General features: G+C 32.5%; 4 protein-coding genes across 5 annotated transcripts; 2 read left to right on the plus strand and 2 right to left on the minus strand.

Annotated features, from left to right (window-relative positions):
* Window positions 1–207: 207 nt before the first annotated feature.
* Window positions 208–27,954, minus strand: LOC134714374 (chitin synthase chs-2-like). Its single transcript, XM_063575615.1, has 29 exons — window positions 27,798–27,954; window positions 27,430–27,495; window positions 26,438–26,774; window positions 26,057–26,204; window positions 24,643–24,745; window positions 23,706–23,823; window positions 22,575–22,646; window positions 21,631–21,769; window positions 20,994–21,213; window positions 20,549–20,710; window positions 18,274–18,392; window positions 17,731–17,847; window positions 15,926–15,989; window positions 15,404–15,459; window positions 14,999–15,148; window positions 12,961–13,072; window positions 11,713–12,051; window positions 10,945–11,003; window positions 10,490–10,667; window positions 9,964–10,113; window positions 7,705–9,011; window positions 6,723–6,959; window positions 5,971–6,050; window positions 5,543–5,645; window positions 5,065–5,218; window positions 4,383–4,589; window positions 3,629–3,764; window positions 3,024–3,224; window positions 208–2,559 (listed from the first exon to the last, which is right to left on the minus strand). The coding sequence occupies exons 1-29, from the start codon at window positions 27,921–27,923 to the stop codon at window positions 608–610; spliced, it is 7,212 nt and encodes a 2,403-aa protein (XP_063431685.1). The 5' UTR covers window positions 27,924–27,954; the 3' UTR covers window positions 208–607.
* Window positions 27,955–37,979: 10,025 nt separating this feature from the next.
* LOC134713674 (ileal sodium/bile acid cotransporter-like) lies at window positions 37,980–41,272 on the plus strand. The gene is made up of 4 exons (XM_063574963.1): window positions 37,980–38,057; window positions 38,665–39,072; window positions 40,004–40,208; window positions 40,736–41,272. Exons 2-4 carry the CDS (start codon window positions 38,693–38,695, stop codon window positions 41,171–41,173), a joined length of 1,023 nt encoding a protein of 340 aa, XP_063431033.1. The 5' UTR covers window positions 37,980–38,057; window positions 38,665–38,692; the 3' UTR covers window positions 41,174–41,272.
* A 988-nt stretch (window positions 41,273–42,260) lies between these two features.
* On the plus strand, window positions 42,261–44,394 carry LOC134714478 (purine nucleoside phosphorylase LACC1-like). 2 transcript variants are annotated; one of them, XM_063575763.1, is made up of 2 exons: window positions 42,261–42,363; window positions 43,133–44,394. In XM_063575763.1, exon 2 carries the CDS (start codon window positions 43,152–43,154, stop codon window positions 44,307–44,309), a length of 1,158 nt encoding a protein of 385 aa, XP_063431833.1. In that variant the 5' UTR covers window positions 42,261–42,363; window positions 43,133–43,151; the 3' UTR covers window positions 44,310–44,394. The 2 variants fall into 2 exon arrangements, with proteins under 2 accessions (XP_063431833.1, XP_063431832.1); XM_063575762.1 differs by lacking the exon at window positions 42,261–42,363 and adding an exon at window positions 42,403–42,555.
* Window positions 44,395–44,510: 116 nt separating this feature from the next.
* LOC134714375 (uncharacterized) lies at window positions 44,511–47,388 on the minus strand. Its single transcript, XM_063575616.1, has 3 exons — window positions 46,761–47,388; window positions 45,764–45,920; window positions 44,511–44,844 (listed from the first exon to the last, which is right to left on the minus strand). Exons 1-3 carry the CDS (start codon window positions 47,386–47,388, stop codon window positions 44,541–44,543), a joined length of 1,089 nt encoding a protein of 362 aa, XP_063431686.1. The 3' UTR covers window positions 44,511–44,540.
* Between the last annotated feature and the right edge of the window lie 22,781 nt (window positions 47,389–70,169).

Consider the following 70,169-nt stretch of genomic DNA (forward strand, 5'->3'; position numbering starts at 1 on the left):
CACAACAATACATGATCAATTCTACTATTTAATGGGGCGCACTTGATGCCCATGAGAATACCTACAAGCTTACATAGATGTTGCGAGAAAATTTAATCAGCTAATCACACTCCCTTTGATGGCGTGCACAAAGTTGACGGCCACTGTAAAATGCGCTTTGAAAGTAGCTTTATATTTGCAATCGGATTTTTCAAACGACTATTGCATGATTGTGTGCAGGAAAAAAACCATAAAATCCTTAGTGGTCTCCATATTAATTTTATATTCAGCAAATACATTTTTTTTTATCTCATCAAAATTTGATTTATCTGATTAACGTTACACGTTCTAAGTGTATGTTACAACCATTGAACACATTTTTTTGTAACACACACACAGATTTGGTACAATCATACAATTCTGATTATTCATAAATAGAAGATATGAGAATAACCATCATCCTTGTGTGTATTAAAAAGAGTCATATACGTGTTTTGCATTTCCCAAATAAAAACAAAAAAAATCATTCACGATTCATAAAAATAGAAAAAAAAATCTTCATCACAGATACAGTTGGAATCACAATTGATAAGCTCTATGCCATTGAATTTTTTTAATATGCAAGCGTTCACAGAGAAGCAGTTCTAATAATATTGGTTCCAGCACCCTCTGGGGCAGCTGTGTCGTTCTCGGAATCGCCACTTGTAGTCCTTTGTAATTCATTTCTATAGCGTCTCTCAAAGGCGTGACGTAAAGTACGTCCAGTAGCATGGCCTCGTCTGTTAAATATAGCACTATGTCGACGGCGTATGCATTTCTTCCCATTGGTTATATCGTGTGAATGATAAGATGGTGGAGGACGCGATATACTAAAAGACGAACTTGATGTGTCTGTATAGAAAGAAGAAGAAATGTCATCTTCATCATCGAAATCTTCACCGTCAAAATCTGTTAATCCATCGTCGTAATCCGGTTCGGGTTCATTTTCTATGTTAATGACGCGTTGTAATTCCATTGTTCTAGTTATAATTTCCTGTATTTTATGTTTCTCCGTAAATTGCTGAGTACAGGAAATATCTGTTATTGACAAAACATGTAAAATTGTTCCCCATCTATGAGAAAGCATTCCAATAAATTGAAAAAATAAAATTGTGGTAAACAAAGCAAGAAAAAGCATCCCTAGTGGTTCAAATGTCAGATCTTTTCTAGAAGAGTCGAAGTAAGGAATCTTTATAAATAAAACAGTATCCTTAAACTCATCTTGTAACAACTGCAGCTGCATGGTTAGAGCTACCCACAATGCACTTGTCATAAAGAAACCAAATACAACGTTATTTCGTAGATTTTTTAAATCGGTTGCCACTTTTTCCTGGTGCATTTTATCTTCATTTATAGGAAACAAATATTTTTTAATAAGTTGTTTCCAAAATATACGTTCTTTCTCTGTCAATCTTTTAATCGGACCCTCACCACATGTTGAACTGGTTAGCCACCCTGGATTTTCCGGGTCTTCGTTTCTCAGCCAAGCCGGTGTCGAGTCTGTTCTTATCAATGACAGATTACCCGGAACCGGTTCTATCTTTTTCTCCTGTACAATTGGAGTCTCGCCTTTATCAGTCATGGTGGATGACGATCTTTGTCTTGGAGGAAGTGTCTTATTGTCCCTGCTCTGTCGAAGTTCTAGAATAAGTTCTTCAAGTAATTCATCAGTTTTTGGCTTTGTGTCAGTTTTATTAGCACTGGCAGCTTGTCGGAACTGCTTGAACATCTCAACTGTCTCATTCATGACAGTATCTAGGCCAAGCCAGCCTAAGAATCCTTTTCTTTCCTCTCTCTTTTTTCGCTTCTCTTCCTCAGCCCTCTTTTCAGCTTCTATCTCCTCACGAGATTTTCTTTGTGGTACTTCTCGAGTACCCCATGATACAACGTGCAAATTACATAAATAGTAAATCGTTAAAAGAAGATAGCCAATTGGTATGCAAATGAAGTATAGTGCTCCTGAAATCAAACACGCAAACTCCTCTGGATGTAGCAAAGCCGATATAAAGAATATGATCACCAATAGCATAAGAAATATGACATTCGGACTAGTTATACCTCCTTCAATACCTGTACCGATGGTTCCAACTAAAACAATGGTCATAAAGATAGTATAACACGCACTCATTATAGTGGCTACGGTGATCTGAGTGGTCGGCTTGGTGAAGATGCAAACCACAATAAAGAATATTGCTGGAAGCAACGATATTGCATATGATTCTACAATTGTCGTCTTGAATACGACAGTAAATGCTCCAGCCATCATAAGTAATACTGTTGCAGGACCAAGTACGGTAGACACTAGCAAAAGAAACTGATATAGAACGTAAAGGGTACTGATATTATCATTAAGACGAACAGTGTTCTTCCAATCTCCCAATAAATCGCAAATGTTTGCTAGTGTAGAAGGTCCCCATCGACGTCTCTGATTAAAGAACTCCGAAAAGGTTTCTGGGGCATGCGTCAAAGCATCTGCAGCTGCACAATAGTCTATTCTGTATCCTTGCTGCAGAAGGAGAGTGCTTAGCCATCTGTCTTCACCTGAAATAGAACTGACTTTTTATTGGATGTACTACTTTATTATTGTCAACTACGGGATAGCTTTGTAACTGATACATAAAGAGAAGGCACAGATTTTAAGAACCTGATACGATTAGTTTGATTATTGCAAAATATTTGCGATGTCAAATCTTTAGTTTTGACGTAATTGTTGATAAATTTGTGATTTGTTATGTTACTTTAATTGCTCTAAGTACATTCAGGTACAGTATATTAGTGATTTTATCTAAAGCCCATACCTTTAACATTTGACAACTCAAATTCTTACACACAACACTCAATTCCAAAATGTTAAACATAAAATAACAATTCAGGATGACAAACAAAAGTGTATCAGCATATTTCAATTCTTACAGGTAAAACAGTCAGATATTTTGTTCTCACACGACATACTTATCTGAAGTTAAAGGAGACAATTAGTTAATCTATTTAATTTTAAAACACACCTTGATCATATTGTACATATTGTCCTGCCTCGGTTGTCCGTATTGCATAACTCCTTGCAACATTGTCATCCATAATTGCAGATCCACGAAATAAGCTGAAACACCCAGGAGCACAGAGAACACAACCAAATACATGTTCAGTAGCTTTCTGTAACCAGTGACCGATGGCATACTCAAACTCTTGATACCACAAAATTGGACCTGAAAGTAAAAAGTGTATAAAAAGACTTGTTCCTGCACGTATATAGCTACTTTCTGCTTAACAAAAACGTATTATTAATGTATATATAGCTTACTAAAAAGGAAATAAATCTTTTAAAAGGATGAAATAATATCAAGTGTGTGTTTTATAACATTAACCGGACTAATTTTATTGCAACATATGCTCAGTTCAACAATAAATGTCGATTGCATAATGCTTGAGGTAAAACTATTTTAAAAAATCCAAAAACTATCTAAAACCAAGAAAAGAACGTAATATAAATAAAGTCAAAAGTAGTATATCGCTTCTAAAAAGTCACAAATCGATAGAGAGAATTATATATAGGGATAACAAACAATAAACAAATTTGGATTGGCTTTCTAGAAAGATGTATAATTGTTACCTGAACCAATAGGATGAATACGTCCGCATGCGGCTCCAACTTTTTTGTTCTTCTTAAGTCGATCGACTAACAGTCTGACAGCATCAGGTTTAAAGTCAACGTCGCCATCCAAACTCAAAATAAATGTATTCTCTGCCTGTATGAAAAACATTGTAAAATTGGAATATAAACAACAACTAAAACGGAATTTAGTATTATATGTAAAAGTAGATTATATATTGCAATTGGAATAGATGATGTAAAGGATAAGTCAGGTCTTTCCTTCCAACGTACAGGTTGTGTACGAAAAATTAGTTTAAGTAAATATTTTGGAATAGTCAAAACCGAAAAAGAGCATTCAATTCGTATATTTTTACTTTTGAAAAAATCTTTGAAATAGAATATATATGTTTTGAATCTGCAAGTAAATTTGATTGCTTAAAATATACAAATTGACTGCTCTTTTTATTTATGAATTGAAAACAAGTGAACTACACTTTTTACCAAAACACCTTCAATATATCATACAAAAAAGTATTGAAAGTCAAATGTGATTGATTCTGCAATTTGACTTTCCGTTTTGAATTTTATTTGAAGTTCGTTTTTTGTGTTAATTTACTTTTTTGTAAGTCATTAATGTAACGACATTTTGATTAAACTACATGTATTTGCACAAATTAATGTCACTATTCTAAATTTAATTTATTCTGATAATTTTGAAGCAAGATGCTGATTTGCATGATTTTTAACAAAAATAGTACAATATATAATATACCTGCGTATGAACTTCCTCACTAGTATAGTTAAAAATGACACTGCGGGTAAAATGGGACGCCTGTCGCCTTCGTCGTAATTGAGTTTCTGTGAGACGAACTCTGGAATTATCTGAGTCCGGAGTATCAGTTCTATCACCGTCTTTACGTAGGAGATTTTCTGGCTGAGCTAAGATTCTATAACCAAGCAGGTAATACATATACATCACCTAAAAATATAGTTTTGAAAATCAAATGCGTCCACAATTACACCACCATACACTTGTCGAAAAACGAAACACAATGTAGAAATAGGTCTGCATCGGATATGAAAAGAAGCTTTACTGCAAAGGAATATGATCAGGTAAACATTTTATCAAAAAATAAGTAACTTTAAAACAAGATGACTCTCACAATGGAACATAGTTGAACTTAGAACTCTATGAGTGAGACAGTGCAATAGCATAGAAAAAAATATGATGGGACACAACTAATATATAAACTCAGTGGAGAAATAAAAGGAAAAAGTAGAATACCTCTGTTCAAAAGTCATAAATCGATTAAGAGAAATACTGTGAAATATTAACACAGATAAAACAATTACAACCCACACTGAACTGTTTCCACACTTTTTTTAATGTTAAAACATATCTAATATAATGTGTAATATGCGCACGACAATCAACACTCTTTGATATAGTTTACCTGTGACCACCGTTTCTTGTGACGAGTTTTATGTTTATCCTTCAGATGTGCAATGAGTTTTGTACCACCGGGCAATCGCCAGATCAGACGTCCACCGTAAGGAGTTGGTGTTCTCACTGGAGAGCTAATATACATTTGTCTCTCGTGTACTGAGCTGAAATATTACATTGATACACTTACTAATATATTGATCAAACGAATGATTGTTTATATTGTATTACACTATAACAAACGATGTAAGACTATACACCAATGTTTCGAAAACAAACTGTTTGCCAAATTATATTCGTCAATCTTAAAATTAATAGTTAAAATTTAGATTTAAAAAAATAATATATAGTACCGATTTCAACGCCATGTGATTTTTGAAATATAAGAGTGTAAAGGTATGTGATATCTCAGATCCAGTTTAACAATACCATCGTTAAATTTGACAGCTTAAAATAATCAGTAGAAAGAAATTACAGAACAATTCTACCTCAATGCATCCTCTATACAGTCTATTAAGTCAGCAACGAAACTATTTGGTACAAGTATATCATCATCTGATAGCTCCATAGCATCGTCAAAGAAAATATGTGCTGAAGAAAAAGGAAAAAGGTAAAAGTATTTACATGTTAATCTATAACAACAGAACCACCCAAAAGAGTGCAATGGTGTATGCATTTGGGAATTTTATATTATAAATGTTCATTAAGCTTAAAATCGTCTAAATGTTAGAGCCATTAACTGCTTAAAATGCTGGAATGTACATAAATCAAATCAAAATCATGTGTTTTATATAACACACACTGAAATGACTACTAACCATGACTATTATTGGCGTTGAAAGTCTTTAAAAAGATAAACTACAAGTATCACATACACTTTAAATTATCAACGATCCTATGGTTCAAATTAATTTACCTTCAAATTCATAATAGTCCGGATCCTTGATATCATAGAATTTCTGAGCAAGAAAGCGAGCACTGTGATCTATGTCCATTCTACAAATTACAATGACATATGATAATAGATAATATTAGTATATAATGTCGAGCAAGGACATAAGGAAAAAGCTATTTAAAAACTGTGAGGAACACATCACTTGAAAGAAGAAAACAAAGGAATAACAGAAATATTAGAGTGCAACAAACAATACGTCAACATACATAGAACCGAACTATTTGATAACAACTGCCATATTCCTAACTATTTAAGTTATACACAATTGTTTTATTAATTATCGTAAAATTTTCCAATATTCTTTTGGAGAAAAAAAACTAAATATACTACATGAAATGTTCTTGTATGAAAATTAAGACTACCTAAAGAGTGTATGTATAAGATTATACTTTTGTTTGTTTGTATAAATAAAGGCAACAGTAGTAAACTGCTGTTCAATAGTGTTAATTAAATTAAGCAAAAATAAATCCTAATTTAAACTAAAACCGAGGGAAGCCAATCAACTACAAGAGGAAAAGAACAGACCAAAGAAACACTTAACTGCAACAAAATACAAACGCCAACATACATAGAAACGTACTATACGATAACAATTGCAATATTCCGGACTAGGTACAGGATATTTTAAGAACAAGTCGTGAGTTGAACCTGACTTTTTAGCTAACCAAACATCCCGCTTATATGGTTATGTTAAAAATTACATAATATTCTACCTGAAAATTGATTTTAACAGTTGTGTCATCTCATTTCTGGTTTCGTGCCACATTGTTGCGCACGCGTATATTTGAGGCACAACATCGTCTGCTTTATGAATCTCCTCGTCGTCGTCAAACATAAATGAATCATCTTCGTCGGCATTAAACAAAGAACAATCACGATCATTCGTCCTTCGACGAAGCATCATACTATGATCGAGAAGAACTCCACATCGAATGGGCAGTACAAATAATCTGAATGGAATATAAAAGGAACGCTCAAATATATATTTATATAAAACTTGAAATTCACGCATTGAACTACCCAGTAAATGCATGCTTTGAAATATAATTCATAACACAACACAATTAAAAGTTTTTATAATTAGATAAACATCTATGAAGTTGATAATTTTGACATTAAGCTATTACTCATAAATTAACTGCTTTATAAGTCATATTATATTTGTGAGCGTTGGTGCAAACGAAAGGTGTTTTATACAAATGACTTTTTTTTTGTTAAAATCACATGTATATCAATTTGTTGAATTCAAAATAAGTCTTGTTTTGTGTTTCTTATTTTTATTTGTTTTGAACAGCATAACCACATCAAACCAATTTATTACTTTGAAAGTAATGGCAAACAAAAAGTTTACACATATATCTACCCGTTTTGGACGTTATATGCATGCATTATTACTACATATGTGAAGTAGTTTATGTGTTGATAGAATGTTGACCATGACGTTTAATTTTACTCTAATAGTTCTTCAGTTTATTTTTACAGAGTTCATGTATGTGTTTGTCATTTCAAAATTTCGGACAACTTTATAAATAGTTGGAAAGTCCTTCAACATGTCTTTTCCCCACGAAATCAGTACGGGTTGCTATGAAATTTTACCGAAATATGTGATAATTATTTGTCATAAATATTCTCTAACAATTTGTTTATCTATATTTCAATCAATAAATCACTTTATCAACCGTCATTAACCCTTACCTATCTATTTTGGCCATACGTCCATTTTTAGGGGACCATATATGTGCTGTGACAATAACCTGGGAAATCCACAGGACTCCAAACCATAACAAATGGTAAAGTCTAATGTTTCCTTCCATTTCCGGGCAAATCCAGACGTAAAAATAGGATGGTATAAACTGAGTATATGACTGTGCAAGAATTAAACCAAGAGTTGCTGGTGTTGCTAGAAATAATGGTATAGTAAATCCAAATGTTTGCATACATAACTTGCAAGCCAGACTACCAAAGTACGACATCAAAGTGCTGGAAATAAGATGTAAGTATAATGGTCCATATTGTATAAAGTTAATTTTCAGTGCTTCAGGAATTGAAAAGGAAAATTCATTGTTATTGGAGGTTTTCGATTTCGCTGTGGGGTTTGTAGAATTGTTGGCTGTATTTGATCGGGTTATGGAAGATATTGTACTTGACAATAGCTTCTGATACTTTTGATTTAATGTGTCACTGGTAAGATTAGTTACGGCATTTATACCATGTGTGTTAATATCGTCAGCAATTGATCGTCTTACTCTTATATTACGTCCGGAGCCATCATAAATTGAAGGAGTTGTCGTTTCCTTAGTTGGAAGACTCGAGGTAGATTTCAGCGTTGACCTCTCTGTGATGTTATACGAAAGTGTTGTTGTTAGCAGTTGGGGTAAAACAGTATTATCACTTTTCACGACCTGAGGTTTATCACTAAAAAGAATATTGAAATTAAATCCAGGAAACAACAAAACAGCAAAGACCATTGTCCAGCCTATCTTCCAGATTCCAGCGAATATGTATAGGCGTTGGCGCACGGAATGCATCTGTTTCTTCCATTCTAACAACGGAATGTGAAAAGAATGTATACTGAAATTACCATAAACAAAATTTTCCCAGTATGATATACTGATGAAAAGTAAAGCTACTGGTATCTCCCACATAATTCTATCTTCAAATGTTAACGGTGGTCTCGAAACAGTGTGAACTATTTCATCATTATTTAAAACAGTAGCTTTGAGAGTATTCTTTTCAGTTTCAGTTAACGGTGTACTAAATAAAGTTGATGCCGCTAGATTTGCTAGCTGTATTATAAAGGCTAGGCTATTGATAAGTCCCAGAGCACATCTTTTTACTGGCGGAATACTTGAATCACAGGCTAGACCTATTGTTTTGAAAAATGCTGGTATTGTAGATACTCCACAAAATGTTAGTAAACTTCTTGCCATGTCCATTCTTGGCAAAATATGAAAAACTAGTAAGGATAATCCAAAAGTATGTAAAAGTTCCACAAACAGCGTCTGTAAATGCAGAATATTAAATAAGTATATTAAAATGACAAGCAAACATTCACGAATACACTTAGGTGCAAAACAAAATTTAATTCTGTTTTGTACTGTTTTCCACGTTTCTTATAAAGTGCATTTATATCAAATTCCATTTTAGCTTATAAATAATTAATACTTGTATAGCAGCCCAAATTTACATTAATTAATCATACTCAGATAAACATATGTGCATGATGTGAAAGGTGTGCTTGCTCCGTAAAAAAATATTTAAAACTTGTCTTGACCCATAAAGATTTAGAGGTTATCTCATCATATAAAAATGTGCCTTTAATGCATGTAGATATCACTATGAATTATTTGGTTTATTGTGTTGCTCCCTTCGAAGGTTTTTTTTTACGAGTGGGTTAACCGTTGGTGTCACAGATGACCACGTATATGTTTCAAATATTGTAAACACTACCTCGTCCTCTATTTCTTGTTTATGGCGACATTAATCATCGATATGGCCTACACGATCACGACATTAGCGATCAACATCTGCAAAACCTTATGGAGCACCTGAGATCTCCCACTGTGTTTTGGTGGGGGTCTTATAGCTTATACTTTAGTTTTGCATATAGTGTTTGGTGTTTATATTACAGATACAAGTATGGCAACAACAAATGTTGTTAAATATTTAACGCCAATTTATCTTTACTCTTAGTTTAAGCATTGTAAACTGGAAGCCTAACTCATATACAAATATACAAAGTTGAAACCATTTTGTAAAAAAGGAGACATGAATATCTTTCTATGATGGACAAATACGCATTGCGCTGCTTGATTTCAGTTAAATCTCATATTTTAAATCTGGATGTGTATCGCGTTTTTTCATTTTTTTAATATGGACGCGTTTGTTTTCCTTAAATAGTTCCCTTCTGGATTATAGATCACCATTTTGTTGACTTCATAAAACATTACTCACAACGACTACCATCCGGAATGATGGCCAAGCACTACTTCCAAACAAGGACTTTGCGGAGTAACTAAATACCCAACAGATGTATGGCGAACACATAACTATAACTAACATAGTATACGCAGGAGAGTCTGCATCATTCTTTGTCACCGGATCCTAAAAAACAGAAAATAGTATCACGTGATAATGTTATTTATTTAGATCAACTTTATGATCTAACGCACAAAAACTAGATAAACTTTGCTATCAAATGTATATTTTATTTATTTATTTTATTTTTATGAATACTATGTTGAAATTGACTCAAGTGCACCCGGTAAGTGTATTTTCACTTTGAAAAGACAAACATGAGGCATATATATGTATATATCTATTGAAAGTTGTAATCATAATTATTATAATACATTCGCTAGTACAGATATTTGGACGAATTTCAAATCAAATTGAAAGCAGAATAAGAGATAGCAATGGGTATACAAACTATCAGTAGAAACTGAACAAAAAACAAGGAATTACTCGTTATAATACTTACTTTTATAATACTGGATGCCAATAATAGAACACACATCTTACTAACAACAGCTGATGTCAAAACAAGACAAAACAATAGGACATAACAGATGAATTTAAATACTTTAACAAATGGTCGAATTGTATCACTGGTAGATATTCTTTCACGAGGGATCATCTGAAATCTATCCCACAAACGCCTGAAAAATAATATACAAATCTATTCAAGCTATTTCATTATTGCATTGATGAATAACGGAAATATGTTTTTGTTTTTGGTATTTTAATTGTAGGTTTATGAAAGTATCTAAATTCAAAATGGTAATCGAAATTTTATTTTTCATTCATATTATATGTCTAGTTAGATGACTCTGGTTGCTCAACTGAACTTGTAATCTGAATTGAACAAGTAGTCATTGGCATTCAATGTTATGTGATATGTAATGTAATGGTATACTGTAACTTCGATGAACTTACTCGTCAAAGACTTTTCTTTCTGAATACTCTGGAATACTTATTCTGACATGTTGATCCCTCTGTAAAATAATAAATAAATGTGGTTTCATCAAAACACATAAACGTTTAAGGTGGTACCCAACACTTTCACTAAAATTTATTTGGCTCGTTTAATTTTCATAAAATTTTGTCAAAGTATTTACTTTGACCCTTAAACAAAAATATAAAAATTTCAAAATTTTTGAACCAACCGTTTTGTCAGAAAAATTTTACTGGTTATATAGCACTTTGACAAAAAACAATTTTGATCATTGAGAAGCTTAATATTCCTTTTACAACACAACGTAATTAAAACGTTTAGGTGACTTTACAGAGTTATCTCCCTGTAGTGTAAGGTACCACCTTAAATTTAAAATGTAACTTTAATTCTTGTCATATTTAAAAACAATTTGAATCATGGATTCACGTTTTTTTAATCAGACAGTTGGTGTCTTAAAAATTATGCACACTAATAGATTTAACTGATGTAACTTTTCACATGAATAAAACCATTTGTATCTTGGATTATCATTCAATTCTTATAAATGTATTTCTTAAAAAATAAATAAACTGGTAGCGTCTTTTGATTAACATTTTGTTCTTTTCAATTTTAAAGGAAACCCTCTGCACAGTTGTTTAAAATTATAAAATAAAATTAGATTTAGAAAACAAAAATGTACATGTGTATTAAGGATACATTGCTGATGGTCAATTGAAACACCAAGAATATGTGTATGACTTTTTATGTACCTGAGGTTTGGGAAATACCGGCGGAGGTCCAGGTTCAAACATTGGTAGACTAACATCTTCTGATATATTATCATTTTGCTGCATCCATTCAGCCACACGTTGTTGTGATGACGTAGACGTACATGAGTTAGAACGTTTTGGTGTTGTTTTAGAGGTACTGTTTTCGTCACACGTATCTTCGTGTATCGTGTCCTCTCCATCTGTGTTGGCGCATGCGATATACTCGGTTCCTGTTATAGCAGTGTCATTTTTGTCACCACCTGCAGCGTCTATCATTTTTGTTCTTGCTTCAGATACAAGATCTTGTAAAATTCGACCATGCCAATGGCGAAGAAATATCTAAAAGATATGAAAATGTTGAAACATAAAAGCATAATTTTCCCTACAAACGATGGAACAAAAATAGAAGAATGCGATTTAATTTCTTAAAAACAAAGATATGAAATAGTTTTCTTTAACATAAAAAGGTAATTACATAAATAATTGATTTTTTTAATCGCTCTTCGTCAGTTTAAACTATTTTGATTCAGACAAATCATAACAAAACGATTTAATAGGAGAAAAAGAGTTGTAAGAACTAAATGCACGATAAAAAAAGAACCTTGAAAACAACACTTTACGTATTTCAGGCGTCAGAAACGCTTTTCTGGTTGAACTTCACCAGAAACACCCAAAGCTGAATATTTCAAAGCCAATCAGGTATAAGAAACATTTTTTGGGGATTTATTCTTTTTTAAACACATTTGTTTCTCGTTAAAATAGATAAATGAACCATTTAACCGCTACAATATATAATGTAACGAAAGCGTGTGGATAAATAGCATGATAATGAGCATATTTGACTTTTTGTAACTTAGATTATGACGAATTTCGTAACTTTATATAATAAGGTTGAACAAAACATTTAGGCTTTATTTGATACAAAATAAGTTTTTCACAATTGGTGGCGCAGTATGATAAGGACATACTAAAGTTTTGTTTTGTCTGTATATAATATAACAATATGGACGAATCTTGTGACTTAGTAAAACCTGTCTAACTTTATGTTATGTTTTATAAGATAATGACCTAATCTAATATTATCATCATATGTGTGACTTATTATTATTGTTACAACTATGATCATCGTGATTAGTGATCAAGTTTGTATGAATTTTTATCATATTAAAGATCTTTTCTCTCCACTCTTGACAACCACTGTTCTCTGAAACTTTTTTTAATTCAATAAATAAAACCACCCAGACGCACCTTTTGTTTTCCAAAGGCATAGCCAGTAACTTTGGCGTCAAGTAGAACTTTTTCACAGTTGTCAAATGTTGATTGTATTATCTCCTTCCTTTCAAATGATATGTCTCGATATCTATAAAAAGTAGTGTTGACAAAACAGTAACATATAAAAGCACTTGAGGGTGTGATATTACAGCTATAATTAGTAAGTATTGTACAAGATAACAACATATAACAAGTACATTACAAGCTTTTATTACATTATGTTTAACATTATCACAATTGCCATTTGGAACACTTTAAAAACCTTGTTAATGAAATATAAGATGAAATCAAGATGACAAGTATGTTTGGTGAGAAAGGATGTAAAGTTAGTATCAAATTTACAAGTAAAATAATACATAACAGAATATTAGAGATATCTTCTTTGACTATCAGATCACCAAAACCAAATACTTTCTGGAATTTTAGAGTTTGCTAAATTTGTTGGCCCTTTTTTATTTGCAGTTTGTTTTCAGTTTATATTTCTGCAATGCATTGGTCAATTTTATGGACAATAATACAAATTTCTGAATTGGGATAAAGCATTGGCATCCCAGAACCTTTAAAATTTATAAACAGATGTGACAGAAAATTGCACAAATCTTATGAAATAAAAACTAAGCAGCCATACAAGTGAGAATTCCAGATAATTCAACTGATTGGAACATGCATTTTGTACATCTTCTGCAATGCCTTATGAATCCGTCATTCGACATAGGTTTTTAAATTATTCTCAGTGTTGTATAATGTGTCAAATCGAGGAAAATGGTTTTGTTTATATGTCAATATTTGAAACTGATTGGTTATAATGCCATGATCTCATAATCATATTTATACACAACATAATGATATCTTTTTTTTTAGATTATCCAACATTGTTTTATCTTTCTTGTTAATAGATGTATCATACTTTTAATAACATTTGAACTAAAGTGAAACATCAATTTAAAATCCAAGCAAATGAACACGTCACTTCCAAAAGTAAGATGTTACTTTATAATTGTTTATATGTATAGATTAATGACTGATATATCGATGACAATTTATTTATCAAACATCTGATATGTACCCGTTTGGTTTAATGAACCATAAAGCTACCGTATAGGAGACATAACAATAGTAACTGTCACGTCATAATTAATGCATTCTAATCTTATGTTTCATTGGTTCACACAGACAATTGTACAGAATAAGCACTAGAAGATAAAAAAAAAAAGGGAGAAACAGTCAATATCATTTCTTTCTCATGACGAATAGAGGTTTAGCCACTATTCTATTTTAACATCATATCTACAAAAAATTATCGTAAATACATCCGTGAATTCATTTCTGACTTGTGAAAGCTTACATTCAAACAAAGTACTTCTTTTCAATATAGCACAAGTTTCAGTGTACAACTATATGTTAAAAAAAAATAGCTAATTGAGTTCTATTTTAAGATCGTTCAGAAATTTCTTGTGCCCAAGTTGTAATAAATTGTCTTCGAAATATCTGCAGCTGGATAATACGCAAACAACAATACACTTATAAAAAATGTAAAACCAGAACACTTTAATAGTAATATATTGTCACCAAATGTATGTTCCCAAACACCAGAGATAACTCTTAATGTTCGTTGTGAAAATTCTGTATGTGTATCCAACAATTATTTTATCCAAAATATGATTATAAAAAAAATTTAAATACGGAAATTTAATTAATGCGTATGCGTACGTACATTTTATAAATTAAATTAGTTTTTAGTAAATGGAGCTCGATATAAAATGGAAGAAGTTCGAAAATCTTTCACGTTGAAAATATTTATTCCTTAATGCCATTACAAGAATAGTACAATCAGCTAATGTGATTATTGTATAACTAAATAACTTTGGTGGTTAGTTGTCTCATTTGCATTAAAGAGTACAAATACACGCCTTTTCAGTTTATAACAAATATATGACGGCTTAAAATGAAAGATGTTTTTAAATGAAGGATAAGCTATACAAAAAAAAAAATAATATTTATGATATATACAAACCTCTGTAAGAATTCTTCTGCAGTTAATCGAAGTGCGTATCCATTTTTACGAATCCTTGCAATTTCAAGTAACCCATTACACTTCAACTGGTCCACAATAAGATCCGTTTGTAACTTATCTGGAACTTGCTTTTCATTGGGCTTAATACATCTTAAAAAAAATAATCATACTCAACATCTATTTGACGAAAGTGACAAATTATATAAAATCCGTGAAAAAATATATCATTGGTTCGAAATGATTTTACAAAATGTAATTTTTATTATAGGAAATATGACTAGCCAGAAAGGGTGGAAGAGATTTTGAGATAGTGTAATTTACTATTGAGTATTAGAGATAACATTACCCCCTAAAGGCTTTGTTTTGTCCTTAAGTCAAACTGGTAACTGGACCATATTTACATACCTGACAAACCAAGGCTTGGCATCAGACATTTTGTTCATTAAATCTGATAATGATCTCTGTAAAAGTAAATATTAATTTTATAATTCTATTAAATGTATATGCACTGCAGGCATTTATGATGAATCTTATATGAAAAAGTGCATAATGATTAATCTTTTTTTTTTATTAACATCATTATATAAATATATTGGATTTCTGTTAAAAAATTAAACCACTCATGCAAATATGAAATGTAAAAATATATATCTCCGCTACAATTCACTTATTATTTAATGTTTCAAATGGCGTTTGGTTTACGAAAATTGTAATACTGATGATAATATAGCCGGATATAAACAATTCAATTTTAATGAATATTATAAGATAAGTTAATCAATCGGAACTACTCGGCCTTTCTGGTTGCACGAAGAGTTATTGTACTGCATAGCGAGAATGGCCGAGAAGTTACGATTGATAAGTTAATTTGTCCGTAAAAAAAGGTGTACAACTTTTACTTATAATAGAAAATAGAGAAAGTCTTACCCGAAAATGTCTGGAAACAAAGTTAGATTTTCGAGACCCTGAGCCACTACTCCCAGAACTTTTTCTAAAAGGAATTTGAATAAAAAATCAATAATCGCAAATGATAATAATGATACTACAACTTCTGCTACTACAATAACTGCTACTTATAATAGCATGTGAAAATAAAAGTGAAAACGAACAGAATGAGCCCTGATATTGGTCCCAAAAATTTGAAAGGAAGTTTATTTCAAATGGGTCAGGGTTTTGAAAGTGGACTCGATTCCTTGCACGCGAAGGTTTGGAGTGATACTTATAAAACGTCTGTCCAATTATAATATATGAAGCTCCATAAAAGGGAAGCGGTCAGGTCCCCGCTCCCCCTAAATTTGTCTCAGTCTTTGTCTTCAATTAAATCTAACAAATGCAGATTGTCAGTGTGTAATTATCACATACATGTATTTATTTAGCATGAATCCTTAAACATTGTTATTATGTTATCTTGAAGTCATCTGAGGTGTACATGTTGTCCATCTGTAAAATACCTTAATCATGGACAATGAATAAATTTATCCCATGGCTATTATGTATTATGTACATTTCATTGAAACTTAGGTATGTTTAATCACGATTTGAAATACATTAACCATGTGTAATTTCAATCACTTACGGTGTTTTGATGTATGTATTTTTTATTCAAATTTAGAAATTAGTTCAGGCATAACCAATTTTTGGAATTAAAAAGGAAAGTAAAAAAATGTAATATAAATAAGTGATTCTGACGGGTTTTTTTTTTCAGTCAAAACATCGTTTTTGTTATTACAACAGAACTGATATAAATTAAATGAAATATTTTTTGAGACAGCATATAATCGATATTAAGATATTGAAATACTGAAGTTTCTCAATTAAAAAAGATTCATAAATTTCTGTATCATAAAACATATACATTGACCGATTTTTTTTATGGATATTAAAGTTGGTTTTTTTTATCATCAACGTCTTTGTTGATATGTTATTCCATTATTATAGGTGTATCCTCCTGGTTTAAGTGGCTATGCCTTAAATATTTGTCACTGGACTGTCAACAAACAACAACCAATTTTCAATATGCAATCACGTTTTGATGAGTTCAGTTAATGAGATATCATAAATTATCAGACACAAAGGTGTACATCAAAATTTCGCAAACGTATCAGCAAAAAGAATTTGGCATCGAATCTATTTTACTCGTGCGCATTTTTGAAAAGTAATATATAGATATATAATACACAGTTACTTCCCACGTTAGCGTCGATTGCTCTTTTGCAAAGCATGATAAAGATCAAGGAAAAGATGGTTTAATAAAACTGAAAATGGAAATAGGGAAAGTGTCAAAGTGAACAGTCGAATGTAACCAATAGGTCTTCAACATCGCGAGTAATTCCCGCACCCGGAGGCGGGCTTCGGCTGGCCCCGAAACTAAATTGAGTGCTAGATCTGTGAATATGAACGTCATACGAACTCCAAAACAAGTAAATGAAGTAAATTTAAAAAAACATACATGACTAACAAATGAGGGGGGTGTAATATGTGTGATTAGAGATCTCAACCCTCTCCCAAACACACAGCAATAAGCACACAACTCAGTTTAAAAGAAGTCAGAGTCCGATGTCAGAATGTAAGAATAACATAAAACGGAAGGTTCAGACACCCCTACCAACATATTAAAATTGTTATTTCATTTCACATCATTATTGGATATGGTGCATCACGTGTAATTTATCTAATAAAAAAAGCAAGTATTAGTACTTTTGAAAGTTTATTACATCTAACGTCTACGTTACCTTTTCTCCTTTGAATGTGTACTAGTATTCCTATCGTAACTACTGATAGATATATCACTGACAGTATCTTCACTCTTGCTTAGAGATTGTTGTGATTTCCATTTCGTTGACAAGTTGCTGCAATAATTATACCGATGAAAACTAGTTTTTAGAATTTGAAAATGTGTACATAAAAATTAAAACTAGTGTTAATTTTGAGAAGTTCATTATATAAGCATAAACATATATAGAATGAAATGGACACACGTGTCCTAATTTTGCAAAAATATGAAAAAGGGGAAAGAAAGCGAAAAATAACACAACATTTTGTATACATATTTGCAGGTTACTTTAACTATTATTTATACTGCTTAAGGTTTTGTACGTCAAAAGAGTTTTATGATTGTATTTGGCCTATCTAAACTTCTTGCCTTGCAAGTTATCTAGCGATAAATTTATTTCAGAATCCTTAGTTGTGTACAAATTTACATCGATACATTTTGATAAACACTTTAAAAATTGATGCGAACGAAATCAATTGCAATTTCTTAGCATAAAATGTACCTTGAAAAATCTGTTAAGCTCCGAACAAATTGATTCTGGCTCTCAGACAGACAGCTGACAAAATCTTGACTCAATTTATCCCTGTTCCTCTCCAACATACCATCCACATGGTATTCGACCTATGCATGATATGGAAGCGAAAGTTGGTTTTTGATTTAATTTTTATAAGTGGAATGCAGATATAAAGATGATGCACAAAAGTATGGAGACGAAAGATCTATTTATCTATAACGTTTCATGTATGTGACCAGCCATGAGATTCATCTTGACAAATTATTTTGCTAGGTTCTTCACAATAACAAAATAACCGTCCTTTTTGTAGGCTTCGAATTTATAATTAATATATTTTTTTATTTGTTTAGGTCCAACAAATATTTATTTCAACCCTAAAGTGCATTGATTGGAATAATGCACAATAAGAAATACCAATGATATCCACGAAAGTCGAATATATTAGTTTGTGCTATATCCAAAAGAAATCTGTCTTGTCATGATATATACAAATTTCCAATATATATGTACTATAAGACATTATGAATAACACCATTAGTTTTCTCGTTAGAATTGCTTTACATTGTCATATCGGGGCCTTTTACAGCTGACTATGCAGTATGGGCTTTGTTCATTGTTGAAGACCGTGCGGTATTCTATAGTTGTTAATGTCTCATTTTGGTCTCTTGTGAACAGTTGTCTCATTGGCAATCATACCACATCTTCTTTTGTTATATATATATATATCATATGGTTTATTATTTTTCGTTGGTTACCATTTTCTGTGGGGTTCAGGTGAAGCACGAATTTAAAAGTTCAACGAATTAAAAATTTTGTATCAATGGGCTTTTAGAAATAGGCAAAACAACGAAATCAAATATCCCAGAACATGCAAGTTTTCCTCAATCCACGAAAATAGATACCCACGAAAATAAATGAATCCACAGTACATAAAAATTATACACGGTCCATTTATAGCTTTAAGTCGCATCAATAGTAAAATGAATAAAGTTAGAAACATATTCCAAGCAAATTTATGTTTTGAATAAAGTCTGAATATCATTTTTCATTCATTGCATATTTTGAAAGTTCCGAACAAATTTATTCTGGCTCTCAGACAGACAGCTGACAAAATTGCATACTTTGAAATTTGAAACTATAAAAAAAATTAAAATTGAAGTATATTTTATATATCAAATCATGTTAAATTCACTTTTTTCAGTGGAAAATATAACCAAGTGGTAAACAGTACAATATAAATATACCTACCACAAGCAGTCCATGTTTGCTTTATCGTCCAATTAAACAAACATAAATGTAAATAAATGAAGGTCAAGTAGTAAACAGTTTTATATATGACAAAAAAAATCAACCTTTTTAGGACTGGACAATAAGAAAATTAATTGATATATCCTATGTACATGACATATTATTGTGACATCTTATTTTACGCGGTCGTGTACTAAACACTGGTACTATTTGCAGAATTCGTGTTTTCATTGGAAAATAAATGATATTTCTGTGTTAATATATATACAGTGTTTAAGGACAACGAACAAGCACATTGCGTGTTAAAGAATAAAAAAAATCTAAACCCTTACTGCACACGATGATACAACATTAATATTCAACCCACAGAACACGTTATAGTAGAAAAATTGAATTGTAATTATTTACAAACCTTCTTTTTACAGTGTAGGAAAAAATAAATATACTACTTTTCTTCGGTTTAAATAAAAAAAGAAACAAGTAAAGAGGTGGCACTAACAACCGATGAGGTTAATTCAGAAATTGTTGCCATGTTTTTTTTAATGCAAAACATGCGACAGTATCATTATTCAATCTTCCATTTATTTTCATTTTTATATATAGTGACCACGACCACGACTCCAAAATCGATTATAGGTTGTTTGTGGACAGTTGTCTCTTTGGCAATCATACCACATATTCTTTTTTATATTCTTCCTTTTCACTATGATTCTGTATAAGTTTTATTCCAACTCAGCAAGGGACACTCGCACATCCGGAAACCAATTATTTTGGACACATGGACAGGAGAAAGATGAACGGACAAAGCATTAATTGAAATTTGAATGAAATGAGATGATGCGTATACATCACTGAGACGGCAATTTAACGACAGAAATTACCATACAAGATAAGAAGGAAATTATATGCAGACTGCTGTCTATACATGTCAAGCTCCTATCGTCTGAGTCTGAAAAGGGGATAAAAAACAAATAAACAGAAACCTCATAAGAACTGACATTTATATCTTACTTACTTTTCCTGCATAATGAGATATAGAAAACTTGTCATCATCGGCCGTTGATGAATAGAATGGTGAGGTTGAACAAACTTGATCCAATTTCTGTTTTAAAGTCGTATCTGTTGATTTCGGAAATGTTGTTTCTTCGTCTATTATATTAAATATTCCTACTGGCTTCTTAGAATAAAAAAAAATAACAATTAAACTATATATACATGTAGTAAAATTATCAATGTAAACCAACTTATAGTAAAATGCTGTAATATTATATTCAAATTATAGAGTTGATTTGAACCCGAATATCTTATCATTTGATAAGAAAATGTTCCAGCAAAAAATCAGATTATTACATAAAAGTTTTAGCCAAAAAATAATTAAAAAAATGCGCGTATCTTCAAACGTGTATCGAGTTTAAAACTATATAAAAAAAGTATGTTAATTATGTGTATAAACTACTCACTTCAAACAAGAAATCTACAGTTTCGTCATTATTTTGGAACTCAGCAGGGGAAACCATTATGCCTTCTGATATATAGTCAGTTTCTTCTTGAACAAACATTGCTTCGGTAAGAAACATTTGCATTCTTTCATTTGCTGAATTTATACAAAGTTGTTCAAATCCATTTCTTGGTAAATTTTCAAATCCCGACATATCTAGAATACTTATATCTTTAACAGTCCTGTTGAAGTAACAGTTAAAAAAAACAATCATTATATAGTATTAATTTTGTAAATTTAAAATTGATAAAAACAATTACAAAAATATATATAAAAAATAAAAAAGATGTTTATTTCGACATGTCTAAAATACTAACAGTCTATGTCAAGTGGAAAAAGAGAAATCTGAAAAACACTTTTTTATATAAATTAGGAAATTAGGAAAACACACACTATTATTGTATTACTAAATGACAATACAAAACTTAGAAGAAAAAAAAAACAATGGTCCTCTTAGTACCTGTTTACTAGAGTTTATTTTTAAGTTATCTTTATTTTCGTATTTATAAAAGATAGAAGTAATTGATTTGAGTATTTTTATAAACTCTTCATTGTTTCTTTTAAAATAAGTAAACAGATATTTGGAAATATAAACTTACGAAGATATACGTGTACTACTTAGGTGTGAGTTGATCTTTTCTACAATCCAGTCAAACAGTTTGGAATAAAGAGCTTTCGCTAGTGCATCTCGTTCAGTACAAGCTTTGGTTACAGTTTTCTTTATTTGCACATTTTCCCCTAAACACCATAAATAACAAAATGCTAACATGTATATCTATGTCATATGTCAGTTATTTCACTCTTTTGGTAGCCTACTTTTTATGAAATAAATATAGAAAAGCATATGGTTAGTTTAAATCAATGGAAATGTAGCACATGTATGAAGAACGAATAATCGAATTATTAGTCTCATATTATTGACAAAAACATAATGAAAACAACAGTTGTTTTTCAAGCGTGCGAGGCGCCAATCATAGGATGTACTTTTGTATTGAAGAACCGAAACAGCTTAAGAGCTATAAAACCAACAGACTATCCAAATTGAACTCTAGCATATTCCATCCAGGTTTATACATATTCCTGAAGGCAGGATATCGTTGCACAAACATTGATCTCTGCATAAAAAAATGAATCTACAGTAACCCGTAATTGAATAAAACTTTAAACTTTATTTTTTGCAATTTTTCCACTAAATTTTAGTTATTATTTTAAAATCTAACCTAAGGCCTATGTTTTTGAATTTAGTTATTTGTTATTTCCAATACCAATTGCAACACAAAATGTGATCTCGAGCTTACAATACTAATAAATACTGTTAGATATATGTACAGAAAAGAATCGCCGAGTGAGTGAGAGTTGTTCCAATTTCATAGTAGTAGCGCTTGTTCGCTGCCATGACGTCAATTATTAGACGATCTAAAATTTCATCTAATACATATAGGAAGATGTGGTATGAGACAACTCTCCATCCAAATCATTAAGTATCAATGATTTACGTTCACTGGTAACTAAGTTTAGCCAAATGAATCAGACATATGCTTACCTCTTATACAGACAGTGTTCATCAGTAGAGCATTTCTGAAATCTTTTGTATTTAACTGTAACAGGTCACAAACTATAATAATTCAGAAATATTATGTAAGACCTAGATTTAACTGATTTTGTGTTCTCGGAGGGCTCACATTAAACTAGTTGACCATTTTACTGACACTTGTATGTTATTTATATTTAAAGATTTTGTGTTTGTTTTACAGCATATACATACAGGTTAATGTTAGACAATTACAAATGCTTTATTCGTAATCTACACGCAGACTTAAAAATATACAAATATTTTAATAAGTTAACTGTCCACAATGTAGAGACAAATGTTTGTGTATATACTTTATTTATGAAACTTTATTATTAATAGAGGTAGGACGATGCGTCAGACAGAATAAAAAGACAATCAAAGTATAACATGGCCAGTTATGACAGATTTATGTTCTCTCAATTTCACACTTATTTGCGAATAAAACTACTACACGAAGAATATTTACTTCTAACCTCTCATATATGATAAATATTTGTTTTGATTCTGTACATGTATGTGAATGGCCAACTCATCGTGCATTTGTTTCACTCAAAGGGTCAAAGTATAAAAAATATACAAATTTGCATTGAAAATTTTCGTGAAACTAACTGAATAAGCTTTAGACAATTTCGACTTTTCCAGTCGTATGCATAGATGATCATATCCATATTTGGCAGAACTTTGTGTTTTAAATGCTCTTTTACTTCGTATATGATATTCAACCTGTTTGTTTCAAAGCCTTGTTGTTCTGGAGATGATAAAACGTGAGCCTGGCTACCAATTGGCATATTCGCTAGCCAAGGGTTACGATCCATTCCAGAACGGCTGGCGAAGATGGGCTACCAATTATACAAGTCAATTTACTGATTTATTTTTTTTATCAAATTTGGATAAATATTCTGCATTTGCCAAATAAATCTCAGCTACTGTTTTGTTTATAAATACGATTCAAGCATTGTTGTTCGAACCTCAACGTCAAGTTGAAACGTAAAGTAGAACTGAATCAGTGATATTGTCAAACTGGGCCTTGGGGTGAAACAAATTCGATGAAACTTTGCTGTTCTTCCAAAACTTAAAGTAACATAATAATAGTTATAGTACCTGTTTTGAGAGTATGGATGCTTGTAATACTAATAATTTCCTTCTGTTGATCATCTTCAAATGCGATCTCGGTGATATGTAGAACGACTACCAACAACATCAATATAAAAGATATCTCCTGCAAAAACAATTCGAAGATATACACGACAAAGGATGACATTCCAGATATATGTGCATCTCCTCTTATTATTTAAAAACATTTACTAATACTATTGTTATATAGATATACGAAGATGTGATATGATTGCCAATGAGACAACTCTCCATCCAAAAAAAAAATTAAAAACAAGTAAACCATTATAGGTCAATGTACGGCCTTCAACACGGAGCCTTGGCTCACACCGAACAACAAGCTATAAAGGGTCCCAAAATTACTAGTGTAAAACCATTCAAACGGAAAAACCAACGGTCTAATCTATATAAAAAAAGATATATGTATACAAGTATACCACGTGAGTCTATCTCCAACTCGCCATTTAACACTGTATCGTACATTGGTGGCTTTTGCAGTTAAGTTGCATTTTTACTGATTTGCTATTTTATTAAAAACATTGTTTGATATTTGTGTGTGTCTTTGAATGAGGTACCATACTGTAGTTTATACATAATATATAATTTTCTTTGTATGTCTACATGGTTACTGCATGCGTATTGTGGTTCTTATATTGCAACATGCTCTTTGTGGGCCCATTCTTTTCCTTCAGCACAAGATATAGTAAACCTTATATGACAACATACTCCCCAAATACAGATGTACTAAGTGGAATGACTAAATGATTACAAGAAGAAAACTATAAGGCACATTGTTAATTTTGTCCAGATCTTCATTGTTATAATTCCGTTTAGCTATAGGCTAGGCTGCTTTTTATATATGACAAATTTTCGTTGTTAATTTGAAAACATGTTGTGTGATTGCCAATGACAGTAGTTGACCAACCTGAGCAGTAAAGCCGATTATTTTCATGATTCCGATCTGTTCCTCTAGTTTGTTCATACTACAATTACTCATGTCGTGTTGTATAGATTCTGTACCTAATATTCTTTGAATGAAAATACAATTATTATAATAAATCACAAAGCATTAAGAAAGACATATATATACCATCACGTATGGTCAAAATCACATTTTTTATTATTTTTTTTCATAATCCCATCATTATACAAAGGCAATTTTCATTCACGTCAATTTCACGTGAATTTAAATTAATGTGAATCACGTGAAATCCACGTGAATTTCACCTCGAACGAGCTTATACGTGAAACTCAGTTTATGTGAGTTTCACATGAATTTCATGTGAAATACACGTCAACTTCACATGCAAATTACATGAAATTTGTTCACGTGAAATTCACATGAAATTTTAAAATAAAGTTATTCAAACAACATCTAAATTTTTAAATTCAGTAAAATCATGAAAAACACCAATATTTTTTTTTTGAAAAGTTTACGTGAAATTTATGTGAAATTATTCACGTGAGAATCATGTGAATCTCAATTCACGTGAAATTCACATGAACATTTTCACGGGAGTTTCATGTATTAATTAAGCTCGTTTGAAGTGAATCTCAAGTGAAATTGTTCACGTGAATTTCATGTGAGATTCATGTGAAATTCACGTGAGCAAAGTTTGCCTGTGTAGGGTAGTCGTACCTCTCTCTACGTTTAACACTTACAATTGGCACACAAAAATATTCTAAAAGTCCATGACTCGTATAAACAACATAAGTGTCAAATTAAAAAACAATACTGAAAAAATTGAAAGTAAGAACTTTAAGTTAGCAATAATGTTTATTGGCACAAAACCTTTAACGTTATTTCTTTTGGAACAAACCCTGCAAAACTTTTATCCTTTTGGGAAATATTTTGCAGTTGGAACTAACATAATAAAGAAGCACAATTTTATCTTAACATGATACCTATTTTGTCCGGTCTAGGATTTTATCGTGAAGAGCTTACAGTTATTATTCATGATTATTTGCATGTACCGTCGGAAGTTGGGCACAGATTAGAAGTTAGCATGAAATTTATGTTTATATTTTCAGCAATAAATTCGTTGTATTACACTATATATATAAATGGGTGAAGTTAAGAAATGAAAACCTGATATTAGTAACATGGCATTTCTATAAGTCAGATATTACGTAAATATTCATACACTCGTCTTAAAAATGGTTGATAACATATTGTTTTGAATAATAAACTACATAGATCAGAGATATGATTGAAAAGTGACGACCCCCCCCCCCCCCCCAAAAAAAAAAAATAAATAAAAAAATAACATAAATTAATATCAAATTGATATCTACCTTGAGAAAAAACTCAATTTAGACTACATAAAAGTTCATAATACCTATATTTAGTAGCTTTTGATAACGCGTATTCTTGTTTTTGATGTTCTGGTAATCCGGACAGAAGATAATAAAACATGTGAAAATTCCGTTCTCCTGCCAAACCGGAAACCACACGTGTCTTTTCAAAGAGATAGTGTTGTATTGATGCTGAAAAAAGATAAATTAAAACACATCATAGCCATTTCAAAATTGAAACTTGAAAGTTGTTCAGTATATAGATATTGTAAACGCCAAGACATAATCATGTAAATCATCTTAACCCTTAATTTAACCCTGAATTTTTTAATCTATATTCGATGACAACTTTATCAAAAGTATAAGATGTAATCTTCTTTTGAACAATGATAATCATTTTGTGAATCTAATTTGATTGAACTTACCTGAATGTAAGGCTCCGTTTATATCAAATTTCAAACTGATGTATTTTCCGAATCGGCTTGAATTCTTGTTTATACAAGTTTGTGCATTTCCAAACGATTCTAGCAATGGGTTGATCTGTACTATTTTTTCATGTAAATTATTTTTCCTTGTAGATGAAATATGAGCGAGATGGCGTACAATGAGTTTTGTGTTTTCTGTTTTTCCTGATCCAGATTCTCCGCTGACTAAAATACACTGGTGTCTTTTGGTCTCTATAAGTTCTGTATAAGCTTGCTTTGCAATCCAGAAAATATGAGGCTTCTTTGAGATTGGCAACACTTTGTAGTGTTCGTGGAACTGTGAAAAGTAAACAAATATTGGTTATATTTATTATCGTTCATAGTTCAGTTGGTTTAAAGGGAGGAGAACATCACAAAAAAACAGAAGATACCAAAGGAACAATCAAAATACCTAAAATAAAGAAAAACAGACATTATGAATAAAAAGAAATACGACGAAGAGACAAATAGATATACAATCAGCATTCAAAAAAATAAAGACTGAACAACAACGACCCATTAAGAAAATGTATTGGTGAAACTTATATTTCATCTGGAACCAGCTGCATAACCTTGACCCTCATGATTCGTTGAATTTTTAAACCAACAAAACCAACGTGAGACTAAAAAACTTATGTCTGTTGTATATTAGACAAGAGACAACCGGATTTCTATTCCTTAGTTTTCTTTTGCTGCTGGACGAAGAAGTTTTGTAAAAGACGTCGGAACATTACATAAAACAACGGTCTCTTTATTGACTTTTTACAGATAACAATAATTTGTTACTCCGATACAAATAAAACCACATCCAACAATTAACAATTTGAACGCAGTTTAAGTCTGCACTACGTATAAGTTGTTTTACTTTTTGAATTGTTATCTTAAATAGACTTGGGACAAACACAACATTTGACAGAGATTAATTAAATGTGCAGCTCATATAAGACACTTACCTGATCATTATATATCATCAATGGTTTATTTGGATTAATTGATACCAATACATCACCTAAAAATGTCTGCAGAAAATAATAAAACATAGTTGTTAATTATAGTTGAACTTAGACATAATTTTAATTAATTCAGATGGATACATATTTCATTATATCAAAAGACAATTCTTTTTTCTAGATCTGTTTACTTTTTTTGTGCGATTTGTGTTGCTTATGCTTTAGTTTCCCGTGCTGAGTTAGGTGTACTGTTGCTTTTTTTTTTTTATATCTAATTATTTTTTTGCCATGGCGTTGTCAGTTTATTTTTTGACTTGTGAGTTTGATTATCCCCCTTTGGTTGGTATCTTTAGGCTCTATGTTATACTTACATAATATCTGTCTTGTTTAAAACGTTTCTTCAATGTTTTAAGGATGACGTTCTCGTCAAGGTAACCAAGTTTGGATATATCATCATCTGATTCGTCATCATCGGAATCGCTGTAATCTGTTTCCATTGTCTTTGATGTTATCTAATTAGCTGATGTTTTCTCCTGTCAATAAAATTATATTTCAACAGTAAATGGGATGAAAAAAGGTGAAAAACAGAAACTGAAAGAGTCGGAATTGTGTTGCATTCTGTTGTTTTAATGAGACACGAGCTCATTGCACGTATTGCAAAGATGATGTTAAAGGGGGAGAAATTATCTAGTAGCATTATTAAAGAGATTTAAGAAAAACAGAACACAACAACCAAAGGAAAAACGACAAAACTGAGACAAACAAAAAGTTATTTAAAAAATATTTATTCATCACGAACCAAATCAAAACAAAACCCTAAATCGAGCTAAAAATAATTATTTCATCATTGGTCACATCCATTTGAATCTAAAAAAAGTTGTCGCAATGGCAATCGTGTCACGTCTCTTTACATTTTTTTTAATTGGTTGTTCCGTCATTGGATTTATAAAAGTATATAACAATAAAAACAAAAGGTAACTCATGTAATACAGGCACTACGCCGGATGAAGGTCGAGGAAAATTGTTCTGTAAATGGAAAATGAGGGTGTTTTAGAAAGAGCAGGACATTTTGTCTTGTTACTGACAATAGTCAACGTGAACGAACTTTAAAAGGCAGACTTCATTAAAGCATTTTAAATAAACCTTGATTCAAATTGTGTCCAATGATTTTAAAGTTTAAGATTTAAAAAAAATGTAAAACGACGATGACTGTCGCCAACTGATATGAAATTAAAGCTCGTATTTCCCTTATGGCCAGGTGAGCTATAAAAACTCACACTTGTCAAACACGAAGCAAAAGTTAATCGCCTGTGAAAGTATGTCATGGTAAAACATGGTTAGAATTAACCTTAGCTGTAGTCTCAAATCGTAGTATCCATGTCAATCTGATAATCTTTGCCCTGAAACATCCACTTTTAATCGTAAATCATAGAGATAATGAGACCTAATCTATTCTTCCCCAGGACAATGATGTACATATAACTAGTTAGATGTTAGTGATCCTATAAACATACTTATTTCTTCATTCATATGAAAGTTTTTGTTCTTGTTCCTTTTAAGCCCCACTAAGGGGCATCATTTTTTTTTCGTTCTCAGGTGGGTCTGTTCGCTCGTCCGTCCGTCTTGCTTAATTTTAAAGTTTTTGGTCAAGTTAATTATTTATGAAGTTAAAGTCCCAAAAACTTGAAACATAGTACAAATGTTCCATATGATATGATCTTCCAAACTGAGCCTTGTTTGACCCAGTTTTCACGGTCCACTGAACACTGAATAAATTATGGTGCGTGCGGGGCAACCGTGTACTGTTGACATATTCTGGTTTAACTGTAAAATCTCGCGTTTAAAACTTGATGTACCAATTTCTATGGGGTTTATTAAAAACGAGAATTGTTGGAGGTCTTTACCAGTATGAACATAACCGTGTATTTAGATTTTAGATGTTTTGTCCCGTTTTAAAACTGGTCCGCATTAAGGTACGAAGGGCCCAAAATTAAACTTTGTTGGATTTCAATAGAAAAAAATAAATCTTTGGGTTCTTTAATATGCTGAATCTAATCATGTGTTCTGATTTTTGATCTTGCACTTTACATTTATCTTTTATCGCTATATATTGCAGATATCGATTTCTACTTTAACAGTTTTGTTATTTAAAGTAACTTTAGATGACAACATGTGTTTCTTTCTAATTTTCATAAAACTTTATATTGACTTTTCTCCACAGGAACTCGGTTTGAAGATAAACAACAATAATCAAAGTTCTATTTAATTTATTTTCACCATATTTTCTATCTCTCTTTGAACTTTATTGACGTATTTAAAGTTAGCATCAATATTTGTTTGTTTTCTAGCAAGGAGATAGTTTACTATCCAGAGCCATATATATACTGAAAACTCAAAAGAATTAATTATTTCAGTCTCTGTGCTTATCTAAAGGAAGGTGTCAAGCTAAAGTAACTTTACACTGTCAAGCAACTGTATACAGCCCGTAACAGAGAAGTGATCGAATTGGTGTTTCTTTACCGTCAAAATTAGCTACGTTATTGACAAACTTAATTGAGTAGTGATCGAACTATTGGTACTTAAACGTTAAAAAGATTGACAATGCTGACAAACTTTCATGTGTGGATAATCAAGTTTAATACCGATAATATTGAAAATAATTCTAATAATATGAAACAAAATATGTCCATGCACCATTTCGATTGGGCGAAAAGTATTAATTTCTGCAAAATCAGAACAGAAAAAAAGGTTTATTGAAGGACGTCTTGATAGTATTATTTCCTTTACAATTTTACCCAAAACTAAAAGAAATATACTGGTAAACAATTAAAAAGATGTTTGATAGGAATGAAGTCCTTTATTTTTTCGGACTACAATGTGTACCGTATGTGTGATGGATTTGAATTCAATCAATAACTTTGAAATGTTTTCTCATATGTATACACAAACAGGAGGACTGGTGTTTGTACTTCTGTTAGAATATGTCTTTGTCCGTTTCACATGCCAAACTTTTTTCTAGTACAGTTTAAACGAGAAAATTTTGTTGAGATTTTTTTTAATATGACAAAATAACGAGCAAAACTATTTCTTGCAATGGCACACACAGAGAATATTTTTTTTAGTAAAAAATTCTCCAAAATATACCATGGCCAGGACCTGACAGTTTTTAGCAGTGTACAAATAAAAATCGTCCGGAAAACTGCGCTTGCTGTCATTTTGATAGATCATGCAACATTTCACCTGTTATTCATAGGTTCTCAATTACTAAAAAAAGTTCTATTATAAGATAGTTTCAAATCAGAGTAAACAGATTAACTTATATACAGTCGAATTTGTCTATAGGTTACACGAAGCTAGTTCTTAAAACGTTTGTATCAGGGAAAACATTTTTCTTTGACTTTTAAAACATGTAGGGGAAGTGGATTTCCTAACCATTCTCTTATAATATTCCGTATTTTTGATTTTTTCAATCTAACTAAAATATTGATCTCTGATTATGTGATTGTTTGTTCGATACCGTAAATTATACGACTTTTTTTTATGATTACGTGAACTTGTGCCATTTATTTTTGCTGGTCTTTAGGAAGACAATTCACAATTGTGAGGTGAACAGAGGCACTTATACATAACCTTATAATTCTGTTTGGAATCAAAAATAAATTACCAAATTTATAAATATACATGTGTGAATATACATGTAGTATATGTCGTGTACATGATTGGATTTTGTAGATATAACTACCGCACAGAAAAAGTATTATTTATTTCATATTCAAGGTTTTGAATTCTACTCTTGTTGAAAACCTGTGGAGTTCTCTACAGTTCCTTAAAACATCAACTATTTTTTTTGTAAATTGGGTGCCGTCTCCCTGAACATGCTTACACTCAAGTCATATCTTTCCGTTTTCATATTTTTTCCCTGTTTGTCTCTGTTGTCTTGATTGTTGGAACGATTAATGGTATCTAACAATATTTACGAAAAATTTCTGAGAATTATGAATATTTCTTCTCTGTCAGATATGGATCATTACCAATGATAAAATTAAATGCCGTACATCACATCTTGAAGAGGTTTAAATTTCAAATATTCGTCAATAACTTAAGATAAAGAGCAATTTTGTCTTTAACATTTCAAATGTTAAAGGGTACATTTGTATTTTTTGCTTCGATTTGAAAAAAATATTTCAGTTTTTTCTGTGACAAAGTACAACCATAACCGTAAGGTTACCTATAGTTGTTAATGTTTGTGTCATTTAGGTCTCTTTGTGGTAGTTGTCTCATTATAAACAGATAGGTATGAAAAAGAAAAGATATGAAATATTCTGTATCAGACGAAAGAAAACTATTACAGTGTTGAATCCCATAAATATTCACAGTGCAAGCAGTGTTGTATAATAAATAATCGGTGATTTCTAAAATTAAATGAACCGGGTTACAGTGATTCAAATAATTCCTTATAACAACTTTCAAAGAAACAATGTATAAACAACAGCATGTACAGTGCAATTCTTTCTTGTATGTAAACGTAAGCTATATTAGGCTTTTCATGGAGACGAAAGTATCGAGATTATAGACTTTATAAAGAAAAAACTTCTACTTACACAATGAAAACTTACACATTGGACATGAAATATTTTGTCGATCAAGAAAATTAAATTATGTCACTTCTGAAATAAGTTTGTCGATAACGTAACTAATTCTGACGGTAAAGAAACGCGAATTCGATCACTTCTCTGTTACGGGCTGTATCCAAAAGGAATATATTTTACTGGGATAATATTTATTTTAATCCCGATGGTCATTCACTCTTATGTGTCATACCTAAACAACAGTTTGAATCAGAAAATATTAAAAAAAAAAAGAAGACATTTATTTATCTAAATATTTCACTCTTCAACGATGCATACCATGACATGATGTAGATACAGATGTATGTCGAGATTTATCGACCATTGGCAGTCTGATATGTCACCTTTCATCTCTGTTAACCTTTGCTAAACACATTCTGGTGCATAGGTTTTTTAAACAGTATAAAAAAAAGTAATGGGTTCATATGGTCAATTACTCTCCGACAACTGTTAATTCAACTACACAAGTAGATATGAGAAGATTTTTTTAATTGTATATATATCTTATCTGGTCGTGTGGTCTAGCGGGACGGCTACAGTGCAGGCGTTTTGGTGACACGATATCTCAGTAGCATGGGTTCCTAACCCGGCGACTGAAGAACAAAAAATTTGCGCAAGCACATTTACAGATCTAACATTTTTGGGTTGATGTTTAGACGAGTTGTATATACATAATGTACACAGCCATGTCTCACCAGCACTGCTGGTGATCCGATGGATAAATCTGTTGTAGAGTTGTCACTGGCTCAGACGTACTTATACATATAATTATTTCCTGTGACTGTATCTTAAATAAATTTGTAGGATCCTTTACTATAGATAATTTAGCTGATCTGTAAAAATAACATCTCCATGCCTTATGTTTAATGTACTGTAGTACGAAGCTAGATAAAAACTGACGTGGAAAGGTAACACCCGGTCACCGGAAGCTTCATTTTTGTGAAGCCAAGGTGTTCGTGTGATCTAGCGGGACGGCTACAGTGCAGGCGATTTGGTGTCACGATATCTCAGTAGCATGGGTTCCAATTCCGGCGAGGGAAGAACAAAAAATTTGCGAAAGCAAATTTACAGATATAACATTGTTGGGTTGACGTTTAGACGAGTTATATATATATAGATTTTTACATTGATACCAGTGGATTATCGGATTTATCCAATCGAGATTGTTAAATTATCAATTTTAAAGTCCGAGCCGCCTCGGCGAGGACTTAAGATTTTATAATTTAACTATCGAGATTGGATAAATCCGATAGTCCACGAGTAACTATGTAAGAATCTGTTTCTCTAATGATTAAAAAGACATTTTCTTTTTTTGTTAACCGAAAATCCCCTTCGAGTGCCTTTCACATTGCACGAAGTTGCCAATTTCATTAACACCTGTTATCAAATTTTGATTCATCCAGTTAGCTAAAAAGGTCATGACCCTTAAAATCATCCAATGATCTTTTGAGATCACCAGCAACCACACGTTGATTAAATTTTTTTTATACAATGGGTTCGGAAAGGGATAAATTTCGATAGAATTAGAGAAACATAATGTACACAGCCATGTATCACCATCACTGCTGGTGATCCGATGGATAAATCTGTTGTAGAGTCGTCACTGGCTCAGACGTACTTATAAATACAATTATTTTCTGTGACTGTATCTTACATTAATTTGTAGAATCCTTTACTATAGATAATTTAGCTGATCTTTAAAAATAACATCTCCATGCCTTATTTATCATGTACTGTAGTACAAAGCTAGATAAAAACTGACGTTGAAAGGTAACACCCGGCCACCGGAAGCTTCATTTTTATGAAGCCCAGGTGGTCCTGTGGTCTAACGGGACGGCTACAGTGCAGGCGATTTGGTGTCACGATATCTCAGTAGCTTGGGTTCGAATCCCAGTCGAGGGAAGAACATAAAACGAAAGCAAATTTACAGATCTAGCTTTGTTGGGTTGATGTTTAGACGAGTTGTATATCTTATCTATATATATTTAGAAATATTGAATATCCACACGTGTGACAAATAAAGGGAACACATGTGTAAAATTCATATTGTATAGACGACGAGACTCAAACTTAAAGTAATTCATTACTGCTGGTGGAGTTTTAATTCCCCGAGTATACGACAGACCCAGTAGTCAGCATTTCTGTGCTGATATAAATTATCATTGATATGGTCATATATATAAATCAACTGTTTACAAAACTTTTGAATTTTTGGAATACTAAGGCTTTTTTAACTCAGGAATAGATTACCTAGCTGTATTTGGCAAAACTGTTAGGAATTTTGGTCCTCAAAACCGTACTTTATTTGGCCTTTTTAACTTTTTTTGGATCCGAACGTCACTGACCAGTCTAGGCGTAAAAACAAAATTTAATCCTGGTATCTATGGTGAGTTTATTGATTGCCATGATCTCATCTGACCTAAAAGGTAATATGAGCTATTGTCATCCAATGGCGTCGGTCACCTAACAAGTTTATTTCAACCCTTGTAGCAATGTGCCTCATTGGCAATCATATCACAAGCTTTTCTTAGAATTTTCATATTTTCTTCGAATTTTATTCAAACATTTCCTTAAAGTTAACGTATATAAAAAGTAATAATTAATATATTTTGTTTACTAACGTTAGTTAAAAACCAGTAAATTAAGCCTTGAAACTGCTGTGCTAACTTGGAGAAAATCCTAAAACATATTGAAATTGCGAAATGTTAAATAAACCAACAAAACTTGAACAAAAAAATATATCTAAATAGAACCCTGGAAGTTTCCGAGGAAGTCTGATTTTTGAATTACTTTTTCGCCCTCTTGATATTTTACACGTTTTTCAAAATTCAAATTTAATTTGACATTTCTGTTCGTATAGTCTATAATATATTCATATGGCGTATGATACATTGTGCTTCAAATAACCTGGAACTAATATGCCAATTTGTTAAATTTTGTAAATTTATTTATGGTATTTTATGTCTTTTTATAGACAATATTTTATTCGCACAAACACATTTACAAAATGGCTATGGCATTGAAAATTAAGACAATAAACTGACAATAGTTAAATTGATTACAATTATATTAGAGTGACAGTGGTAGGCATTATATCATTTGCGTTAAAAATTATATAACAACCACACTTAGCCTATACAAAATACAAATGATTTGTGCGGTACGTACATGCATCGAGAAAATATAGATGACCCTTCAGATGAAGAAATTTTGATATAAACTAGAGGCTCTTAAAAGCCTGTGTCGCTCACCTTGGTCTATGTGAATATTAAACAAAGGAAGCAGACGGATTCATGACAAAATTGTGTTTTGGTGATGGTGATGTGTTTGTAGATCTTACTTTACTGAACATTTTTGCTGCTAACAACTATCTCTGTTTATAATGAACTTCGCTAAGTAGTAAAAGAGGAAAATATTTTGTAAAAATGTACCATAATTTACAAAATTTATGAAATTGTTAAAAATAGACTATAAAGGGCAATAACTCCTTACGGGGTTGACCATTTTGCTCATGTTGATTCATTTGAAGGTTTTACTTTGCTGTACATTATTGCTGTTGACAGTTTATCTCTATCTATAATTATATTGTAGATAAGAACTAAAAAGTTGCAAACTTTTCGAAAATTACCAATTCAGAGGCAGTAACCCAACAACGGGTTGTCAGATTCTTTTGAAAGTTTTTGGCCAGGTGAGCTAAAAAGCTTATATTTAGAAAGTATATGTAGCATCCAACAATTACTGATAAAATTGAGAATGTAAATGGGAAATGTGCCAAAGAGACAACAACCCGACCATAGAGCAGACAACAGCAGAAGGTCACCAATTGGTCTTCAATGTAACGAAACTTCCCGCACCCGGAGGAGTCCCTCAGCTGGCCCCTAAACAAATATATACTAGTTCAGTGATATTGAACGCCATACTTAACTCCAAATTGTACACAAGAAACTAAAAGTTAAAATAATACAAGACTAACAAAGACCAGAGGCTCCTGACTTGGGACATGCGCAAAAATGCGGCGGAGTTGAACATGTTTGTGAGATCTCAACCCTCCCCCTATACCTCTAGCCAATGCAGTAAAAGTAAACGCATCTTGAGAAAGGTTTCTAGAAATGTGGGTATATGTGTTTCTCGTTTCTCTTTTTTTTCATATAGATTAGACCGTTGGTTTCCCGTTTGAATGGTTTTACACTAGTAATTTTGGGGCCCTTTATAGCTTGTTTGGTGTGAGCCAAGGCTCCGTGTTGAAGGCCGTACATTGATCTATAATGGTTTACTTTTTTTAAATTGTTATTTGGATGGAGAGTTGTCTCATTGGCACTCACACCACATCTTCATATATCTATATAATTGTAAATTACTACTTTTTCAACTTTTTTCAGTGTTCAATATAGAATAGAGAATTGAAACTTGAAAGAGACCAAGACCACTAATTGATCTTCAACACATCAAGAAAATCCAAAAAAGACCAGCTTCAGCTGCTCAAGGTCAATAATGTATACGTTTTGTTCTATAAAATATACTAAACTCCATAACATACAAGTGAACCAAAATTTAGATTTTAAACACACTAGACTATACATTAAAAAAGAATTCATTTTGTTTTCAAATATCAACATGATCTGAATTCTAGGGAATGTTAACTTAAACTTTACCCAAACTCAATCTTAAATTATGAATAAGCAAACTTACAAATATTATTTTAAAATAACATAAATATCATTTACCTTCTTTTCTATATAAATAATACAAAACAATTCTATCTGTCTAAAACTCCATAAAACCTCACGAAATATCAAAGTAGAATTATAATGCTGTCACTGAAGCAGGACAAACAACAATATAAAATTAATAAAAATTATCATATTTGTATCATTGTGATATGGATTAAGGCAATACACATTTATTGTCATTTTTGACTTGAAGAAAAAATCGTATATCAAACTGCAATGTTAATTAATCTGGATGTACCTCGTTTTTATATGTTGTCAAGAATGTGCAAGTTTTTTTTAAAAGTGCATATTTAATAATTTTTACATTTAAACATATAATTATAATAGATTTTTTCAATAGAAAACAGTGTACAAATAATACTACATGCATATTATACATACTCCTACAATTTTGACATTAGAACATCTGAAATTAGGAATAATGCTAAAGAGTGAATTTGTGTAGTATGAAATCAGAATCTAGACTAGAGGATCATTAGAACTATCAATCCATTCCGATCTATTTACAAAACCATGAAATCATCATTTTGCAAGAAATGAATATTTTTTTTGTATTACCTTGATTATAATCAAAGTCATTGTCATTAGCATTTAACAAAAAATAACCAAATGCACCGATATTACAAAAATAATGAACATTTGGTGTGGAACACATTCAGACATTGTTATTTAAGAATTGAATGCTTCTTTTTGTAACTTTATTGGGGTGTAAAAGCGTTGACCGAAGTACATTTTGTATGAAGCGCGGAAGCGCTTCATTCTAAAAATGTACTTCGGTCAACGCTTTTACAACCCTATAAAGTTACAAAAGGAAGCATTCAATACTTATAATTACTATTAGTACATTTTTTAGCTAGGATCATGAAAACACGATTTTTATCCAGTTTTATTTAATTCACCTGTGCACTTTATTGTGGGACCTCGTGTCATCATTCATGATAAATTTTATTGTCTCATGCAATTGTTTACGGAATAACATGTGATGTGCTGTTAGCGAATCCGAATAACGTATTATAATAAAACATACATCTAATGTAATTATAAACAATTATAACAATACGTTGTCTATTCAATTTAAGGAATTCAATTTGGAAGCGTCAGTTTATATTTACTATAAACATTATATAACTGTAAAGCACAATCTATCTTGACCTTTGTCTTAAGATATGTGCCTTCACTTTGATAAGATCTTTAAGCTAAAGATATTTACAAGATAAGACAATGTTATCATGTAAATATTTCCAAAAATATCTTGAACTGAGTAAACATAGCGGTAAGGTGTTTCACATATTTTGCTGTAGTAAGATTATTTGTCAGCCTCTTATATATAAAAAAGGAGAACTATTGTGATATTTAAATAAAACACCATTTAAAACAATTTGCTATAGAACAATTAAATAACTGTTATTGATGTTAACATGGTCACATCCTGATTGATCTGTTCCTATACGAACGTATACATAGATGCGCCACTGGCATTGGTCCCATATTTTGATAATTTCACGTCAAATATATCAGTTGGTTTCTATTTTACCTAGGACAAATACCATGGTTCAGATATATTCATTTTTCGATTAGATATCTGTATACATATGCTGCTTTATCTTTGTAAATTAAATTAAGATGTAAACAATTCTATATGACAAACTGAAAAATATAAGACTTTTCATGATATAAATCTACGGTCGTGGTTTTCACAAGACTTCAAAATATGAATTGGGGTATTTTTTAAATCACATCCACTCGTAGGTACCCAAAAATTCCCCTCCATGGATCACGTGGAAATCAAAGGAGACACACTTAAATAAAATGTAAATAACGTGCACTTATTCTGTTGAGTTATATAGGTTTTATGCTAATTATTGCATATTTTATTTCAGATATCAACTAAAACGTGTCTTTTTCACTATGACTGCACATTTTAACTTTACGTCAGGAATGGATATACAAATGAATAATACTCTAAATAATGGAACATCGCATTCGTCATCTTCTGCGCTAAAAACAGCATCAGATATAAGTATTACTGCTTCTCTTGTTGTTATCATGCTTGGAATGGGATGTACAATAGAAATCAAAAGTCTGGTGAAGCACATTCGGAGACCAGTAGGAATATGCATAGGAATGTTGTCTCAGTTTGTAGTTCTTCCAGCTGTTACATTTGGTCTTGCGCATGCGTTACAGCTTCCCCCTCTAGCTGCCATTGGGATGTTGGTTGTTGGCTGCTGTCCTGGTGGTTCGACAACTAACATATTTAGTTACTGGACAGATGGTGACGTTTCTTTGAGGTTAGTGATGTAGATATGTATTATTTTATTTTACTCACATATTTATAAAAAAAAAGAAGAATGTAGTATGATTGCCAATGAGACAACTCTCCACAAGAGACCACAATGACACAGAAATTAACAATTATAGGTCACCGTAAGGCCTTCAACAATGAACAAAGCCCATACCGCATAGTCAGCTATAAAAAGCCCGAAATTTCAATGTAAAACAATTCAAACGAGAAAACTAACGGCCTTATTTAAAAAAAAAATAAACGAAAAACACTCACACCACATCTTCCTATATCTATCTAACACATAAATAAACGACAGCCACTGAATTACGCGCTCCTGACTTGGGACAGGCACATACATATGATTTTGTATATTCAGTTATAAAAACTTTGTCAATCGGTTGAGCAATTTCCATTTAACACACAGGTTTGAAGAAAAAATAGGAAGATCAATATTGATGTAGTAGGACAGTCAATTTTTTCGCCTTTGAAAAGACGCCTCCAACAAAACCATGTATAAATTTAAGAAGATGTTGTATGAGTGCCAATGAGGCCACTCTCCATTCAAGTCACAATTTGTAAAAAGTTAACCATTATAGGTCTAAATACGTTACCCACGAAATAAGTGAATCCACAGTAGTTTAAACTTTATTTACTTGTGTTGAAAAACTGACACAGTTGCACATTTCCAACACTCAATATTTTATTTCTACTTTATAAAATTTACTATTGGAAAATTAAATATGTTATCTCGAATTATTCTCCTCACTAATTTTTTTCGAACGTAAAAATATACGGAAAGTATTTAAAAAGATATGGAACTCATAACTTCTTTTGTGTAATGCATTTTAGTTGTATATTTGTTTTACAGATTTAATTATAATTGCATATATACTTTTGAAGATCACTGCATACATATTACCAATTGACATTTTTAGTATATCTATGACAGCTGTATCAACACTTATGGCTATAGGCATGATGCCACTGAATTTGCTGATCTATAGCCGCAGTTGGACAGACACGGCTTTGGTTATACCATACATCAATATTCTGAAATCGTTCGGCATGACTATAGGTCCTGCTGTCGTTGGTATACTTGTAAGATGGAAGATACCAAAACTGGCAGATATCCTTGTCAAAGTAAGCAAGTATGAAAAACACACATCTAATTATAGAAAAAAACACAACATAAAATTAGAATATAACAAAATCACAAATTGTGTTGTCTGTTTTTTTTTTCGACTTTTAGAGTAAAAGAATTCACTGGAACTAAATCGGAATTACCCAAGGATCAATCATTTTAATATCATTCACACAATACAAGTTTATTTGAATGCCATATTGTCAGTTTGTTTTCAACTTACAATTTTGAATATTGTTGTTCTCCTCCTATATTTAATGCGTTTCCTCGGTTTTAGTTTGTTACCCCGATTTTGTTTTTTTGTCCATGGATTTATGAGTTTTGAACAGCGGTATACTACTGTTGCCTTTATTTAGCATCTTCGCCCTTACTTTATTTGAATGCATTAGGTTTAAGTAAAACATTTATTGTATACAAAAACAGTTAATATGTAATACAATAAGGTGGTTTATGTTTTAAGTGTATTCATTTTGTGTATGACCCTTCAAATTAGTAAAAAAACAAAAACCTATGTTTTTTCTTCCAGTGTGGATCATTTGCCGGAGCGACTAGCGTAGTTCTCGTATTAACACTCATGAGCCTCAGATTCCCATACATGTATTTAGCATCGTGGAAAATATATATCGCAGCCCTTATACTTCCGTTTGCTGGTTTCCTGTTTGGTTATGGTGTTGCCATGCTATGTCGCCAGGACCCAGTCAGATGTAGAACAATTGCGTTAGAGACAGGGATACAAAACTTCCCGCTTTGCATGACATTATTGCTACTGACATTCTCAAAAGAAATATTTGCACAAATTTCTTTGTTTCCATTATTGTATGGTGTCACGTGTATTGTCTGTAGCCTGGCATTTTTGGGCATTTACAAAATTGTGAAAAAGGTAAAGTCTTCACGAGAAAAGAAAAATGAATTTATCAGAGTTTCTACTATCGAAGACGACACATTTATATATGGTAATAAATAGGATCAATGTGAACTGGATTAAATATGTTTAGCTTGGTGTTTTTTAATGCACGCCTACGATCCACCTACGATAGTGACGGGCATTATTGTTTTTGTCTTTGCGTCCGTTCGTCCGTCTGTCCCGATTCAGGTTAAAGTTTTTGGTCAAGGTAGTTGAAGTCTAAAACTTAGTAAACATGTTCCTTATGATGTGATCTTAAAAATTAGAGTTTAAGCCCAATTCCACTGAACATAGAAAATGATAGTTCGAGTGGGGCATCCGTGTTCTTTGGACACATTCATGTTATTTATTATATACCAAATGGTGACGTTACAAAGTACCCATGTGAGAGCATTCGTCAAGTGTGTGTCTCCTATTTTATAGGTTAAAAGCTGTGTAATAATGAATTGCTAGTTTTACATGCAAATCATGAACAATAAAAGTTTAATGAAAGACAAGTGAAAGTCCACAAACAGACACATCATCCGCGACACTCCGAACTAAAAGTCTCTTTAGAGGAAGGACTTTTTATTTCTATGTTCATATGTGTTTTGTTTTTATCCCGTTTCACCTAATTTGTTATCATGATTAACCAAATGAAATATTCTAGCCACACAATCATTATTTTCGGTATTTTATTAGCATTAACTTTTCAAACCGCCCGCAATGAGGTAAATAAACTGCAATCTGTCTTTTTTGTTAAATTTTTATGCTCTAATGGTATTGGGCTTTAAAGTCATAACTAATATAAAAGTGTTAAAAACTACAACACTATTCTTTTATTGAAATGTAAGTATAGTTTCGGACCTCAACTTGTCAGGAGTACCACATTCAGACACCTTCAATTGTCGTTAAGTCGCCAAGCCGTTTTAATGAAATGCCTTTTTAAAAATGTACCAATTGGAGAATGCTAGGTCCTTAGCGTATACAAAAATAAATGAAAACAACTTTATAAATTTCATGCGTACAAAGCGCTTTTCTGCTTTAACACCTTTGGTCATTGGTACGGTCGTTGTCTCTTCGACACAATCCCTGTTTCCATTCGATAGTTTATATTTATCAAAATGATGTTTCAACCCGCTGAAAGCAAGATGAAAATACCTTCCAATGACATATATACAGTACTTTTTTTATGGAACAAAACACGTTTGAAATAAGATGTTTTAATAATCTGTACCTGTGTCAGGGACTCAATTAGAAAGAGGGCGAAGGTCATCACATATTTTTTTACACATTTAAAATGTATTTATCAAAATTTCAAACTTCCGGTTATAATAAATATGTCAAATATTTTATTTATTACGTTTTTAGATATGGGTTATCGAAGAACTTCATAGTGCTGGAATTTTACTTCCGCATTGATAGTTTTGTTTGTTTACATTTGAATTTTGACAGCTGAGCAGGTAGGATGTTTCTTTTAAACTATCGTTTTTCTACTGTTCACTCGTTTACAGTATTTTCTTTTTAAAAGGTTAATAGAAAACTGTTGGAGGTTGAAACGATTGTTGTTGACATCCAGTGGTTAATCGAAATTGTTTAATTAGAATAGTATACAATTGTCTGCAACAACAAAATGTATTATTAGCTGATTATCATTTTTTAAATAAGAGTTATGTATAACTTTTAATCGGCATTTTTAATTTCATGTAGGATTTGACAATTTTTAGATTTTGTGAGTGTAATTGAGACAATTAAAGTTGAATATAACCCCATAATCACTTCACAATTTTTAGAGACTCGGGATGCATAAGAACATGGCATATTGTACACAATATATACCTGTCTAATGTTAAAAGATTTGATATGATTAGTCAATAATATTGTTGCTGTTGGATTGCAGTCTTATTGACTTATAACTCACATATTTAGTCACATTAGCTGCCTATATCTGTCAACACATTGTTCTAGGCAAGTCAGACAATATGTATGTGTTATGTAAGGCAGCATGTTATACATGAATGACTGTTTCTTCTTCTTCAGATAATCGTCTTATCTCATCATGGACAAGAAAACTATTTTGATTGATAGTTTTGATGGATACATAATTGATAATGTTGATGATTTAATTGACAGCACTAATGACGTATTGCTGATTAAAAATTCCAAATACACTGACAACAACACAGAACAAAATTCCAGATTAACTGTTATTAAAGACTCATCCAGATTAGGGGCATTCTACCAAGTTAAAATACGGATGGATTCAAACATGTATTCGGATATTACAATACGTTGTTCTGAAGAAAAAGCAAATGTATGGTTTACGATTTGCAAGGAGATACTGACAACAGCATACAAATGGGAAATAAAAACAGGAGATGAATATGCACCAATCTACGACGAAAGCTATTATACCGAAATTCAGGCGTTCTTATCCTCTTATCAAACAAAAGATGAAGTAGAGATTTTGAAGTCAAATATCATAAGCGACAAATTTATCCATGGCTTCTCAACAAGGAAAGGTGGGCTTTCAACGGCAAAAGGAGTTTTATCTTTGAATATGACAGCGGCTAACATTAAACGTGATTCGGAAATGATCGGTAGAGAAAATATACGCCGACTTGGTACGAAAGCAGGATTCAATCCAACAAGCTTCCTTCGTGCCCGTGCAGTCCATGGTAATACAGTATATGTTGTTGGTCAAGAAGAACCTAAAGATGGGTATGACTGTATTATATCAAATCAGAAAGACATTACAGTTGCTGCACCAGGAGCCGACTGTGTAACTATGATATTTGCTGACCACGCAACTCCAGCGTTTGGAGCATGTCATTCTGGTTGGAAAGGGACACTGGCAAAAGCTTGTGTCGAAACAGTAAAAAAAATGCAAGATGAATATGGTTCAAAATTGGAGAACATACGAGTAGCACTTGGACCTAGTATTGGTCCATGTTGTTTAGAATTTGCAGAAGAGGATGCAGCTTTGTTCAAAGGAATAAACGAAAACAGCATTATACGAAAAGAAGGTAAAGCCAAGCCGTTTATAGACTTGCAACTTGTGAACCGGACACTTCTAGAAACTCATGGTATAGCACCATCTCATATAGATGATAAAAGTGCAACATTATGTACATCGTGCCATCCGGAGTTATTGTTCTCTTATAGAAGAGATGGCATTCCTTTTGGAAATCAAGTTGGATTTATTGGACTTAAGTGAACTAAAAGATGTTCAAAACGAACAATTGAAAGATGTAATAATATAATAGTATACAAAGTTTCATTAAAATACATATTCGGTTTCATACTTAACTATACAAAAACATAACAAATTCAAGAAAATAAACAAACAAAAAAGTACCTAACAACATATACTAGTACATAAATTGTAATAAACAAATCAATAATGCTGACGGAAAAGATGTTTTGATTATATTTTTGCAGTTAACTCTTATCCATTTTTTCCAAACGGTGCAAAAGACGACTTTAATTTGATTTGATTGTTGGAGGCGGATTTACTTGGTAGTATGCTCCGATACTCCTTATAAAGGTCACACACCACAGCTTCCATTGGAGAAAGATCGATTCTAAAGAATCCATCAAAGGGGCTGTCAAGGTCACTGACTGTAAATACCAATAGTGTGATTGATATTACACTGATCAAACATATGGTTAATTCCATTCTGTACGACTGTGCCTTGACCATCAACATCCCCAGAAATGTAAAGCCACCCAAAGTTTCTAATAAAATCCACCTGTAAGAAGAATAGATATTTTGTAAATAAGTATTTACAGGCACATATATTTCAGGTGAATATGTGATAAAAACAAAGATTTTGTCTAATATAATATTGATAGTATAAAGTAGGTACATTTAGTATTTGATAAAAGTAACTATACTAGCTACAAAACGGATTTCATTATACATCACAGAGGTTTCATTCACTTACAAAAACAGACGTATTTGAATCCCTTTCATTTGTATTCTCTAAAATACTATCACTTATTTTTCTGTTTAATTACTTTGCCGTGAAACAACCCAAGTAGAAGCAGTAAAAAAATGTGTTGTTTAATGAAGGAATAGATCGATTTTAGTTCCTTTTAGTTAAATTCAAAATGGCTGAATAAGTAATATATACAGTGTACAACTAAAATTAATAATTCTCCATCCGAACATACCACTTTTATTACCCATGCGCTATTACCCGGATTCCCGATCTTACCTATTCACTTGTAAAACCCTTGCGCTAATACCCCGATTCCCGATCCTAACTAATCACTTGTATTACCAATACAATCATACATAAAGGCGACATGCAGTAGTATCCCGCTTTTCAAAAGACATTAATCGAAAGAAATCGAGAGAAAAAATCCGGGTTACAGAATAAAACCTAGTGTAACACATTGATAAAAAGAAAACAATAAAACAGCAGAAAATAACAAAAACAAGTGCAACAAAACAAAAAACAAACAAACAACAATGCAACATACATAGACACGAACTATTCGATAACAACTGTCATATATCTGACTTGGTACAGGACATTTTATGAAAAAAATACCACAGATTCCCGAGCATAATTATTCACTTGTATTGCCCGTGCGCTAATGCCGTCTTTAAACTATGACAGTATAAGTACTATTATAAATAATCATCAAATGCAAAATACTTACTGCAACGGGTTAATGTGTTCGTGCAGTGGTCCGTTGTCTGGAATCAAAGTGAACAGGCGATGTACATTTTCAAATACCACCCGTAAAAGTGCTTTTGAAATTGCTGTATGTTTCATGCTGGTATAATTGAGAATATCTGCTACTTCCCATACATTTACTGAAATTAAAGATTCATGCTGCTATAATTGAGAATATCTGCTATTTCCCATACATTTACTGAAATTAAAGATTCATGCTGCAATAATTGAGAATATCTGCTATTTCCCATACATTTACTGAAATGAAAGATTCATGCCGGTAAAATTGAGAATATCTGCTATTTCCCATACATTTACTGAAATTAAAGATTCATGTTGCAATAATTGAGAATATCTGCTATTTCCCATACATTTACTGAAATTAAAGATTTATGCTGCTATAACTGAGAATATCTGCTATTTCTCATACATTTACTAAAATTAAAGATTACTTGATAAGTTGTGTATCACCTCAATATTTTACTGATCATCAATGACTTTAATTGTAATATATAACATTCATCTTAACCTTACTCTGTTCAACTGCAGAAAAGTATCTATATGGTGTCATTTTAACTTTTTATTTTTTATTTGTCTAACTTCTTTCTTTGCCCACTCGTTCCCTTATATATATAACAAACATATTATTCCCACATGGAAAACGAATTCAACCATTGTTTCGTGAGAGCAATCAAGGGATAAAGTTTATTATACTGTATTTTATTGAGATAATAAATTTCCAAATACCGTGTATTTAAATTATACTGCAAGCATAAATAACACAAGGATACAATAAATTACCAAACTTGTTTGACACTACAACAGACAGTGCCAGTCCTTTATAGAATTGAATGAAACAATGTTTGACAAAAATTGTTACTTATACGTCTTATTTTATGGCAATCATACAAAATTAGACCCACACGAGTATTCAATTTTGGTAAAAATATGACATCATGCAAATTTTAAGCCTGTCTTACCATTTTCGTCGACGCCGTCGAAATTGTTCTGAGCTTGCAATATCCTATTCATAATGTTAGTCTTCAATATACGACAAAGCTTTTGGCGGACTTTCGATGATATAGCTTCAATTTGATTGACCATACAGATAATTTCCCTTGACAGAACAACTTCCTCAGACAATCTATCTCGTAATGCAAAATGCTTCTGTTGAACTTCTTCAATTGCATATCCGACAGTTATGGCATAAACCATACCAGCAGGAACCAAAAAACACGCAAGGGCATCGTTTATATTTGGAGTGGTTGAATCACTTGGCCAGAAGTAGTTTGCCATCGGAGAATATACAAACAATGTCATAGGACAAAATATTAAGCCTAATAATGGCGGGACTGATATAAATACAAGTTTTCTGACGCTGTTTTGGAAATGAGACATAAGCCCTAAAGCGTGAACTTCATACTCCGTGAAAAAAGGATCTTTTGGTATATTGTTCCTTTCTGATTCAAAGTCCTCGAGAAATAAGAATGAGTTGTCCACCTCCTGAAGTTTGTCGTTGCAGTGTATGCGTTTGTCTCGTCTGCAACATCTGATCTTTTTAGAAAGAACGTATAACGTCAGCAAAACTGAAAACAAAACAATAAACATAGACAATAGAACTATGAATATCATAAATAGTTTAATATAATAATAATAATCAAAGGAACCAGGCTTATAATTTGATACGCCAGACGCGCGTAAGACACATCAATAACACATTAACAGTATTTTGTACAAAGGGAACAGAGGTTTATAGAACTAGTATCTATTCAATGTTTTTTATGGTTTTTTTTTAGACTCGATAAAAAATATAGCATAGTCCAATAATTAGACAACATGTACTTTTAAAATATGAATAATTTAATAGAAATTGCAGTCTCGGCTTAAGTGTCATTAATGGCAAACAATTAATTATATATCATTAGAGAAACTATATAATAAATTGTGAAATTTATTCTAATATTGGTTTGATTACACAATAAAAACTTAAGAAAGCAGTTTATGAAGCGTACCGTAATTAGCTGGTACTTTCGCATTAACAATTAATTTTAAAATCGAATCTTTTTTCAATTTTAATTTTAAAATATTGTAGAGTGTCAACTTGTCTCGTTGTGAAAGAAAACCAGAAAAGACAGGTAAAGCTAAATGAAAAAAAGAACGATAAAGGAGGGGCGAAAGATACCAAAGGCACAGTCAAAGTCATAGATCGAAAATAAAATGACATTATGTATGTATATGTCTGTCCCAAGTCAGGAGCCTGTAAATCAGGGGTTGTCGTTTGTTTATGTGTTACATATTTGTATTTCGTTCATCTTTACAAAAATAAGGCCATTAGTTTTCTCGTTTAAATTGTTTTACATTGTCATTTCGGGCCATTGTATAGCTGACTATGCGGTATGGGGCTTTGCTCATTGTTGAAGGCCGTAATGTGACCCATAGTTGTTCATGTTTGTGCCATTTCGGTATATTGTGGAGAGTTGTCTCATTGGCAATCAATCTAAAATCTCTCATCGCTCCCGTTTTCTGATATTTCGCATGGAGCGATGAGAGATCGGTTTTTAATTAGATTGGTTGACAATCATACCACACCTTCTTTTTTTATATTCAAAACGCCATGGCTAAAAAAAGAAAAAGACAAACAGACAAATAATTCAACACAAGACACAACATAGACAACTAAAGACTAAGCAACACGTTACCACCAAAAACTGGGAGTGATTTCAGATGTTCCCGAATGGTTAGCAGATCCTGCTTCACATGAGGCACCTGTCGTGTTGCTTATGTTGTTACAAATCCGGTAACAAGTCTGATTCGGTATAAAATATTCGTGAAAAGGGAAGGGGATTGTAGTTGCGGCATAAGGAACATATGCGATATCATCTGTGGAACGATAATTCCATAACGAACAACCAAATCGTGTTGGCATCTGTAAAATTTACGAAAGGATGATTTCAGTTTCACCATTTGTAACTCTTGGTTTGATAGCTTCCTTGTGAGCATCAAACCTCCATCAAGGAAATCATGATAAGATACAGGGAAAAGGTTGTACTTTAATCTCTTATTAATAGCAATAGCGATATTTTTTAAAGATTGTCGATTGAAACATCCCAAATGTAAGAAAATAAAGGCAAAGTAGTACATCGCTGTTCGATAGTTATAATTCGACTGAGCGACAACAAATGCAGGTTACAAACTAAAACCGAGGGAAACACATCAACTTACAGTGGAAAACAACGAAACAGCAGAAACATTAAAGTGAAAAAAACCAGAGTTTCGAGCGTCCAAAGTGCTTTTTTGATTGTAGCATTATCAGGAAAGTAATGAGGTAAACACCAGAATCGAAGGTTTTGTCATGAATTATTTACACCCAGGGCAATCGACATAAAAAAAAATACCGAACAAAGTACTCGGAAGCGCACGAATTCGAAAGTCGTCATTCATTTAAGGTCAGCTTAATACTTTATCTTACTCAGAATTCCACAGAATGCTAAGGCTACTGGTGGAACAATGATTTCTACTGCAGAAGCTTCTGGTTCTGTTTCTGGTTCAGTTTCTGGTTCAGCTCCAGGTGTAGTTGACATATTTGCAGTGCTAGCCATTGTTTAGATACTAAAACACAAATCAGCTAATTAAAATAAAGACATATCAAGTTGCAAAAACTCATAACAGATATTAGGCATAATATTTGGCATACGAAATAAAACTGCGCTCGAATGAAATATGTTGGAAGGCAAATTCAAACTTGGAACTTGGAGAGCTTAGAACTTGGAGCACCTGAAATCACCCCAATGTTTTGGTGGAGTTCGTGTTGCTTAGTCTTTAGTTTTCTATGTTGTTTCTTGTGTACTGTTATTTGTCTGTTTGTATTTGTTTATTTTTAGCCATGTCGTTGTCAGTATATTTTCTATTTATGAGTTTGACTGTTTCTTTTGTATCTTTCGTCCCTCTTTTAGAAAACCTTAAAATTACCAAAAAAGTGAAAATACTACTTTGGCTTTAAAAATCAGGGTTAATAAAACCCTTATTGTTTAAATTGATTTAATATTCTATAAACAACACGGAACACACCCATGATATCTCAAGTCAGCACAAATGAACTGACTACTGGGATGATGATACATTCGGGTATGAAACGTCCACGAATAGTAACAACAAAAATCACTGCTTAAACTGAAATAAGTTAGTTGGTTCAAAGCCGAATTGTTTTAAAACTTTTATAAAAGTAAAGTATTAATAATCTGAATTGCCATTACGTATAGCTTATAATTGAAGAATATATGTGATGTTGGTTTACTTGATATTCTGTCATTGTTGATGTTGGTGCTATTCCTTTTTTAAATCATCTACTTAGAGAGAAAAAAATACGAAAGTTCAGTTATTGCCAAGCCGATTTAGCACAGCAAAACAAAAACGTCTGTTGTAGCCGTAACTTTAGAAAAAAAAGTTTTTGAAATTAATAATTGTTTTGTTGTTAACAGGTCTATTTTCGAATATTCATGACGCCTAGACACGGCTTTATTGCTGATTATATGATTACATTAGTTTTAGAAACGTCTCTCTCAAGTTACACAATCTTGAGACATTCAAGAGAGGCAATAACGAATTAAAACCCAATTGTTTAGAGAATTATTGATAGGAAGCTACCTTCGGTTTACTTAAAATTACCTTTGTCGTCCAAGCATAAGTTTCTTAATACTGATTCAATAAGTAAATGTTTCTACATATTTTTGCCTGTAATAAGGCAGATAATTGTCGTCTTCCGATTTCACATGATAGCTTTACTTGCACTGATTAACAAAATATATATTTCTATGTACTTTTGCCTGATATATGGGAGAGGATGATGATACAGCTAGCAATTTGCTAGAATAAAGTCGCTTTCTTTAACGATTAAGGAGGAGATTTCACCACAAACAGTATTTGGGGAGATAACTCTTACAATAAAAAGTCTTCGACTAGACAGGGTCAGTATTAAAAGCGCAACTACTATTCGATATCACATACAAAATATCTAAACGACGTACTTGCGAAACCACAACAAAATTCTTTGTTTGGCGGAGAGAAACATATCAGAACAAATACAATAGGTCTTTCCACAGAAAAGTGGAAAGTCCTTATTTATAAAAAAATATAGATATTTCAAAAGACAAAAACGTGATTAATCAGTCGAATAAAACAATTGATGGACGAATGAATACTTTATTGCAAAATGCATATATATGCGATACTAACGAAAACACATTTACAACATAGCAAATGATAAACAACAGAGACACAAATACATATAAAGCATTATAAGAAAATGAATAACAATATGTGATCTGATTGACAACACAGATTTAAGAAATCACATATTTTTTTAGATGGAAAATTGACCTTATCTAAATAATTACTGAAATGAGTAATGTTTGTCTAGAACAATAGAATTGTTGCAAATATTTATGCCTACATGATGAAAAGGAAGGGCGTACTAATAAAGTGGTATTATTTTTCAACGCACTGCATATTACAACATTTGCATAAACCTAAGTCTCTAGCCATGCCAGTATATCTTCCTGTTTCAATGTTCAGCGCTAGTGTACCACTTCGAAATTAAGTAAAAAAGTGTAAAACTATAACAGTAATCTGAATAATGTTAAAACCTAAATTATAACTGTATATCCTCACAAATTCTAAGTTTTGTGCTCTTTTCTACAGATGCTGACCAACTTTGTATTTACTAATCTTTAATTATATTCTTTATTACATCGATATATATAATAACATGTTTTTTCTGGTTGTTGATACTATATATAATTTAGACCACTATCAAATAACATGTTACGTTCATTAGAAGCCCTGTTTTGCCATTCTTGGCATCTCCAAGTAACAGCTTATAAAAATCATATACAAAATATCTATGGTTAGTTAAAATATTCAAAAAGTATTTATAAAAAATCTAAATTTTCTCCTTATAAGAAACAATTGGGCACTGTTTTACCAATTTTGAAAATGTATCGAAATCTTATAATATTAATAGAAAAATAGCACAATAATATTAACTCACCGTAGTCACCGAACAGTCACAATATTCTATGAATAATAAATTAGAAGAACAGTTTTATTTTTCTAAATACAAATACTATAGTCTCAGACTATAATATTTATATAAGAGATGCATTTATATATATTTTGTGGACAAAGCGTTTAAAATTGATTGGGTAGTTGAGACCATCAACTGTTAAAGAAGTAATTAGTTTTAATCTAAGAGAATTGCCTCATATTTACAGACGATGATAATCAATACAGCATATTGTCAGATCACTCAAATAACTCAAATTATCCTTTCAAATTAAAAGAAGTCAATAACGGATGGAATTATTTTTTTCCGGACAATACTATTTACCAATTACTGAAATGTTTGCTTATCGATTCTCTTAAATATCATGTAATTAAATGAAAGTTCATAAATAGGCATTAGATTTTAAAGCTATGAATATGGTTGTTCCATTGATGCTTTTAAAACATCATGTAAAGATTTTTTGAAGAAAATGTGGCCAGATAAATGGAAAAAGATAAAGAGTTTTGAATGTAATCTGTCCAAAAATTAATTTTGACATAAAAATTACCAAAAATATCAAGAAACGAAAAAAAAATTCATTTTAAAATTAAGAACTGGATATAGCGCTATTCGAACATCTGCATAAAATTGGCCCCTTAACACTTTACAATTGTTTGAGTCATGTAATGTTGAAGAAACAAAAAATAAAATTGAGAAAGGAAATGGTGAATATGTCAAAAGCATGTTTACTACAGTGCAAACAATATAACGCACAAAGAACTTCTTTATTAGACAGTTTGAAAATTTTTACAATTACAGAACTTTTAGTTAAAAAATATTCTTACAGACTATATTATGTTTATAGATTAACACATCTGCAAAAAATACTAGAAAAATGTTATTTTTATTGTCTCTTGTACAATTTTTTTTTTTATCTGAAATAAACAGGGTATACTTGTATTAGGAAGAACTCATTCAGATCTGCCTCCTTGCCCCCCCCCCCCCAAAAAAAAAAAACAACAACCAAAAATCCAACGTAAGATGTGTATTCATCCTATTTTAGATTTTAAAAATGAAAAAAAGACATACTCTTCATTTTAAGTTATACACAAAGCCTTTGACATCAGGACACAAATCTCCGGGTCCGTTTTATATATGGTAATATCAGTTCAAGAAGACATGGTGTCAGTAATGGGTAACATTTCAAAATTACTTACCAGATTGATTATTCTAAGGTTCAATGGTCAGTGAGAGCAGTCGAGGTTCATACACAGACCACAACAATCCTCACTGAACAAGGCGACCATAACTCAAACTGGTCTCTTGGTATCTATGGTAATTTGAGATATTATAGGTTTGGCTAATCCCAAAGTAGATGATAAGTTTACTACTTATTTTTTATTCTTTTTATTTATTATATTGTTCTACTTATTTGATGTATACATATCTTTGGCAATTTTTCATTATATGATTGACACCGGGGTATCAAGAAGCAATATCTAATCTCCATCAACAGTGATGGACATTCAGATTCAATTATCTTATTTTTTGCCACTATTACCACACAAATCAAATCAATTACCGATTTAATTAGCTTATATTCATCCCGAAATGGCAACTTAAATGTTTAAAAAATCTGTGGAATTTGAAAGAAAAAAAATAAAATCACAAAAATACTGAACTCCAAGGAAATTTAAATTAAAAAAAGAATGTCCATATAAAATGGTAAAATCAAAAGCTCAAACACATCAAACGAATGAATAACAACTGTCTTGTTTCTGAACTGGTACAGGCATTTTCGTATGTAGAAAATTATGAATATAATGGTGGATTAAAGCTGTTTTTTAACAATAAGAAAAAATAAGAAAAAAACACGAAACACTAAAGGATTTTTTCTTAATATGTAAATAAGTGTTAAGGGAGCGCAAGTTCCAAACCAGGAAAGCCGCTTCCCAAAACACCAATATCAAAAAGGAAAGTTCATAAACTGACTCCACATGTACAGCATCTACATGAATAAATAAAATATGAAAACGTGTCAATCGGGTTAAGTTGATTCTATTTTCATGATCAAGAGTTAATGCACTCGGCTTAAAATTAAAGCCAGGTAAAACGTTTACTTCACAAGGTATAATATGGAATTTTACCAAGAGACAACATGGTGATCCAGTCACAAAAAAGACTAATGAAATAATCATCTCGGTCTTAGAACATTCATGACAAAATAAATAAGAAATGAACTCAGTGGCAAAATATTGTGTATGGTTGACTATGTCGATACAGTAACCCTTGCCGCTGAGGTCGCGTGGTCTTCAAACCTTAAATAGTTATAATGCCAACTTACATTTTGCTTGTAACATATTATAACAATATATATAGCATTTTGAAAAAGTTAATACTAGTATATTGCTTTTTTCAAGATATAGCTGGCAAATAATAAGTAAATTACAGATATTATTATATAGATTAAAGGTATATAGTTAGTTTCACCTTTACCTGACACAAGAACATAAATCTCTGAAGATCACTATAAAGTGGTACATAATCACTGGTATGTTACAAGTGTTAAAATTAAAAGAAATTTAAATAAAGGTTCAATTTATCAATGGTGTTATTTTAATACCAGTAATGCCAGATAAATGATAGGTAGATCGAAATAGATCCAATAATTATTTAACCTATAAACATGTACTACTTTTGCATTAGGCTTACTGTTTAAATTATATTAGTTCAAAAAACATTTACCTTAAATAACTTTTAAAAGCTTTTTAAATGTATATACACTTAGTCATAAACTTGACCACAATGTGTACCACAACTTGCTGGGTGTCAGAAAGATTATTTACAGATTAGGTACTCATCAAAATAACCTAATGTGCTGTCAATTTAAACATTGATACATCAAAGATCATTTCAGAAAAGCGGTTGGTGAGACAAAACATACTTCTTTATGCTACTTTGAGTGCTTTGAATGGAAATAAAGTATATACAAATCGCTTCATTATTCAAGAAAAACAAACTTTATTTATATGGAGTTTATTAACATTCAAAGATTTGTCTGCTATTGATCAGTTTTGAATTTTTCAAAAATTCACCCCAAAGTCAGTTTTAATTCATATTTTCAAAAGGAAGTTCATATTTTGAAAAAGAAAACTCTTTATAAGAAGATGGCGTTTGACTATTTGTTTTATCATTGGGTTGAAGTCAGATCATATCACTAAACAAATGTAGCACGGTGTCAGTTTAAATGCCATTGGATTTTAAATCAAGAGATATATAATCAGTTATTCATGTTCATAATAGATATAGGAAGATGTGGTGTGAGTGCCAATGAGACAACTCTCCATCCAAGTAACAATTTAAAAAGTAAACCATTATAGGTTAAAGTACGGCCTTCAACACGGAGCCTTGGCTCACACCGAACAACAAGCTATAAAGGGCCCCAAAATTACTAGTGTAAAACCATTCGAACGGGAAAACCAACGGTCTAATCTATATAAACAAAACGAGAAACGAGAAACACGTATATATTACATAAACAAACGACAACTACTGTACATCAGATTCCTGACTTAGGATAGGTGCAAACATTTGCAGCGGGATTAAACGCTTTAATGGATCCAAACCTTCTCCCTTTTTCTGAAACAATAGCATAACATCACAACATAAAAAACACACGATAAAATATCAATTGGCAGACTTAACTCAATCAAAAAACGTATGATTACACAATGAACGAATACATTTGATCTGCGATATCTGAATACAAATGCACAGTTAATTAAATATTAGAGACAAACATTCATGACCAACAATTTAAGCTAACAAACAAATTCAAACAAAGCCATGGCAGGACATCACTGAGAAATATTTAACCAATCAAAATTCACTTTAGAAAAAAACCAGTTTTAAAAAAATAATTGTAATCTTGAAGTTTATACAAATGGAGTAAGAATAAGTGAAAAATTGAAGATATTACAAATAATCAAAGCTGGTGTACAGACAAGATTCATATAAATAAAAAATAACAAAAAAGCTTTATAAACAGTATCAACAGGTCGAATTAACAAGAAAATACGATTTGAGAGTACTCGCAGTTACTAACAGCTAGTTAAAAGCCATAACTAATTAATAATAAAAAAATCATGCATCAGAGACTAAAATCAACTAAAACACATCACAGGGATTTCGTATTCAAAGAAGACATGACTTGTGCAATGCCAAAAATAAATGTATCGACAGGTAGTAGGATAGTGAAGAGCGACTTCTATAGAAATGAAAATTAACGTGTCTGTGTCTCTATACATTTCGTCTCAAAAGATAATGAAATTTAGTTATGAAATTTGCTAATGACAAAATCAATATTAGTGCCAATGTGAACTATATTCAGAGATCTAATTACAATATTGGTACGATAACCCTTACTTATAAGTTTGTTTAAAGGTTCGATGAGTTTACAAGGATCACATAGTGATTTCCTCGCTTTAAGTACAATATTACCATAAAATTTAGGATGTGAAATACCATTTTTAATAAGCTTTCTACAGGTATAGCCAAATTTACTAATCAAATCTTTGTATCTATGAAAGAATTTAGTAAAAGTTTTAAGTAATTTATGGTATCGAAATCCCTGACACAACAATTTACCAGTGATGCATTGATAACGTTCGTTAAAATCTATCACATCAGAACACACACGGGCAAACCGAACTAGTTGCGATATATAAACACCGTATGATGGAGCCTAGAAAACTCAAATATCATTATATTGTATAATAATGTTTCTCATAAGTTATATTCCCATCTTTCCTTACTACAATTTTCTTCTGATTGCTTTCGACAAAAAGAGAATTTGTGTTACCATAACACTTAATCCACGTAATGAAGATTATCGTGTTTAGCGCAAGTAGTACATTTATCAGTTTATATATTGTATCATAACATGTTTGTATATGTAGACTAATTCAAATACGATCTTTAAAAGTACAAGAAGTAGATGTATTTACTAGTGTGTTAAGTGTATATGTCAAATAAGCAATATTCAGAATTTGTTTAGGAGTTTTATAAAAAAAAACTGTTCTACAATATAAATTGAAGTCAGTACATGTATGAAAACAAATTGCACCACCGTCGTTAATATGAAATTACGATATATAAATACAACAGAAAAACAGAAAAATTCTGTACCATTTAAATACTGACGAGATTTGTGAGCGATTTCAAAGCAATATTATTACATCAAATCAAGTTCGTAAATCTATAGAATCTTGAAAAAAAAACATTTTTATATATTCCAAACTTATTGTTTACGAGGCTCGTTAACGACATAAATGATGTTTTTAATATTTTTTAGTCTTCTTGAAATGTTATGACTTATACTTTTTTTTCTTCAAATTTTCAAAAGGATATGGACTCTGATTTTTGGTATTGCAACCAATGAAAAAATGTTAAAACAGAGTCAAAAATAAGCTAACTAATACAACTATATAATACAATACGGCATTAAAAATGACTAAAATCCATATTGTACATTGTCAAATTCACAAGGCACCGACAAGACAAAACATAATTTGTAAACAATTAGCAATGCAAAATCTTTTTTGTTTATGAAATTTATGTGAATCTTCAATATTTGTAACTGCTTCGTTTTGATTCGAGTGTCAATGGTTTTTCTTGTCTAAGTGGTTTATACTTTTGATTTTTTAACCCTGCATGCTAACATTGCCTATGTTAATTTTAAAATTGTTTGTATGCACATTGAACGACAAATTTATTTATTATACTTCACGTTAAAATGCCATATTTTGATTGGATAAGACGAGGGTGTCAATTTACTCTATCACATGGCTGAGCGGTTGACATTTTTTTTTAATGTTACCCTCTCGTCTAGACCAATCAGAAATCGATAATTCAAAAAACAATGAATTGAATTTACATCAAGGAATTAAATAAAATGCTTAAGTTCTACGTTTTGGCTCAGATTTTATTATCGACTGTTAAAATAAATAAAATAAAACATCTTGCTTGACTTTAGTTGTTTTTTTCAACTGCCTGTAACGTTGTTATGAACGTGACGTCATAGAACATACTTTTAAAATAAAAGTAATCTGTCAAAGCCAATAATGATAGGACATTCAGTATAATAAATTAAATAACACATAGCTGAGAGGGTGATAGAGCAGATTGGAACCCCTCGAAAAGGCATTGTCAACCTTGGCTTCGCCGCGGTTGACAATGTTTTCTCGGGGTACCAATCTGCTCTATCACCCTCTCAGCTATGTGTTATTTATATAGTGACGTATAAAATTTTCTGACGTCAGACACTCAAATCAATGAATGTGTTCGTAGATAGCAGATGTTTTTGTGTTTTGTTAAATTGTTCTTTTTAAAATTGTTATACGATGATGACTGATGTACCCATATTTTGTCTATTGTGTCTGTTTATTTAACGCATTAATGTAAATAAAACGGAATTTGATGAGACTGTCATTAAAGTGAGAGGGTTTGCGCTATAGAACCAGGTTTAATCCACCATGTTCTACATTTGAAAATGCCTGTACCAAGTCAGGAATATGACAGTTCTTGTCCATTCGTTTTTGATGCGTTTTGTTATTTGATTTTGCCATGTGATTATGGACTTTCCGAATTGATTTTCCTCTAAGTTCAGTATTTTTGTGATTTTACTTTTTATATTTTATAACCACGGTCGAAATCTCTTCTGATGGACATGGCGTAAACCGAGGGTATTATCCACCCATTAGTCAGCACGAATGTAATATGCTGACGTGATATGTTATCGATCAACGGGATAATACAACTGACATTTCCGTTGTTCGCTTCACAATTTAATGCGTTGTGATAGCTAGTTTTATTCATCTGTAAATAATCCAAATTGATTTTGATTAAGATTATTCAATATTCGCACATGAAGATATGAAATACTAGTACCTGTTTGGAAGTACATGCAATATTTTGTCAACTCAAAGTATTCAAATCCTTGGTGGTGGATGGTCACAGATTGATAATAAGCACATCTTAATGTAGGAGACTTGGACGATTTGTTTTCATCATAAAAGTGAGACTTTTAATGGAATTTTGATATAAACAACCATTATTATTAAGGTTTCATGTCCTGTTATTTATGTGTATGAAAATTCACTGCACTGATTTTGATCGTTATGTCGTTTTTGACAAATATTTAGTTAGCTAGCGTGAAATATGAAATGGTAGCTTTTGTAAACATAACTGAACATGTTACGTTATTTTTGCATGTTTTGTTTATAAATCATGGTAACAAAAAATGAAAAACTAAGAGGAAACACGGAAATGCTTGGTTGAATTTGAATATTTTATTCTTTCATATGTCAATATTTTGCTATGATAAAGTTATGTTTGAAATGATTTTAAAACGTCCGGAAAAGATTGATGACATGTTTGTTAACTTATCATTTAATACTCTAAACAAATATAGCAAATAATATTTGCAAATATTTTCTTGATGTTGGTAGGGTTATTATCATAGACTTACATGTACAACTAATCAAAGATGACCTAGTACAACGCATAAAAGATGACCTTGTAAAACTCATCAAGGATGACCTAGTCCAATCCATCAAAGCTTGGCTATTTCAACTTATCAAAGATTACCTGGTAAAATTCATGAAAGTTAACCTAGAATAACTTATCAAAGATAAACTAAAACAACTCATTAAGTATCACATAGTACAACACATCAAAGATTACTAAGAAAACTTGAGAGGTGTACCTAGTAAAACACATCAAAGATTACTAAGAAAACTTGAGAGGTGTACCTAGTACAACACATCAAAGATTACTAAGAAAACTTGAGAGGTGTACCTAGTACAACACATCAAAGATTACTAAGAAAACTTGAGAGGTGTACCTAGTAAAACACATCAAAGATTACTAGGAAAACTTGAGAGGTGTACCTAGTACAACACATCAAAGATTACTAAGAAAACTTGAGAGGTGTACCTAGTACAACACATCAAAGATTACTAAGAAAACTTGAGAGGTGTACCTAGTAAAACACATCAAAGATTACTAAGAAAACTTGAGAGGTGTACCTAGTAAAAAACATCAAAGATTACTAAGAAAACTTGAGAGGTGTACCTAGTACAACACATCAAAGATTACTAAGAAAACTTGAGAGGTGTACCTAGTAAAACACATCAAAGATTACTAAGAAAACTTGAGAGGTGTACCTAGTAAAACACATCAAAGATTACTAAGAAAACTTGAGAGGTGTACCTAGTACAACACATCAAAGATTACTAAGAAAACTTGAGAGGTGTACCTAGTACAAAACATCAAAGATTACTAAGAAAACTTGAGAGGTGTACCTAGTAAAACACATCAAAGATTACTAGGAAAACTTGAGAGGTGTACCTAGTACAACACATCAAAGATTACTAAGAAAACTTGAGAGATGAACCTAGTACAAAACATCAAAGATTACTAAGAAAACTTGAGAGGTGTACCTAGTAAAACACATCAAAGATTACTAAGAAAACTTGAGAGGTGTACCTAGTACAACACATCAAAGATTACTAAGAAAACTTGGAGAGGTGTACCTAGTACAAAACATCAAAGATTACTAAGAAAACTTGAGAGGTGTACCTAGTAAAACACATCAAAGATTACTAAGAAAACTTGAGAGGTGTACCTAGTACAACACATCAAAGATTACTAAGAAAACTTGAGAGGTGTACCTAGTACAAAACATCAAAGATTACTAAGAAAACTTGAGAGGTGTACCTAGTAAAACACATCAAAGATTACTAAGAAAACTTGAGAGGTTTACCTAGTACAACACATCAAAGATTACTAAGAAAACTTGAGAGGTGTACCTAGTACAAAACATCAAAGATTACTAAGAAAACTTGAGAGGTGTACCTAGTAAAACACATCAAAGATTACTAAGAAAACTTGAGAGGTGAAACACATCAAAGACGTTTTGCATTTGCGCCGATCTGCATTTCATTTGCGCCGATTTTTTTCTTTCATTTGCGCCGATTTTATTACAGGTAAGTTACAGGTGAATAGATATAAGAAAATGTGATATGAGTGTTAATGAGAGAACGCTCCATCCAAGTCATGTTATTTTTCATTTATCATTATAGACCTCATCCATTTGCCACTTTTACAAATGTAATAAATTGTCAATCACAACATGTATACAACTGTTGTCCCCTGCTCACCACTGGGAGGTAGAAGAAGGCCTACAAAATACATCTCCAGACTTTTTTCCTTGTTGACCGTATCCGTAGTTCTTTAGCATCTGTCTTTCGGACATCTGCCACATGGTTATGCTCGATCTGTGTTTTGACAATAGAATCCGTGGTAACTCTGGCTTTACACGATTTTATGGTACATTAGTGAGATATGTAGTAATGTTTCAAAACACTGACCTTCCGAAATGTATGGCCCTCGAAGATTAAAGAATTGACTCCTCGGTCCGTTTCAGTGTGCAACATGTCCATCAAGTTACAACGAAGTTCCAGAACAATATGAATCAAAATTAACTTAAATATGGATGAAAAATAATTATAACCAGATTTTAATAATGGTAGAGCACATTTCATGTACAAGTTTCAACTTACCTGTAAATCTAATTAGGAGCAAATATAAAATCGGCGCAAATGAAAAAATGAAGTCGGCGCAAATGCCATACGCCCAAGAAAATGCCTAGTCAGAAATATGTCAGTTGTTATCCATTCGTTTTGATTAAAGGTTACCTAGTACAACTCGTGCAAGAAAATGTGAATGACAATATATAAAACCTTTAAAATGTAAAATATAAATCTATGTACAAGATAATTTTTGTTTATGAACTTCTTGTAATATTACATTTTCTGAACACTCATCAAAGACATCAGGTATATACCAGATGCGCGTTTTGTCTATATAAGACACATCAGTCGTGCTCAATTTTCAAATTAATTGTGAAATTTTAAAGGATTATACCCACAAAATTTCCAAAAAGAATTGCTAACTACGACGGGGTCTATTTATACTTTGGAGTGGACAGGATTAATTGAAATATTATGAACAGACATTTTACAGAATAAAAATACAAATTGGTGTTATTTCATGCCAACACAGAAGTCATGAGTATTGGATAGGTGCAAGCCGCGTGTAAAATATGTTAAATAGCAATGGAATCGGCCAAATGGTTCATAAAACATGTATCCAATACAAGGTTTACATTTGAGCATTTAGATGCGTATTTTCATGGTTTTCTGCATAAGACTAGTACGTTAGGCTTATTATTTTTTTATTTACTTACCCAGTTGCAATCAACAGTCGCCAATTTTCTCAATAATCCGTTGGATAACAGTATTGCGAGCTTAATTTGATCACCCTGTGTGAGACAAACCTATAATCAATTCTTGACGATAATTAAACGAGATTGTGACTCGTCTTTTTGAAATCCTACGCTACTTAAAATAAAGTAAATTATTAAAACAAAAGACCTGACAGTCTGTGTACATACGGTTAGTTGAAATCAATTGTTCTTAACAGTTTATGTCGACAAAAGTGGACTAATTACGGCTAATTAAGATAACCTATCAAGCAATATTTGATCCCTGAAAAATGTTATTATTTGCAAACTTTTGACACAGGGAAGGAAATAACAGACATACTTGAAGTTAGTACGTCACCTTGTTAATGATATGATCTACAATAATAACAAAGTTAGTTCTTTGTTTTTGAATCGCAATGGTTATTGACCTTTCAGTTTTGTAAAATATGAACAGCACATTAGTTTGATTACCGAACTTTTGAATTCGAGCAGGTCAAGTTCTTTAAAACGCCTTTTATATAACAAACCATTCTGAAATTGTCCGTTTATGAATTATAAAGAAACTAAGGTTTAACTCCCTCAGGCAAAGTTGAATTTAGATGAATTTGGCTATTTGTTTTAGGTATTTTTGTCATATAGCTCTTCAACTGTTTTGTTACATCATCTGGTTTCAAATGTTTGGCTCTGAGCGTTCCTGATGAAAATTAATCAAGAAACGCGCTTCGGACGCATGCAATTATTAAACGTGTTGTTTCAACTTTTACAGGTCATTTTTACATCACTGGGTCGAAACCTCTGCTAGTGGAATTTCAGTCCCTGAGGGTATCATCAGCTCAGTAGTCAGTAACCCTTTCTGAAATTGTCCGTTTATAAATTTTGAAATTATCAAAAAAACTAACGTTTCAACTCCCTCAGAAAAAAGTTGACCTTAGATGAATTTGGCTATTTGATTTAGGTATTTTTGTCATATAGCTCTTCATGTTTTTCGATACTTATACATTCTTGGGTTTCAAATGTTTGACTTTGAGCGTTTATGATGAAGGTAAATACATAAAAGCGCGTCTGACGTATGCAACTATTAGTCTTGTTGTTTTCCATTTTTTTGCAGCACTAACTTGATAAAATTGCGAGGAGCGACCCTAAGGCTTGTGAAATTTAAAGAGATACTGATGGTTTAATGTTGTCATTCTGATAAACCAGGTTTAGCCAAAATAATGTATCAGTGAGGAGTGAGAAGTATACAATTCATAGATATTAATTTAAAAAAAAACACTTGAAAAAGACAATGTGTTGATCTTATACATTCGAAGAGCTTCTCTGGAGTCACCTCTATCAAACATGACCAAAGCAAATCATTTGAAAGCATTCTCTGTAAAATGAACAGTAGAAAATCTTATAATTGACCATAAGAAACATTATCGTAAAAATTGATTTATAATCAACTACTTTTTCTAAGGGTATAGAAAAACTGAGATTCTTAATAATTTTGAAATTAATGAACAGACAGAACACCATAAACTTATTCCGTTAATTGATAGCGGTTGATATATTTTTCATTTTTTATGGACTTCTCTGCTTTTAATTTGACTTGAAGTTCGTTATTTTGTTATAGTTTTTATGTAACAAAAACTGACAGTACCAAATCATTTACTACTGAGCTATTGGTACCCTCGGCGACTTATAGTCCACCAGCAGCGGTGTCAAACAATTATAACGATATTACTACTAAACTATCGATACCCTCGGCAACTTATAGTCCACCAGCAGCGGTGTCAAACAATTATAACGATATTACTACTAAACTATCGATACCCTCGGCGACTTATAGTCCACCAGCAGCGGTGTCAAACAATTATAACGATATAACTACTAAACTATCGATACCCTCGGCGACTTATAGTCCACCAGCAGCGGTGTCAAACAATTATAACGATATTACTACTAAACTATCGATACCCTCGGCGACTTATAGTCCACCAGCAGCGGTGTCAAACAATTATAACGATATTACTACAAAACTATCAATACCCTCGGCGACTTATAGTCCACCAGCAGCGGTGTCAAACAATTATAACGATATTACTACTAAACTATCGATACCCTCGGCGACTTATAGTCCACAAGCAGCGGTGTCAAACAATTATAACGATACTATTACTAAACTATCGATACCCTCCGCGACTTGTAGTCCACAAGAAGCAATGTCAAACAATAAAATTATAACCATATTACTACTAAACTATCGATACCCTCGGCGACTTATAGTCCACCAGCAGCGGTGTCAAACAATTATAACGATATTACTGCTAAACTATCGATACCCTCGGCGACTTATAGTCCACCAGCAGCGGTGTCAAACAATTATAACGATATTATCACTAAACTATCGATACCCTCGGCGACTTGTAGTCCACCAGCAGCGGTGTCAAACAATAAAATTATAACCATATTACTACTAAACTATCGATACCCTCGGCGACTTATAGTCCACCAGCAGCGGTTTCAAACAATTATAACGATATTACTACTAAACTATCGATACCCTCGGCAACTTATAGTCCACCAGCAGCGGTGTCAAACAAATATAACGATATTACTACTAAACTATCGATACCCTCGGCGACTTATAGTCCACCAGCAGCGGTGTCAAACAATTATAACGATATTACTACTAAACTATCGATACCCTCGGCGACTTATAGTCCACCAGCAGCGGTGTCAAACAATTATAACGATATTACTACAAAACTATCAATACCCTCCGCAACTTATAGTCCACCAGCAGCGGTGTCAAACAATTATAACGATATTACTACTAAACTATCGATACCCTCGGCGACTTATAGTCCACCAGCAGCGGTGTCAAACAATTATAACGATATTACTACTAAACTATCGATACCCTCGGCGACTTATAGTCCACCAGCAGCGGTGTCAAACAATTATAACGATATTACTACTAAACTATCGATACCCTCGGCGACTTATAGTCACAAGCAGCGGTGTCAAACAATTATAACGATATTACTACTAAACTATCGATACCCTCGGCGACTTATAGTCCACCAGCAGCGGTGTCAAACAATTATAACGATATTACTACTAAACTATCGATACCCTCGGCGACTTATAGTCCACCAGCAGCGGTGTCAAACAATTATAACGATATTACTACTAAACTATCGATACCCTCGGCGACTTATAGTCCACCAGCAGCGGTGTCAAACAATTATAACGATATTACTACTAAACTATCGATACCCTCGGCGACTTATATTCCACCAGCAGCGGTGTCAAACAATTATAACGATATTACTACAAAACTATCAATACCCTCGGCGACTTATAGTCCACCAGCAGCGGTGTCAAACAATTATAACGATAATACTACTAAACTATCGATACCCTCGGCGACTTATAGTCCACAAGCAGCGGTGTCAAACAATTATAACGATACTATTACTAAACTATCGATACCCTCGGCGACTTGTAGTCCACAAGAAGCAATGTCAAACAATAAAATTATAACCATATTACTACTAAACTATCGATACCCTCGGCGACTTATAGTCCACCAGCAGCGGTGTCAAACAATTATAACGATATTACTGCTAAACTATCGATACCCTCGGCGACTTATAGTCCACCAGCAGCGGTGTCAAACAATTATAACGATATTATTACTAAACTATCGATACCCTCGGCGACATGTAGTCCACCAGCAGCGGTGTCAAACAATAAAATTATAACCATATTACTACTAAACTATCGATACCCTCGGCGACTTATAGTCCACCAGCAGCGGTGTCAACTAGTTATAACGATATTACTACTAAACTATTGATAACCTCGGCGACTTATAGTCCACCAGCAGCGGTGTCAAACAATTATATCGATATATTTACTAAACTATCGATACCCTCGGCGACTTATAGTCGACAAGCAGCGGTGTCAAACAATTTTAACGATATTACTTCTAAACTATCGATACCCTCGGCAACTTATAGTCCACCAGCAGCGGTGTAAAACAATTATAACGATATTACTATAAAACTATCGATACCCTCGGCAACTTATAGTACATCAGCAGAGTGTCGCCCAATTATAACGATAATACTACTAAACTATCGATACCCTCGGCGACTTATAGTATGCCAGCAGCAGTGTCATCCAATTATAACTATAAGCTATCGATACCCTCGGCGACTTATAGTACACCAGCAGAGGTGTCAACCAATTATAACGATAATACTACTAAACTATCGATACCCTCGGCGACTTATAGTATGCCAGCAGCAGTGTCAACCAATTATAACTATAAGCTATCGATACCCTCGGCGACTTATAGTACACCAGCAGAGGTGTCAAACAATTATAACGATAATTCTACTAAACTATCGATACCCTCGGCGACTTATAGTCCACCAGCAGCGGTGTGAATAAATTATAACGATATTACTATAAAACTATCGATACCCTCGGCAACTTATAGTACATCAGCAGAGTGTCGCCCAATTATAACGATAATACTACTAAACTATCGATACCCTCGGCGACTTAAGGTACATCAGCAGCGGTGTCAAACAATTATAACGATATTACTGCTAAACTATCGATACCCTCGGCGACTTATAGTCCACCAGCAGCGGTGTCAAACAATTATAACGATATTACTGCTAAACTATCGATACCCTCGGCGACTTATAGTCCACCAGCAGCGGTGTCAAACAATTATAACGATATTACTACTAAACTATCGATACCCTCGGCGACTTATAGTCCACCAGCAGCGGTGTCAAACAATTATAACGATATTTCTACAAAACTATCAATACCCTCGGCAACTTATAGTCCACCAGCAGCGGTGTCAAACAATTATAACGATATTACTACTAAACTATCGATACCATCGGCGACTTATAGTCCACCAGCAGCGGTGTCAAACAATTATAACGATATTACTACTAAACTATCGATACCCTCGCCGACTTATAGTCCACCAGCAGCGGTGTCAAACAATTATAACGATATAACTACTAAACTATCGATACCCTCGGCGACTTATAGTCCACCAGCAGCGGTGTCAAACAATTATAACGATATTACTACTAAACTATCGATACCCTCGGCGACTTATAGTCCACCAGCAGCGGTGTCAAACAATTATAACGATATTACTACTAAACTATCGATACCCTCGGCGACTTATAGTCCACCAGCAGCGGTGTCAAACAATTATAACGATATTACTACTAAACTATCGATACCCTCGGCGACTTATAGTCCACCAGCAGCGGTGTCAAACAATTATAACGATATTACTACAAAACTATCAATACCCTCGGCGACTTATAGTCCACCAGCAGCGGTGTCAAACAATTATAACGATATTACTACTAAACTATCGATACCCTCGGCGACTTATAGTCCACACGCAGCGGTGTCAAACAATTATAACGATACTATTACTAAACTATCGATACCCTCGGCGACTTGTAGTCCACAAGAAGCAATGTCAAACAATAAAATTATAACCGTATTACTACTAAACTATCGATACCCTCGGCGACTTATAGTCCACCAGCAGCGGTGTCAAACAATTATAACGATATTACTGCTAAACTATCGATACCCTCGGCGACTTATAGTCCACCAGCAGCGGTGTCAAACAATTATAACGATATTATTACTAAACTATCGATACCCTCGGCGACTTGTAGTCCACCAGCAGCGGTGTCAAACAATAAAATTATAACCATATTACTACTCAACTATCGATACCCTCGGCGACTTATAGTCCACCAGCAGCGGTGTCAACTAGTTATAACGATATTACTACTAAACTATTGATAACCTCGGCGACTTATGTCCACCAGCAGCGGTGTCAAACAATTATATCGATATATTTACTAAACTATCGATACCCTCGGCGACTTATAGTCGACAAGCAGCGGTGTCAAACAATTTTAACGATATTACTTCTAAACTATCGATACCCTCGGCAACTTATAGTCCACCAGCAGCGGTGTAAAACAATTATAACGATATTACTATAAAACTATCGATACCCTCGGCAACTTGTAGTACATCAGCAGAGTGTCGCCCAATTATAACGATAATACTACTAAACTAACGATACCCTCGGCGACTTATAGTATGCCAGCAGCAGTGTCAACCAATTATAACTATAAGCTATCGATACCCTCGGCGACTTATAGTACACCAGCAGAGGTGTCAACCAATTATAACGATAATACTACTAAACTATCGATACCCTCGGCGACTTATAGTATGCCAGCAGCAGTGTCAACCAATTATAACTATAAGCTATCGATACCCTCGGCGACTTATAGTACACCAGCAGAGGTGTCAAACAATTATAACGATAATTCTACTAAACTATCGATACCCTCGGCGACTTATAGTCCACCAGCAGCGGTGTGAAACAATTATAACGATATTACTATAAAACTATCGATACCCTCGGCAACTTATAGTACATCAGCAGAGTGTCGCCCAATTATAACGATAATACTACTAAACTATCGATACCCTCGGCGACTTATAGTATGCCAGCAGCAGTGTCAACCAATTATAACTATAAGCTATCTATACTCTCGGCGACTTATAGTACACCAGCAGAGGTGTCAACCAATTATAACGATAATACTTCTAAACTATCGATACAATCGGCGACTTATAGTATGCCAGCAGCAGTGTCAACCAATTATAACTATAAGCTATCGATACCCTCGGCGACTTATAGTACACCAGCAGAGGTGTCAACCAATTATAACGATAATACTACTAAACTATCGATACAATCGGCGACTTATAGTATGCCAGCAGCAGTGTCAACCAATTATAACTATAAGCTATCGATACCCTCGGCGACTTAAAGTACATTAGCAGAGTGTCGACCAATTATAACGATAATACTACTAAACTATCGATACCCTCGGCGACTTATAGTATGCCAGCAGCAGTGTCAACCAATTATAACTATAAGCTATCTATACCCTCGGCGACTTATAGTACATTAGCAGAGTGTCGACCAATTATAACGATAATACTACTAAACTATCGATACAATCGGCGACTTATAGTATGCTAGCAGCAGTGTCAACCAATTATAACTATAAGCTATCGATACCCTCGGCGACTTATAGTACATTAGCAGAGTGTCGACCAATTATAACGATAATACTACTAAACTATCGATACAATCGGCGACTTATAGTATGCCAGCAGCAGTGTCAACCAATTATAACTATAAGCTATCGATACCCTCGGCGACTTATAGTACACCAGCAGAGGTGTCAACCAATTATAACGATAATACTACTAAACTATCGATACCCTCGGCGACTTATAGTATGCCAGCAGCAGTGTCAACCAATTATAACTATAAGCTATCGATACCCTCGGCGACTTATAGTACACCAGCAGAGGTTTCAAACAATTATAACGATAATTCTACTAAACTATCGATACCCTCGGCGACTTATAGTCCACCAGCAGCGGTGTGAAACAATTATAACGATATTACTATAAAACTATCGATACCCTCGGCAACTTATAGTACATCAGCAGAGTGTCGCCCAATTATAACGATAATACTACTAAACTATCGATACCCTCGGCGACTTATAGTATGCCAGCAGCAGTGTCAACCAATTATAACTATAAGCTATCTATACCCTCGGCGACTTATAGTACACCAGCAGAGGTGTCAACCAATTATGACGATAATACTACTAAACTATCGATACAATCGGCGACTTATAGTATGCCAGCAGCAGTGTCAACCAATTATAACTATAAGCTATCGATACCTTCGGCGACTTATAGTACACCAGCAGAGGTGTCAAACAATTATAACGATAATACTACTAAACTATCGATACAATCGGCGACTTATAGTATGCCAGCAGCAGTGTCAACCAATTATAACTATAAGCTATCGATACCCTCGGCGACTTATAGTACATTAGCAGAGTGTCGCCCAATTATAACGATAAT

The sequence above is a fragment of the Mytilus trossulus genome, chromosome 4, assembly GCF_036588685.1.
Source record: "Mytilus trossulus isolate FHL-02 chromosome 4, PNRI_Mtr1.1.1.hap1, whole genome shotgun sequence".
Taxonomy (NCBI): domain Eukaryota; kingdom Metazoa; phylum Mollusca; class Bivalvia; order Mytilida; family Mytilidae; genus Mytilus; species Mytilus trossulus.

Excerpts from the sequence above, each read along its gene's own strand:
- LOC134714374 (XM_063575615.1), bottom strand. The coding sequence starts at position 27,923 with ATGGAAACAGATTACAGCGATTCCGATGATGACGAATCAGATGATGAT. Across the intron at positions 18,393-20,548 it reads TATCTCATTATGCAGGAAAA|GTCGAATACCATGTGGATGG; the intron begins GTAAGTAAGATA and ends TATCATGCATAG. Across the intron at positions 3,765-4,382 it reads GTGAGGAAGTTCATACGCAG|GCAGAGAATACATTTATTTT; the intron begins GTATATTATATA and ends TTTTTCATACAG.
- LOC134713674 (XM_063574963.1), top strand. The coding sequence starts at position 38,693 with ATGACTGCACATTTTAACTTTACGTCAGGAATGGATATACAAATGAAT. Across the intron at positions 39,073-40,003 it reads GATGGTGACGTTTCTTTGAG|TATATCTATGACAGCTGTAT; the intron begins GTTAGTGATGTA and ends TGACATTTTTAG. Across the intron at positions 40,209-40,735 it reads TGGCAGATATCCTTGTCAAA|TGTGGATCATTTGCCGGAGC; the intron begins GTAAGCAAGTAT and ends TTTTTCTTCCAG.
- LOC134714375 (XM_063575616.1), bottom strand. The coding sequence starts at position 47,388 with ATGTTTATTGTTTTGTTTTCAGTTTTGCTGACGTTATACGTTCTTTCT. Across the intron at positions 45,921-46,760 it reads CGACGGCGTCGACGAAAATG|TAAATGTATGGGAAGTAGCA; the intron begins GTAAGACAGGCT and ends CTTTAATTTCAG. Across the intron at positions 44,845-45,763 it reads GAACACATTAACCCGTTGCA|GTGGATTTTATTAGAAACTT; the intron begins GTAAGTATTTTG and ends TTCTTCTTACAG.
- LOC134714478 (XM_063575763.1), top strand. The coding sequence starts at position 43,152 with ATGGACAAGAAAACTATTTTGATTGATAGTTTTGATGGATACATAATT.